The following is a 63,383-nucleotide window of genomic DNA, read 5'->3' on the forward strand; positions in this document are numbered from 1 at the left end:
ACCATCTTGTTCAGGTTCCTTTGATAGACAGGGAGGCAGACTGCTCCTAGCCCCACTTCCCACCTCAAGACCTTCTTACTTTTTCCTGGCTGGCCCAGCACTCTCTATGAGCTCTCTGTAGACCCCCTGTCTTCTTCCTGAGTTTCAGTCTCTACCCTCGGTCAGAAAAAGCTCTTAACAGGGAAATGTAATCAGGCCTCATGTCCACTGAGTACTCTCTGACTCTTCCCTACCTCGAGTCAGCTCAGCCATGCAAATGTCTCCGTCCTGCCTATCTCTCCTCTCCATCATTGACTTCATCTCTCACCACCTTCCTTTTACCCACCCTGTTCCAGCTGCACAGGCTACTTGCTCTTTGTTTTATTTCGTTTAAATTGTTTTTTATTTGGTGCTGAAAATTGAACACAGGGCCTCGTGCACTCTAGGTGGGTTATGAACCCCTGAGCCACTCCACAGACTTCCTGGTTCTTTATAAGCTTATTTCCTCCCTTTTGGGGGCTTTTGTTCCTGCTCTTCTCCCAAGTTACAAGCCTTTGCCTTTTCTCTAAGATGTGGCCCATTCAGGGGGGTTTCCCTGTCCTCAGCCATAACCTGTCTGGTGCTGAGATTAATAGGAGCCAGGCCTGGCTCGTGGGGCATTTTGTTACTCACTATACTCAAGACACTGGCCCCTTCTGCCTTATTTTTTCTTTCATTGCTTCTGTTACTACCTGACTATGATACACATGCAATTATTTCTGGTACAGAGTGGAAGGCCTGCATGCCTGGGTTACACCTCATTGAGTCCTCAAGACCTAGGGGAGCCAGCAGGCTCAGTTCCAGAAGGAAAGGGTAGGGGCCTGCAATTATAGTGACCGCCAGGTCCTCAGATTAACAATATCAAGGTGTCTTCCTCCTTTCAATGTCTTGTTCTTCTCTTTGGGTTCTGAGAGTCACTCAAATAAATGTAAATGTCATTATTCATTCATTGAATTCTCAGTATGTCCTCAGGTTTAAAAACTGAACGGTACAAAGAGGGCACATTGGAAAAGTTTTCTCCTGTCCTGTCCTACAACCACCAGCTCCCTCCCAGAGGCAACCAAGGGTACAAGAGTGTTTCATTTGTTTTGTTATTGACAGGGTCTCATGTAGCCCAGGCTAGTATTAGACTCACTCTGTAGCCTAAGATGACCTTGAATTTCTGATCCTCCCGCTTCCACCTCCTAACTTTGGGGGGTTGAACCCAGGGTTTCATTCATGTTAGGCATGTACTCTGTCAACAGAACTCCAGCCATCACACCTTCCCCCTTTTGAGACAGGGTCTCACTATGCAACCATGGCTGGCCTGGAACTTGCTGTGTAGATCAGACTAGCCTTGAACTCACAGAGATCTACCTGCCTCTGTCTCCTAAGGGTAGGGATTAAAGTTTTGTGATTCGTCTCTTCAAGAGCTCATCTACCTTCCCCCAAACCTACCCACACCATTTAAAACCAGACACTGAACTGTACCCAGTCCCATGTCTGGCCTTTCCCATACATGGCAGCATTTTCAGAATCTTCTCTGTTCCAGTGCATAGAGAGTGCATCATTATTTTGTTGGTGGTTTATTATTATTATTATTATTATTATTATTATTATTATTATTATTTTATTATTATTCATTTGGCTCTTTGCTCTTTGGCCAACCAGTTCCCAAATAAATACACACGGAGACTTACTATTACTTATAAATGCCTGACCTTAACTTGACTTGTTTCTAGCCAGATTTCCTTAACTTAAATTATCCCATCTGCCTTTTGTCTCTGGACTTTTGTATCTTTCTCTATTCTATATTTCTTTCTTTACTTCTTACTCTGTGGTTGGATGTGTAGCTGGGTGGCTGGCCCTGGCATCCTACTTTGCTTGTTTCTTGATCTTTCTTTCCAGATTTCTCCTCCTATTCATTCTCTCTGCCTGCTAGCCCTGCCTATACTTTCTCCTACCTTGCTATTGGCCATTCAGTTCTTTATTAGACCAATCAGGTATTTTAGTCAGGCAAAGTAACTCAGCTTCACAGAGTTAGACAAATGCAACATAGAAGAATGCAGCACACCTTTGCATCATTAAACAAATGTTCCACAGTGTAAACAAATGCAACACATTTTTTTTTTTTGGTTTTTCAAGACAGAGTTTCTCTGTATAGCTTTGGAGCCTATCCTGGCACTCGCTCTGGAGACCAGGCTGGCCTCCAACTCACAGAGATCTGCCTCTGCCTCTCGAGTGTGGGATTAAAGGCTTGTGCCACCAACGCCCGGTGCAACACATAAACAAATATTCTACAACATTCTCTGTCATGGTATCAAGCACTCCACTGCATGGATGTCCTGCAACCTATTTCACCCATCCCTTAGATGCTGGGCAACTGAGTGACCTCCAGCCTTTGACAATATGCCAGAAACTTGGTGGGCACACCATTTTAGATCTCTATTAGAGTAAGTTTCTAGTTATAGGCCTGTTGATTGAATGGTATGAATGCTTACGACTTTGATGGATGCTGTCCTTGGGGACTGCTCCAATCTGTCCTCTAGACAACAGTATTAAAGAGCTCGCTTCTCAAAGGCCTTCTAAAGGGGACTACAGTGAGTCTCCCTGTAACACTGCTGTAGAGAGCCTAAAAGAATGGACCCTACAGGATAGAAAGATCTCCAGGAGGCCCCATGCCAAGAAGGAATGGGCTGAAACCTGGTGTCAGAGCAGAAGAGTCCATATAGTTGACTCCCAGCTAACCCTCCATGTGGATTTCCTGACTTTTGTTTGCTCAGTTTTGCTTTGTCTGAAACACAGTCTCACTTTGTAGCCCAAGCTGGCCTCCAATTCTTGAGTAACCCTCCTGCCTCAGCCTCTCAAATGCTGGGATTATAGGTTTGAGCCACCCTGCTGCCCTTGTTTCAGCTTTTTAAAATTATCATCATTTTGTTTTACCTTGTTATTTTACTGTACATGTGTAGGTGTATTCCTTGCATGCGTGTCAGTGTACCATGCCTGATGCCTGAGGAGGCCAGAAGAGGGCATCAGATACTCCAGATTTGGAGTTCTAGTTGAGAGCCACCATGTAGTTACTGGGAATCAAGCCCAGGTCCTCAGAAAGAGCAGCCAGTGCCCCTTGTTTATATTTCAGTGAAGTTGTAACACATTACCACAGGAAAGGGGATAGAACTAGTTTTTCCCTCTGTGACTCTTGCCAAAATAAAAAAAAATGGATAAATAAAACTAAATAAATTCTTCCTTCATCAGTTTTGTTTTATTTGTTTTCTTGAAACAAGATCTCACTATGTAGCCCTAGCTGGCTTGGAACTCACTATGTAGACCAGACTAGCATCAAACTCATGCAGAGTCTCCCACCTCTGCCTCCCAAGCAGTAGGCACAGTGCATGTGCCGCTCCCCCCACCGTCCACCCCCAACCGTCCACCCCCCACCCCCGTTTCCTTCCCCAGTTTTTGTTTCCCCGTTTTCCTTTGATATGGTGGCCCGGAATGGGACCGTGGACCTCGGGTCTTGAGTAACATTTCAGAATCCGTGCAGGTCCATGGTGCTAGGTCTCAGCTCCGGCTTCAATTGCAGGGGTACCCTACTTCGTGTGGCTGTGAGGATCTAAGGACACACTGATGCAAAGTGCTCAGCAGGGTTCCCAAGACGCAGCAGGGGCTCTCTGACTCCTCCATCTGCTTTGGATACACACCATACTCCCATCAGGGACATGTCTGACTTGGCTGGTGATAGAGCATAGGCCCTGGTTAACATTAAGTGTTCAATAATAATGATCAGTGGGTGTGTCCACTTGCTAATTCTTCTCTGTCCACTAGGCCCTTCATCATGGCCTAGTCTGTTACCCCATTGTCTCCAGCCACACTAGCCTCACCCAGGTTCCCTCCTGCCATAGTGACTTGCTCTTTACTGTTCTCTCTTGCTGAAGCACTTCTATTACCCCATCCCTACCCACTGTTATGAGTGTGTTATTTCAGAAATACATAGATGGACATGTGTGTGAGTTTACATAATATCAGAATTTATTGACTAACAATAAATTAACCAGCTTTGTTGATATCTTTGTCATTTACCATGTCATCCCAATTTTCCTTGCTATTTGGCAATCATAAATAATCATATATATGTGTGTGTGTGTGTGTGTGTGTGTGTTTTCAAGGCAGGGTTTCTCTGTGTTGCCCTGACTGTTCTAGAACTCACTCTGTAGAACAGGCTGGCCTCGAACTTACAGAGATTCACCTGTCTCTGCCTCCCAAGTGCTGGGATTAAAGGCATGTACCACTACCACCTGACACTTAAATTCTTTTGTTCTATTCTTAACTGCTAATATTAATTCTCAGATCATGTGTTACACTTCATACAGGTGTTACAGAATAACTATAAAGGGGTTAAAGGGATGCAAAATTCAAAGAGATATCTCTGGAGGCAAAAGCAGAGAGCAGATATTATAGGAGGTGACTAGACAAGACAGCAGGGCATCTGGGTGGACACTGATGGAGGCATGCAGGGCTCTAGCAGATTGAGAAAAAGCACAGGACCAGTCCAGATAGTTGGAATTTCAGATATTAGGCAGTTGTACAGATGTACAGGTCAATTCCAGTGGAATCAAGCAACAAGGATCACTGTATTGAGCTGAAACCCAGGGACAGCTGGGAGTCTCTGCCTGTTGGTCCCTACACATTTGTGCACGCGTGCGCGCACACTCAGACACACCCCCCCACACACACCATATATCAGGTGGTCAGATGACAGGTAGGTGGAATAGTGAGCAGTCACACTCCCAGGGTTAGGAATCCTTTTCTTTATGGGGTTCAGGGAGGATGCTACATCCTTCATTCTTTGGTATATTCACTAAGTCCTCAGACTTGGTTTTTCTGATATGGTTTTGATACACCCACATACCCATATGTTCTCAGTCTACTTTGTAAGTTTATAGGTGGCACCTTTTTCTTTGGAGGAGTACTTTGTCACTCTCTGCCTCACAGCTGGTTCTTCATGGCTGTGGGGTACATGCCTTATGGCTGGTGCTACACAGCGGTGGTGTCTATGTAAATAACCAAGATGCAGAGTCATCCTTCCTTTGATACTTGCAAGTGCAGTCAAATGCTACTTGTAAAATGGAGTCTCCCAGGGCAAGGCACAGCCTGAACCCATTCACACAGCCTAGAGCACCACACAGCCCATCTCCACATTTTTCCTTTGCATGGTTTATTTCTAGTTATCCTTAGATCTCAGCTTAAATGTCACTTTCTCAAGAAGCCTTCCTACACCCCTCGATTTAATTTAGGACCCTCCACACAATCTCACAGGACTGTGAGATTTTTGTCTGGGCATTATCACAATTAGGAAAGGGTACATGAATAAATGTCAGCCACATGATGCTTATGGCTGAAAGTCCGTACAGCCAAGGACTGGGCCTGTCCCTGTGTAGCACCGAGTCCCTGGGGCCCAGTATGGTGTCAATGCTCACAGTCATTGTCCCAAATGCCAACACCCATCTCACAGAGGATTGATCCACACATTCCTACCCAAGAGTGGGGACATTTTGACCCTTTCATTCCCACTCCTTAATTTACCTGTAAGAGTAAAAAGGTGGAGGAGAAAAAGAAGGAGAAGATGGAGAGAAAAGTAACAGAATCCTGGGGCTGAGGATGTAGCTCAGCCCAGTTTCAGAACACTTCTTTAGCATGCAAAAACCTTGGACTCAATCCCAGCACTCTGTAAAACCAGGCATGCCTGCAATCCCAGAACTCTAGAGATGAAGGCAAGATCGGAAATTCAAGGCTATCCTTGTCTATATATCAAGTCTGAGGCCAGCTTGGGGTACAGGAGACCCTATCCCAAAACAAAACAACAAGCTGGGACCTTAACTCCCTCCAAGATTCTTAGGTTGTGGTCATGCTCATTCAACAGATCTTTCTAGAGTCCACTCTGAGGCCCTTCACTCCTGAGAGGAAGTCCCTGGAATCCATGTCTTATATGGTTTCCATCCTGGTGAGAATACCAAATACATGAGGGCAAAATTTTAGGCCAAGTCCAACACAGGGAAAATGGGTAAGGACAGAAATGAGACCCAAACCCACTGAGAGTTGATCTGGGGGTCAGGATCTTATGTTCTCAAGGGGACAGCAAACACCATTGGATAAGGAAATTAAAAGACATGCAAGACTGGGCACAGCCTGAGCAAGGGCGCCTTTGAGGACCTGAACCCAAGAAGAGTAGAGGAAGATGTAGAAAGACAAGGACTAGGGGGGCCATATCGAGGGCTGTCTTAGTTACTATTCTATGCTTCAAAGAAGCACCATGACCAAGGCAACTCTTAAAAAAGAAAGCTATGGTTTCAGAAGTTTAATCTATTATCATCATGGCAGGGGGATATGGTGGTGTGCAGGCTGGCACGGTGCTGGAGAAGGAGCTGAGAGTTCTACATCCTGATTCACGAGCAGCAGAAAGAAAAAGACAGACTTGGCCTAGCATGAGCTTTTGAAACCGCAAAGGCTACTCCCAATGACACACTTCCTCCAACAAGGCCACACCTCCTAATCCTTCTAATTCTTTCAAAGACTTCCACTCCCTGGTGACTAAACATTCAAATATATAAGCCTATGGGGGCCATTCTTATTCAAGGGACCATTGTACCAGCACTTCCTATGACCCACAACAGAAAGCAGCTTTAGATGCCATTGCCAATGGCAAGCTCAGAAGATAAACATATGTGGACTGGTAAGGTGGCTCGGAGGGTGAAGGTGTTTGCTGCACAAGCCTGAAGAAGACCTGGGTTCCATCCCTAGAACACATGTAAAGGTGGATCTGAGCTGGGCTTCCTGAGATCTCAACTTAGCAATGTTACCTAAGAAGCTAAGAGAGGAGGATCCTAAGAGCAAGACCTGTTCATGTTGTCGAGTGAGTTCAAGGCTTGCCTGAGCTACTTAGTTTGACGTAATTTCAAAATAAAAAGTAAAAAGCTAGCCAGGCGGTGGTGGTGCACACCTTTAATCCCAGCACTCAGGAATCAGAGGCAGTCGGATCTCTGTGAGTTCAAGGCCAGCCTGGTCTACAAAGCTACACAGAGAAACCCTGTCTTGAAAACCATAAAAAAAAAAAAAAAAAAAAAAGAGGAAAAAGTTATAGTTCGGTGGCAGAGTGCTTGCTCAGCATGTAACTTTCAGTCCTGGGGGGAAAGCAGGTCAGCTCTAATCATAGAATTTCACATGAATAAATTTAGGATTGAGTTAGTAAAGATTTGCTCCCAGAGGCCTGGAATATTCTGGACTTGTACTCTTTGGGAGTCATTTAAGATGTTTCAAGTCAGGCCACAGAGCCATCTGTTGCCTGGTGAAAACTAGGCATGGGGAATTGGAGACATGCCCCCACCTGGTGTCCCCATCTGGCTGCATGACCTTGGGAGGATCCTGTCCCCTTTCCTGACCTTAATGTCCTCATCTGCCCAAAGGGAATCATATTTTTGCATCATCCAGAGACGTGGGAGGGTGAAGCAAAGGCGCAGGAGAATCCTATGAATGGAGGGATCATGCTTTGGGTCATGGGAGGAGAGGGATGGAGGCCTCCCTTCCACTTTCCAAGGCCACAAAGGAAGTAGAGGGTGGAGCTAGGGACCACCCAGGCCATTGCACAGCCTATATTCAAGACAAGAGCAAGGGTGTGGGCACCCGGACTAGTCATGGACCAGAGCTGGTGAGGCAGCCACCCAAGCTGTCTGGAGCACTGGGACACTGATAAGTGCTTTTCTGTACTCTCCACCCCCGGTACAGCTGCAGCTGCAGCTGGTCACCTCTTCAAGCACTAGGCATCAACCTCCCACCCGTAACAATACAGCCACCACGGCAAGATGAGTGCAGCACACTGGCCCCTCATCATCCCACCAGAGTCAGAGGGTCTCTTCCAGGCAGACCCCATCACACCCATGCTTGCTCAAAACCTTCCACAGTTTCTTGTCAATCATTCCCTTCATCAGTGGAGCCTGGTGGGCTGTGCCTCTTCCTGTCCCCACCCCAGCATCTCAGCACAGGGTTAGGAGCCCAGCCTCGTGAAGAAGCTGCCTTGGTTACAATTGATTCATCTCATTCGTTCATCAGAAACATTGCTGAGCACCTACTCAGGGCCATACACTGTTGTGAGTCATATACGTGTGCAGATGAAATAGATTCATGGCCTCACAGTCTCCTTTATGGCTCAGAGATATTGACAGGTGACATTCTAAGTTAAGTACACAGCATACAGGACAAATGAGTAGAGGAAGTTCTCCAGGAGTTCTGGGAAGAGTGGTTTCCCTGACTTCTCTGTAGCCCAGACTGCCCTTGGACTCATGATCCTCCTGCCTCAGCCTCCTGAGTGTCGAGATTACACGCACCATTTTTTTTTTTCGAGACAGGGTTTCTCTGTGTAGCTTTGGAGCCTATCCTGGCACTCACTCTGGAGACCAGGCTGGCCTTGAACTCACAGAGATCCGCCTGCCTCTGCCTCCCGAGTGCTGGGATTAAAGGCATGTGCCACCAACGCCCGGCTACATGCACCATCTTAAGAAAACAAAAACAAAAACCTCTTAACTTCACTGTTGCAGTGGTGGTAGATGGGTTCTCTAGGGTAGGCTAGGGACTGAAGTGAGAGTCATGGAGGGTTTAAAAGCATTAAGGAGCTAGGGAGCAGACACAGAAGTCAGTATGACTATGATCTCAGCCAGATGCACAGATGGTGGCTTCATCTGCCTGATGCTTAGGGACTCCATCTGTAAGTTAGACGTGGAAGCATCAGCCCCCACCTGTCACCTCATCAAAAAAGACAGGCCTCCAAGTCCCAAATTGATGGCTAAAGCTAGGAAGGAAGGTTTCCTTGTCCGAGGGCCATGCTTCCCAAGGAGAGTTGTGGGCGCTATCACCGAGCACACAGAAATGGCAGGCAAGGACTCCAGGGGATGGGCAGAGAATGACTGCTATTGGCTGAACTCTCCAAACACCAAGACCCAAGAGCTACACTCCTAAATTGATGTCATTAGAGTTGTAGACAGATCCAAGTGTGACCAGGTAGAATGTTTTAGGTTAAGAAGGAACTAAAGGGCTGGATGGTGGTGGCACATGCCTTTAATCCTAGCACTCTGGAGGCAGAGGCAGATGGATCTCTGTGAGTTCAAACCCAGCCTGGTCTACAGAGCTAGTTTCAGGATAGCCAGACAAAGAAATACTGTCTCAGAAAACAAAAACAAACAAAAAAGGGACTAAAGAAGGCTGGTGATATGGTGGTGGCTCACACCTTTAATCCCAGTATTCAGGAGGCAGAGGCAGGCAGATCTGAGTTTGAGGCCAGCCTGCTGTAATGAAAAAGTTCCAGAACAGCCAGGGCTACACAAAGAAACCTGTCTCAAAAAACATAAAGAAAAAAAAAGGGAGAGAGAAGGAGAAACAAAAGGTCACCCTTCTAGAGCTTAAATTGTCTCAGCAGTATACCAGCCATGTAGCCACCCAGCCTGGTGGCCTCATGGGCTGGCTCTGCCACAATCGCTAACTGAGCATGGCTGTGCTATGCATATTCTTGTCCCAGAGATACAGCCATGAATTGGACAGCTAAGGTCCTGCTGAGGCAAACCTAGCTGTCATCTCAAAGGGAATAATACAGTTTATTCTGGCCACCAATATGAGAGCCCATGGTCCTAAATGCAGACTCAGATTACCTCAGGTGACTGCTCCACCATGAACAAAAGTTACCTGAGTTATTTTGTTGTTGATTGTTTCTGAGACAAGGTCTCACTATGTTGGCCTGGATGGCCTGGAAAACTCTATGTAAACCAGCATGGTCTTGAGCTCACAGAGATGCCTCTGCCTCCCAAGGGCTGAAATTAAAAGCATGAACTACCAAGCCCAGCCCAGGTTACATGAGCTTCTCTTAGTCATAGACCAAGACAAAGACAAAATTCAACCCATTTATTAAATATATTGGTGGGGACTACAGTTAGATGAAGTACAGCAAAATGGGGAAACCAGTTGAGTTTTAGACGCTATCTGCTGACGTCTTTAGTGTTTGGGTGGTACGGGATCTAGTGGTCTACTTAAAGTGTATTCCAAAGGTTTTTGCCTGATACCAAAAAAGACGTTAGGTCACAGAGTTTGGCAATGAACGGCTAGTAAGGAGAATAAAGACAGCGTGAGGTAATTCAGCTCTGAATTACCTCTGAATTACCTCATTCCAACTCTCCACAAACACGAAGTTTCAATCAGTCAATCAGCCTTGTAGAGTCTTCCAGATCTGTGTGACTTCTCTCTGGAAAAAAATGATGTGGTAAGTGCAGAGGCGGAGACACACAGCGAGCAAAGGGGCACTTGAGAAGTTGAGACATGCCATGGCTGTGCAGGAGCAAGGGGTAGGAGGAAATTAAACCAGGCTGGTGGTAAGTGTGTGCAAATTGTCCTGAGAATCCCTCCATTGGCCATGACTCCCCTACTGCCCTTTGGTCCAATGACCCTTCACTCTCTGGAATGGACACTGGGGCTGTCCATCACTCACTCATCCCTCCCTCCTCTTACCAGGGCCCCATTCCTGCAGGCCTCACCTGGAACTTGCCACTCACCTTACATCAGTGAGCAGAGACAAGTCACAGGTCTGAGCAGCAGGGAGGGCAGATGATGCCCAGTGAGAGCCTTAGAGATAGGGGTATGGCACTGATACCTCTTTTCTCTGGCCATATATATTCAGAGCCTCCTCCATCCCTCTGCCCTCATCTCCCACCTTTCTCCCTCACCCATTCTCGTCCTCCTGCATTAATGCCTCACCAGTCCTCAGCTTGCCCAATGCTCACTTCAGGGTCTTTGCGCTTGCTGTGTCCTCTGCTTGCCACGTTGTCTCGTCTCACCAGACAGCCACATGGCTCACTCCCTCACCTCCCCTACACTTCTGTTCCAATGCCACCTCCTCAGAGAAGCTCTCCATGACTGCTTTATCCCAAACAGCTCCTGCACCACTCCCTCTCCCCTTTGCATTGGTGGGGCGCCTGACGAGCCTTAACCTGCACTTGATACAAGATACATTTGCTTGTTTTACCTGCTGATTGTCCACTTCCTCCCCCAGCCTGAAGGCAGGCACCACACCTGGCTTTGCGCATAGTAGACTCATGAACCCCTGAGCCTGGGAAATTGCTTTATTTTTATGAAATGAATAGTTGAGGAGTATCAGTGATGTCCCAGAGTCCACAATCTGTTCATCTCAACTCTTGGATATGATTGTGCTCTCTTTTCCCGTGTCCGGTGACCAGATGTAGCCTCTGGGGGAAGGTCAGAGCCAAGAAACTGTTAGCATGGGGTCTACCCTAATCCTTGTATACAGGCCCACCTGGCAGGGGTCAGAGGTGTCAGCCTGTCCGGCCATCTTTGGCCTTAAGGTGGAGAGACCCAGGGTTAGGTCCGGGCCCCAGGGATTCCTGGAAAGGCTCATTTCTCCTTTGGCAAATATCCCTGCTTCCTTCCCAGGGCTTGTGCCTGCATTTCTGAACCAGAAGGTGTTTACACAAAACATCCTGGGTTTGGCGACAAATTCACCCTCCATGAGGAATCCTTAATGAAGCTTCCTCCTTCCCCACACCAGGCAGCTGCAGAGTAAACTGGCTCAGTCTCTGGGAACTGAAGGCAGCCCAAAGCCAGACAAAGAGGAGGCGCTTCTGGGCTTCAGTGAGCCCCAGTTTGAGAATGTCCAAAGGCAGCTGTGCGGTGGAGCCCAGGGCCCCCACCCCCAGATCTGTGTCTGACCTATCCTGCTCCCAGCCTAAGCCTGCAGCTATAAAACTTAACAGTAATGACCCTATTTATACAAAAGAGGCCATGAAAATCAAGTGAGCCAGTGTATTAAGGACCTAAGTCGCCAGAAGTCAATAAAGGAGACTAAAAAGTGAACATCCGATCTGGGCCTTAGGGCTCAGTGAGTATGTGTTCACTCTGAAAGAATGAGGCCCTGGGTTCGAATCCCAAGCACCCACATAAATAAAAATCCAGACACGGTTGTGTGGGACTGTTACCTCAGCATTGGGTACATACACAGAGCTCACTGGCTAGCCAGCCTAGCCCAAAAGCGAACTTCTGGTTCAGTGAGAGGTTCTATTTCAAGGCAGGAAGGTGGAGAAAGACAGGAAAGCAGCTGACACCCTACTCTGGCCTCTGCATGTGTCTGCATGGACACAGGTGCCCCCACACTTACATGCATGCACCACACACACACACCCCCACACACACACAGCACATACACCCACACAAATGGCATACAGCTCAGTGGCAGAGCTGAGCGTGTGAGAGGCACTGGGTTAATTCCAGTTATATACACAGATAAGCAAAATGGCATCGGCGAGGCAAAAACTCCCAGGCCTCGCCTCTGAGCCCCCAGCTTTGCAACTGTACTCTTACTGACACTTCACTGCTCACCCTGGACAATTTCCAGCTCCTTCTGTGTGGGTCTCAGCTTGCTACTGAGGACACTGGATTCAACAAACGCAGCAGCCAGACGAGATTTAAAATGATTACTGTTTCCTTTTCATCTTCAGGAGAGAGAGAGAGTGTGTGTGTGTGTGTGGGGGGGTAATTTTTATCACCCATTATTTACAAACCAGAAGCTGAAAGTATCACCGGTTAAATATAAGTCTCCCTGCCACACTCGGTTTCTCGGCGTCGTTAAACAGGACTTAGGATTTCTGTGTCTCCAAAGCTCTTAACTCTACCACCCATAATATGTAACTATTTTCCCATCAGTGTTCGTTGTTTCCTACTGGGACGACATTTCTAAAGTCGGGATGTTTTACTCCTTGCTCCATCCAACGTGGTACACGGTGGATGCTCAACAACCCTTTGAAGGGAGAGCAAAGAAGGCAGCGCACTGGGCTGCTCCCTCAGAGACTGAAGGGGGCGCTCCTGTCCCGCTCCCAAAGCTAGACCCGCCCCTCCGGCGCCCCGCTGATGCGCATGCGCCACCCCTCTAAGGGCCCTTTTTTTTTCACTGCGCAGGCGCGCCGGAAGTCCTCAGCGCGGCGCGTGCGTGGATAGAGCAGAAGGGGCGTTGAAGCGGTGCCGAAGGTGTCTTGAGAGCTGTGTGTCGCCATGCTGTCCCCTGAAGCGGAGCGGGTGATGCGGTACCTGGTCGAAGTGGAGGAGCTGGCCGAGGCGGTGCTGTCGGACAAGCGGCAGGTGAGAGACGCGGCGGCGGCTAGCTTCGTAAGCAGGCAAGCGCGCGGGGTTCCGGAGCGAGCGCCTCCTCTGCGCTGGGCAGTAGCCTCCCTTTGACCCTGTCCCTGCGGGCCCCCCGGAACCTTACCCTCTGCATGCGGCTTCCCCGACCCCCATCGTGAGTCAGGTTGCTGAGACCCGAGCGGCATTTGGCTGGACGGTAGGGTGACGTGGAGTGGGGCGGGGGAGGCTGGAGGGCCTCGTAGACCCGAAAGGGGAGCTTGGCTCTGGATCTATGATTAAGTGGTGAGTCTCCAAAGGGAGTTCTGAGTGCTGAGAATGTTATCTTTGGATTTTGATTGATTGATAGGTTGGTTTAGACTCTAAACTTTAGAGGGACTCATGTGTCTTGGGGCTGGCCTCGAACTCACTGTGTAATCTCGGATAGCCTTGAACAGTCCGTGTTTGTCCGCCCTCCTGAGTTCTGGGATTATAGGCGTGCATGCACGGGACTTAGGTTTTAAAAGTCTTCTCTAGCTGCTAACTAGTGTGCAAAGAACCATTGAGATCAGTGGTTCTCAACCTTCTAATGCTGCAACCCTTTAATACAGTTCATGTTATGGGTACCCCCCCCAATAAAGTAATTTTCGTTGCTACTTCATAGTTGTAATTTTTTTTGGGGGGGGGAGACAGGGTTTCTCTTTGTAGCTTTGTAAACCAGGTTGGCCTCAAACTCACCAGAGATCCGCCTGCCTCTGCCTCCTGAGTGCTGGGATTAAAGGCATGTGCCACCACCTCCCGGAACCATAGTTGTAATTTTGCTGCTGTTATGAATTGCAATGTTTTGCAGTGATCTTGGGTGACTCCTGTGAAAGGGTTGTTCGACTCCAAGGGTCAAGACCCACAGGCTGAGAACCACGAATTTAGTTATCCAGATCTGGATTTGGACCAGATGTTAGTGATGGGGTGAGAAATATACTTTGGAAATGGTCTCCAAAAGCTGCCATAGTTACTCCTGTGGTCTATAGTGAGAAGGCCTCTGTGGTTCACAAGCAGCAGGATTCCTGTGGACTCCAGCCCCAGAGTCATTGCCTGAGTAGCTGTCATGGTGGTGTACGTCCATGTCTGGGGAGACTGTTAGATTTTCCTACAATAGCCTGTCAACAATAACTGCCCAGGGGAGACACTAAACTCTCTGATGACCCTGGTACATGCTCAGGTTTGAATTGGGCTGTGCAAATGATTCCTAATTGGTAAACTTTTTCCTAGCACCTGCTCTGGAGGAAGGAGGCTCCTGTACAGGCCGAGGGGCTGGCAACTGAGTGGGTAAAGAAACACGCTCATGCTTCAGTCCATGTTAACCAAGACATTGGCCTCCAGCCAGGAAGGATTCCTTGTCTCTTCAGGTTGGGGCGGGAGGCAGCTGAGTTCCTATCTGCTTCTGTTTTCAGATTGTAGACCTGGATACCAAGAGGAATCAGAACCGAGAGGGCCTGAGGGCCCTACAGAAGGACCTGAGCGTCTCTGGTAAGTTGTAACATCCTCACTGAAGCCCTGGAAACTGATGCAGTTCTCCTGTGAAGGCCTTTGTTGTCCCTGCTAGAGAGCAGGCAGGAGGCTGGGACTGTGTGACTCAGCCTCACAGGAAACGAAAACAGCTTGTGGGGAAGAGCGGGCAAACGTTGCAGGTCAGACATATGCTGTGATTCAGGATCTGAGCTGCTCACTTCAGTGACAGGCCATTAGCTTATCACTCATCAATGGCACACAGCACTTAGAAGCAATAATAGATCTGCCCTTATGTTCCACATGAGGAAAAGCAGTGTAAACATACAACTGAAAATTGTGGAAAGCTAAAGATGGAGTTGGCCATGAGTGGATGTTGAGACTGTCTAGGAGGGAGGAGATGGGGCTCTTTAGATGAGCCAGGTGGCTGTGACTTTGGCAGTGTGAGCAAGTGGGGGACAACCTGAAGCAGTTCTGGAAGGATGGGCAGCATTCAGGGCATAATGAAGGGCACTGACGTCCATTCCACTGGCTGCTTATCTCACCGGAGTAAAACCCAGAGTTGTCCTGCAGGATTGATTCCACATGACCCCGCCCCACACACTCCACCATGTTAGCCCCCACTTTCTCACCCACTCATTGACCCACTGGTCTCTTGGTTGTTCTGACACCAAAACACTGCCAGTTCTGGCTGTTGCCATCCCTCTGCCTGGGCTCTGCCCAGGTGTCTAGGGAAGATACCCCCCCCTTTCCTCAGTTCTCTGCCTGGATGTCACATCTGCAAAGAGCCCTTGTACCTCTCCTGATGCTTCCCATCACTTAGCACTATGTGGAAAAACAACTTGTTTATTTACTGTCTTTTGCTTTGTTATGAATTCCACAAGGGCAAGAACTTGTCTTGTTGGGCTATGTTCTTAGCATCCAAACAGTGCTTGGCAGATAGTCAGTGCTTCAAAAAGAAGAAATAAAACGTGTTGAAGTAATGTCTGTTTGCTATTTCAGAAGATGTGATGGTTTGCTTTGGGAACATGTTCATCAAAATGCCTCACCCTAAGACAAAGGAAATGATCCAGAAAGGTAAGGTCTCCTGGAATGTTCAAGGACATGGTCACTTCCCTACCAGTCATTATCCAGAATTGAGAGGCAGCTGTACTGTAGAGTCGATGTGGTTTTGGTTCCTGCTCTGCCACAGTGGGCCTTCCTCATGTGTGAGTGGGGCATCTACACAGCACAGTTGTGAAGCTGAGATAAACAGTATGGTTAGCATGATTCTTATTTACTAGGGAAAAGTCAGTTGGGTTACAAAAATTTACAAATTGAGCTTAAAATACTGTTTTCCTCATTAAAAGTTGTCCAAAGGAAGGAAAGAATACCAACAATGATTGTTTTCCTAGAGTGCTGTTGAGATGGCTCAGCAGGTAAATGTGCCTGATGATGACCTGAGTTCAAACCTCAGGACCCACATGATAAAAGGAGGAACCAACTCAGCTTGACCTCTGAGCTCCAGCCACACACATACATTCCACACAAAATAAATAAAGTCAACAACAACAAAAGCAGTTTCCCAGACACTCAGCAGTGGCCCCATAGCCTAGTCCTTTGGTCTGTATAGCAGGCTGGAGAAAGGCAATGGGCTTTTTTCATATGAGGTCTTTGTTTTCTGTTTGAAAATAAGGTCATTTGCTAAAACCTTATTGGTCAAGGCCATCCATAACTGTAAAGGGGCCTGGATAAGTGAGCTTTTGCATGAGCCTGTGGGGTGTGTGTGTGTGTGTGTGTGTGTGTGTGTGTGTGTGTGTGTGTGTGTGTGTGTGTGTGTTGCACTGGGTATGTGCATGCGGAGGTCAAAACAGGATGTCTTCCTTTATCGTTTTCTACCTTACTGCCTTGAAGTAGGGTCTACCAACTTCTTTGGCTAGGCTGGTTGGCCAGCACACTCTTTGAATCTCCCTGTCTCCATCCTCTAGTGCTGGGTTACAGGCACATTCAGCCATGTCAGCCAACCTGGCCAAAGAGCTTGGTAGACCCTACTTAAGGCAGTCAGGTGGAAAACGATACTGTGCATAGGTAATGGGCCAGATACTTTGCAGCTGAAATCTCAGGGGTCCTGCTGACCCACAAATGTTGTCTAATCTCTATATGAGGGGTTCTAGGAAGTTATCAGGCTTCCCCCAACTCAAAATAGGCTGAACAAGTTCATGGGACCCTTCCTTATTTTCAGTGAGAAATGAAATCATTACCAAGGCCATGAAGCTTGGCTAGTCAGGGTTTTCCTCAGTGGGAAATGAGACTAGGCAGTGAACTTACTGAGTAGTGTCCCTCCCACCAGTTGATTGATCAAGCTTCGATAGGTTCCTGTGTTGTTTTACTGCCATTTCTCGGGTACAAACTATGGGGATGGTAGACTGGTCCTTCCGGCTCGCCATGGCTGACCATATCCAGGTTATGCTGGAGCAGTAGGCTCTTCCTTTGGCTACTTAGGTCACATTTTCACAGGGCCTTGATGGTACTTGGGTTTGTAAAGTTTCTTGGCCACCCACCAGCCAGCCACCTAGCATACTTTGCTTACTCTGGTGTTAATCCTTTCTCAGCCCTTCTCTGAGGTCACCTTTTCCTCCCTGTGTGCTACAAGCCTTGGCTCTTGTGGGTGTTAGGTGGAGAGCTGGGGTCCCTCTCTGCAATATAACCTTGTCCTCTCTGCCTGCTGCACCTTTTCAGATCAGGAGCACCTGGATAAAGAAATAGAAAGACTCCGGAATCAACTTAAAGTGAAAGTTAACCGCCTTTTCGAAGCCCAAGGTACTGGCCTGGCAGGCTGAAAGCTGGGCGGGAGGAAGCTATTGAAAGATTGTTAGAGAATGTTTGGAAAGGGGTGGGCAGTGGGACATAACCAGTGGTTGTCTATAGCTGCTCAGAGGTAGGACAGGGAGGCTTGTGAGGCTCATTCTTGTCATGGGTCCTTTTCCAGGCACCAGGAGCTTCCTAGGGTGATCTTTCTTGCATGGTGTGGGTACCAAGGTAGCTAGGACAGGAGAAACCCAGAAGACTTTAGTCACAGGTCAGAGCTTAAATTGGGGTAAACTTAAACACATCAGATCACAGGTCTGATGAGAATCTGCAGATCTGTGTGTAGCAGTTATGACTTTGCTAGTTCTTCACCAGGAGTAGTGTTGACACGTATCAGCCTGTGCACTGCAGAATCCCAGGCCCAGCCCTGCACCTCTCAGGCCAAATTGGCAATGTTAATGCAGTGTTAGCTACTTTCCTGGGCCTGGCTCCCAAGTCAGCAGTAGGTTGGGCAGCAGGGGGCCCAGTTTAATCATGACTATCTTCTTCTTGCAGGAAAACCGGAGCTGAAGGGTTTTAACCTGAACCCCCTCAACCAGGATGAGCTTAAAGCCCTCAAGGTCATCCTGAAAGGATGAGACTCAAACAGCAGGATGGGGGACCTTTGACTTCGGCCACTCCCTCCCCAACCTTGAGACCTGCAAGGACAGGATTGTCTTTTTAAGGGGATAGGCCCAGGAATGTGGCTTTTGTACCAAGTCTTTTTCTGTAGTGCTTGACTGCTTTGTGACAAGAGAGAACCCTTTGCCTGTTTTGTGTGCTTGGCCTGGCTACCAGAGCTTGGTGGACACAAGACCTATTGACAGACCCTGGCAGCCATCTGTAGGTGTGTGGGGGTGTGAGAATGGCTGCCACTGACACTTCTCAACAGTAGCCTGCTGTTTAGATGGGCCTGGCCAGGGATGGAGAGAGAGGGCGGACTGGAAGCTTCATTCCAGCTTTCTGCAGGGCGAGGCATTTCTAGGAAGTGTGTGTGACAGTTGGGATAAAACAAGAGACTGACAGTTTGCTTCTGTGTGAAGAAGACAGACCCTTAGTGCCCCACACCAGCTGCAGGGTGGACACATTTCCCCAAAGCCCCCAGTCCTGTCCGTTTTCCTGCTGGCTTTCCATAGTAGGTGCTGTCAGTCACCCTCTGTGGTTGCTCTTGAGATGGGAGGCCTTACAGAGGACTGGCCCAGGGCAGGCAAACCGCATCCTTCCTAATGTGAGTCCACACGAGCACCCTCCATGACCTCTGACAGCAAGGCTATGCTGGCTGACCTGACTTCAGAGTGTGAGTGTACTGTGAGAGCAAAACTGGCCTCTATTCCCTGAGGCTCAATAAACATTAACTGTGCAAACCACAGCTCTGAGTTGTCACCTTACTCAGTTCTTCACCAAGGGCCCAGCCCTTTTTGTTAGAGTGCTACTTAAGAAAGGAGGGGGCCCTTGCCTTAAAATGCATGGCATCAAGAGTAGACAGGTAGAGGCCACTGTCTGTTCCTCTCACTGCACTTTGATCCATAGTTACATCAGAAACAAGCTGGTATAACCAGATCCCAAGTTTCTTCCAAGATGAAAGAAGGGGCTGGAGAGGTAGCTCTGGGGTTAAGAGCACTTGTGTTTCTTTCCGAAGACCAGGTTCAGTTTCCAGTTCCACATGGTGGCTTATAATCATCCATAACTCCAGTTCTAGGGCATTTGATACTTGTAACTTCCACAGGTACACAAAGTACATGTACACACATATGTACATACAAGCAAAACACTGAAATACCAATCTTTAAAAATTAACTAGTCAGGTGTACACGCCTTTAATTCCAGCACGCAGGAGGCAGAGGTAGATAGCCAAAGCTTTGCAGAGAGACCTTGTCTCAAAAAAACAAAAAAAGGGAACTAAAAATTAGAATTAAGCCAAACACTTTAAATATTGCTGATGTTTTCTGGGAATATTTAAAAACCTGTATTGATCAAGAAAAACACCTAATGTAAGGCATATTAAGCCCATGTTTATAGTTTTTTGTATTGTTTTTATAGACACTCTGGTGATAGACCCAGACCAAGCGGCAAGTCTGTGCAATGGGGTCTAGTTAGAAGACCACAGCTTCAGAGGAAGGCACTGGCTTAGCCCAGACGGAGGGAGGTTCTTGAACCATGAAGTAGGTTGAGCAAGGCAAGGGCTGAGCAGTGTGTGGTCTTCTGACTATAGATGCTGTGTGGTCCCTCAGGACAAACTGCAGGACTGAAGGGAGGATATTAGTGTACACCCTCTGATTGATGAATAAAATACAAACTAAGCAGAATTCACTTTGATGTCAGCTACCTAGGAGGTCTACCTGGCACACAATTTCTCCCCTGGGAATATTGCTTCTGCCTGCCAGAGTGGATGTTAGGCCAAAGAGCCCATCAGTTCTGTATTCTGGAAGTGAGAACCTAGAATCCATGCCTGGGGATTGTGGGCTTGGGAAACCTGTGGGCTCTGGAAGCAGAAAGTCCAGGGTGCCTCAGCTCTTAGCCCCCAAGGCCAGTTGATTCACTTTGTGCTTTGCTGGTTTTTCTTTCCCAGACTTCCCTCTGGGCTTACTTAGGCATTCAGGTTTGCATTTGTAGGGAAAAAACGCTGCCCAGAAGGTAGGTAGAGCTGCCTGGCCTCCTGGAGGCCCCTTCTCTATGGAGCACGGCACCTCCCAGCTCAGGCTTACTTCCACCTCCTAGATCAAGAGACCTCTGAGCAGAATGCAGTAATTGCATAACTCCCCATGTGATCTTGCCTGTCAACTGTAGCCTTACTTTCTGATTTTAAAATTCAGCCCCAAATGAGAGGTAGTTTTCCCAGAGCCCCTGGCTACGAAGTGTTGCCTTCCCAGGTCCCATTTTCATCTGAGGCACAGGAGGCTCCAGTTCTGTGGTTTTCACATGGCCCGGTCCGTGGGTCCATGTGAATCAGGGCATTGCAGACCATGGTATGTTTAGGGCTTGGCACACTCTCAGGCTTCCATTAGACAATCTAAAATCATTTACTTTGCAAGCATAGCTTACAGACAAGTTTCCTAGCCCGGGGGGACCCTTCACCATCACCAAAGAGACATCCAAATGGCAGTGGCATCCTTAACTAGGCCCAGTGCTGAGTGCCTCAAACCTGTGCTTTATTGACGTGTTCTCAGAGTGGAAGAACTTGCTGCTTGGCCTCTTTGGATCCAGTCACCAATCTTTCAAGGATGAGCCCACCCAGTCCCGAGGATTGGCTGTCCTTGGTTCAGAGATGGGAGTAGGGTGGGGCTGGAATGGGGAGTCTAGGGTGTCTGGTCTAAGTAGCAAGCAGAGGCTGCCTATCCAGTAAAATAGCTGCCAGGCTGGAGGGAGGTGAAGATTGGTGCGCTGTGCTGGAACCCTGCTGCAAGAGGCCGGGGTAGCACCTGCCAGGGCCTCATTCTGGCTGAGATCAGCCAGGAGCTTTCTTCTGCACTTGAAGGGATCGGAACAACTGCCTCAGCTGCTCCTTCCGATCATTGACGCAACCTAGAAAGAACACGAGGTGTTGGTTGGGATGGCCTGCACACCCACTTGCTGGTACAGGGAAGGGGCAGCAGGAATTGCATGGCCACGGGTGCCCCACTCCTGTATTGGACCAGCCCTCAGCTCACCTCGGGGCATCAGCTTTCTCGGAATGGCACCACCAGCCATCAATGGTCAACAAAGGCTTAAGCTGACTGGGGGTTTACCTGCCGCTTCAGACACTGGCCCCGGGTGGCTTGGTAAGCCCTCACAGGGATGGTGTGTATTCAGGAAACTCAGAGAGGTGGTCATTTTCCCCAAGCTGTGTGAGTAGCAGAACTGAGAGCTGATCCCAGGCTATGCAGTGCCAGAGTCACATTCCAGCTGCTTCTGCAGACTGCAGCGCCCTCATCTTTGCTCGGTGAAAACACACAAGCCAGCAGCACCTGATGCTAACTTTACCCCCTTACTCAGCACACACTGGGTGTGTGTCCCAGGCAGTCCATGCCAAAAGGCTGCCTCTCCCCACACATTCACCAGGCAGCCTGTTCCCTGCTTGGTCTCAGCCGGTTCTGAAGGCAATACCAGTCTTTAATCTTAGCCAGGCACATTTGTAATACTCACAAATATGCTTGAATGGCCTGACCCACCATGGCCACAAGAATTAATCGGGCAAGGCCTGCTTCCTACATAGTAACTCCAATCCCAGCCTCACCTCCAAGGCTGTCAAGGCTTCAGCACCCACCCTGTGCATCCTTGACATTTTCCAAACTGATGCCAGGGAACCTGCTTCAATGTTTTTGGCTCACTCATCATGCCAAATCTTGAGGTTCAGTACAAAGCCTTTCTTGGAGTTGTAGGCTCACCCCTGGATTTTAATTGCTAACCTTTTCACCTAACGACCCTGAACACATTTCTGACTTGTCCTCAACCGTCAGCATTCTTCCTCTGCCTCTGCTCCCCAAACAGCTCCTGTTTACCACCACTCAACTAAAAATCTGAAAGTAATTCTAGAGACTTCTACAGATACTGTTCCCCTGTTTGAGTGCCTGCAAATCAACCATCTCTTCATTTCCATTAAGCATCTGCATTTTTCAAGTCCAGTGTCTGCTGTTGGAGCAACCATTTGCAATCAGAAGACAACCTGAGCGTTCAGCCAACCTGCTGAGTGTGGCAACGAGGGGAGGAAAGTGTCACCCAGGCATCTCAAAACCATTGTGTCAGTCCCCTATGCCATACCTAACACTGGTGGCCTGAGACACCTCTCCCATCCCCTCACCCCTCCCCACCCTCAGGGTCTCCTAAATATTAGGCAAGAACTCTACCATTTTTCTATAGCCCCTCTTTGGCACAGTTTTTCACTAATTAGACTGGCCTTGAACCCATTCTGTAGTGCAGGCAGGCCATGAACTTGTGATCCTTTTTTTTTTTTTTTTTTTTTTTTTTTTGTTGTTGTTTTGTTTTTCAAAACAGGGTTTCTCTGTGTAGCTTTGGAGCCTATCCTGGCACTCGCTCTGGAGACCAGGTTGGCCTCGAACTCACAGAGATCCGGCTGCCTCTACCTCCCTAGTGCTGGGATCAAAGGCGTGGGCCACCAACGCCCGGCCACATGTGATAGTCTTACCTCACCCTCCCTAGGGGCTGGGTTTACAAGTGTGTGGCACTAGGCCTCACTAGGTCAGCCCCTTCCTACTTAACTATTAGTTGGATTTTGTTGTGTGCAGCCAAACCCAGTCCTAAACCATACTAAACTCTTTAAAAGATACACAATTTCTCATCATAAAAGAAATAGGAACTTAGCACCTAGGAGCCAAAGGCAGGTGGATCTCTGAGTTCAAAGCCAACCAGGTCTACATAGTAAGTTCCAGGCCATCTAGAGCCACATAGTGAGACCCTGTCACAAAAAACTAAAAATTTAAAAAGGAGCCATTGGCGCACGCCTTTAATCCCAGCACTCAGGAGGCAGAGGCAGGCGGATCTCTGTGAGTTCGAGACCAACCTGGTCTACAAGAGCTAGCTCCAGGACAGCCTCCAAAGCCACAGAGAAACCCTGTCTGGAAAAAATAAATAAATAAATAAATAAATAAATAAATAAATAAATAGGAGCCATAAAACAAAATTTAAAACAACAAATGAGAAACTCCAGGAAATATTTACTATACATTTGATTGAGCAGGGTGGGATGGGCGGTATCTTCAGCCATTAATGTCATGTCTTTACAAATGTAGAAAATTACAGGCAACCCAGAGAAAAACAGGTACTGGCTGGGCATAGCAGTACACCCATGTAATCCCAGCACTTTGGAGTCAGAGACAGGGATTTCTGTTTGAGGCCAGCCTGATCTACATATTGAATTCCAGGCCAGCCAAAGCTACATAGTGAGACTTTGTCTCAAAAAAAAAAAATTAAAAACATGTCTACAACCCCAGCACTTTGTAGCCTAAGGCAGGAGGATTAGAAAGAACTTCAAGCTCAACCTTAGCCCCTTTGTGAATTCAAGGCCAGCTTGGCCTATGTATGGCTCAGTTGATATATATGAGGTCCTTGGTTCAAATCCTGGTAGCATGAAAGCCTGGCATATTAGCACATACCTATGGTACTGGCACTCAGGAGTAGAGACCAGTGGACCATAAATTCAAGATCTTGGCTACCTGGTGAGTTGAATGACAGCCTGGGCTACATGAGAACCTGTCTTAGCCACACCCCCAAAACCACACACACAAAAAATTAATTTCCTGTAAGAACTTGGTTCATGTTATTTTTCCATAAAAGTAGTCTATTTATTATTAAAAATAAAAAGCTTACAAAAGAAGAAAGACAAAAACTGAAGGCGCCTCAGAAAGCAATGGAATCCCCATAAAATAATAATGAATTCACTAAGGGGTGAAGGCTTGGATTCCTTTCTAGTTATCTAGTTAGTCTGCCCCTTTGGCCCAGTGACTCTACTTCCCTGGATCTAGAAGGAAATAGTTTCAGTGGGTTTCACAGGAGAGGATGTTCACAATGATGTTGTCTGGAAAAGTAAAAAGATGAAATTGTGCCAAATGCCCATTGATAAGAAATAAGCTTGGTAAATGCTGGCACACAAGAAATGCTCTGCAGCTATGCGGTAACCACTTTGTAACTTTTCTGGGACTAGGAGAGTCTAGAGGTCAGGATTCAGGGGTTAGGGCTCAAGCTGACCCATCACCATGACAACAGCCTTCTGCAGTCTGTGCAACCTTTGGAGACCATTTCCTCCCCCATGGCGGGATCACAGAAGCTACCATATGAAATGTGGTAATGCAGGTACACACTTAGCCCAGCCCTGGCTAACACATGCTTCCCATGGGAGGGCCTTTGTATTCCTGAATGGAGGGATGCCACGTGGAAAGCGGGACTCCAAATGCCAGTCTGGTGCCAGATTTATAAAAATATGAATATATGCATTTTTTAAAACTGGAAGGAAACACCAGATTGTTAATGATGGTTATGTCTGGATGTGTTTTAAAATTTCCTTCTTTAGTTTTCAAATATTCTACAATGAGTGTGAATTGCTATAATTGGAAATTTTTTCACATTTTATATACTAACTTTATCGCAGACTCCTGCAGTCTTTAACTTTTCTAATGATAATTTGTTCTCTGCCTGAGTCTTGAAATCCCCCTTCTGATGACTCAGTAATCTCTCACCAGGAGTGTCCAACTTCTTAACATTGTGACTAGACATTGTCATCTACAAAGTTCACACTTGATAATTGTGAAAAAACTCTCTCTCTCTCTCTCTCTCTCTCCCTCTCACAGAAAAATCTCATAAATATTTTTGAGTATACAATTTTGTGTTGGGCATTCGGTTCATGGGGTCCCCAGGTTGCAGTTGGGCACACCGCCTGTAAGACACTACTCATCTGTATGTTATGGATGAAGAACAGAGAGGGCAAGCTGCTTGCCTGAGTCACACAGCTGGTATGCTGCAGATTGGATTTACATGATCTCACTGCTATGCCAAGCTGCCCCAGTCCACCCACACCTCCCATGGTGCCTCTGTCCCACTCACTTTCTGTCTGACTCATACCTAAGCGTGTGTTGGTCACAAAGTTTCCCAACCCTGTGAGGTCAGAAGGCCCCTCCTCTCTGCTGACAGGGCCATCATTCCACATGAGGTCGAAGCCCCCGACTCTCTTTTCCCTTCCTGTGAGTCTGGGGGTGCAGAGGATGGAAGAACACGTAGTCAGTGAGGCTTTAAGAAAAGACTCACCCATCCCACCTGAGCCAGGGGCCAAGCAGCTCTCCAACAGGGCCACCCTCACTTCCTCCGAGGCCCTATTCACCAATGATCATGTGCTCCTAATTTGTAGTTTCTGGTTTCAAAACTGCTCCCTTCCTCAACCCAGGGATTTAGCCATCCTTCACACTGGTCTTGTATTCTTTTCACTGGAGACACGGTGTTGAGAGTGGTAAGTAGCCTCTTGGTGGACACTGTGAGCCAGATACTTAACAGTGAATTGCCTCAGTGAGTTAACCTAACAACCCCAAGGAGAGTTAGTGCTCCCTGCTTTACACCTAAGGAAACTGTGGCTCAACGAGGCCAAGTGACCAGCCCAGGGTCCCACAGTCAGGAAGCTTTGAGTAAATCCAGCTACACTGAGTTCTTGGACCTATGGGCATCCCAGTTTCTCAATCTATGAAGGAAGTGTTTCAAGGTTTTGAGTCCCCTCTCCCTCGACAGGACCCTACCTGCCCTCCATGTCCACCACGTGCAGGGTGTCTTCCAGCAGGCAGGTCTTCAGTTCGTAGTCCTCCTGGCTGCTGGCTGTCAGCGAAGGAGATGCATTGACTTCTAGGAGCCACCTGGGGAGGGAAGAGGATACCGTGTGTGGCCTGTTCTGCAAGAGGGAGCCCATGTGTGCCACTGTCAGTCAGGACAAAACCCCGTAGCTAGGAGGGCACAGGTTCTAGTGGGGAAGCTACTGCTTTTGTTGTGCTAAATGGACATTATACCTATGAAATGCTTTCTAAATCTAGACGTGTATACACCCTGATCGTTACTGCTTCGGCCCTGGCCTGGGAAGTCTCTTTCTGCAGATGACCGCAGTTACTGCAGAAACTTGTGGGTATAAAGAAATAGCAATGATTACAATGGCATTGCAGCCCAGCACTCAGACCTTTCACGCCCTCCGAGGATCAGGTAGAAGAGTAGGCAGAAAGAATATAAGGGCCAGAGCAATGGGAGCAGTGCCGCAAAATACTGTCCCCTAGCAGGGTCAGTCTCCAAGTCAGAGAGGCTATGATTCACAGCTGCGATGATAGATAGATAGATAGATAGACAGATAGATAGATAGATAGATGATTGATACATGGATAGATAGATGATTGATAGATTGATTGATTGATAGGCAGAGTATCTGTATGATATACCAATTGATGGGTTGGTTGATCAATAAGAGATATGAGTGAGATAGAATACATTTAGTTTAGGGGTATGTTAGTTTGACATTCAGATATTGAGGTCCATGTAGTAAATCACACCCTCACAAGACTAGGCCCACTCACAGTCCTTGTTCAAGGTGACAAGGACTCACATGACCTCCCCTGAGATGGGGGCTCTCTCTTCTTCAGTGAAGTTGCTGCCTGTGAGTTCCCATTCTCTAGAAACTGCTTAGCCGTGCTCCCGAGAATAAAGTAACCCCACTTAAACCCATTGGTGTCCCCAACTAGACTTAGGTAGAATTGTTTTTTGTTTTTTTTTTTTTTCTTTTTCTTGGTTCATCGTGGCCTCTTTATCTGTGAATAGAAATAGACTCCTCAGGAAAGGTCAAGCAACATCAATTCAGCAAATAATTGGTAGAGGTCCCTTTAGAACCAGCACTGATTAGATTTCATTTATCCCTTTAACAATCCCACAAGGACAAATACTCTGATCATCCCCAATTTACAGACTGGCAAACTGAGGCACAGTAAAAGTAAGCATGTCCAAGTTTGTACTGCTAGGAAGCAGCAGAACTGGGATTCAAACCATGGTGTCTGCACTGGAATGAGTAGCCTGTCGTGACCCTCCTTCCCCTGTTCTCTGGGCCACTGCCCACTTACGGCTTGAGGTCCTGGTCAATGAGGATGTCATAGCCATACAGCTCAAAGCAGTGCTTATCACTGATGATCACTTTCTGCACGCTCTGCAGGCTCTTGATGAAGATGTTGTCCATGTCACTGAAGAGTGTCACTACGGCCTCTGGACCGTGCTTGGATGCCAGGTACTGTCGGAAGCGCTGGAGCATCCATTTGCAACCCTGAGGCCCAGACAGTCGGGATAGGAGAGGAGCCCGTTCATTGATAATCCTTGAATGCGCCCATGTGCAGGACCCTCAAGCCGGGTGGGAGGGCTCATCTGAGTGCCCCTCACTATGGAATAAAGGCCTACATAGCTAAAAGGACTGGATGTGTCTCTGGCCCCTCCCTACACAGGTGGCTTTTCTTGGTGACTGCACTGGTAGCCTCTTGGGGCTGAAAGGCAACCAAAAAGCTTCTGCTCCTAGGATTATATGGTGTGAGATGAAATCAGGGGAGGGGAAAACAAGAGTAATGTGGGCAGGGAGCTCACTCATCCATGCCTCCTGATTTGGCCCTTAATTCTGAGAAGTCTGAATTCTATAGTTGTACCAACTTTCAGGCTATCATATGGATTGGCAGCAAACGGGTAGGTGGATATGACGGCAGATCCATCCTACTGGATGACAAATAGATGATAGATAGATAGATAGATAGATAGATAGATAGATAGATAGATGAGGAGAGAGATAGGGAGATATATAGGTAGATTGATAATTGACGGGCGGAATATGTGTATACCAGTTGATGGGTTGGTTAATCAGTAAGAGATACCTAATATACGAGGATAAAATACATTTTGTTTAGGTATATGTTAGTTTGACATTCAGATATTGAGGTTCATGCCAGATGAGCTCATCTCTGCAGATGGTAAGGGTGACCCTGCCCTCTCTGGTAAACTGTGGCCCATCTTAGGCTCCATGTCACTCTGCTTGTCCCACCCACTTGGCCCAGAAGGAGGGCAAATGCCTGGCTTCCTCACCTTTTTGGGGTGGTAGTCAGGAGATGTCTTCTGCACAGCAACATTGGTGAGGTGAACGTCTGGCAGAAGTTGATAGTCAAGGGCTAACATGGACAGAGAGGGCAGCCATATTCCCTGCTGCCCCAGAGACTGAACTGATGAGACCCTGGCCTTGGCTGGGAAGTTGACAGGAAAAAAACAAAAACAAAAAACAACAACAACAACAACAAAAACAGCCCAAAGTTATATGCATGAGCTTTGGAGTCAGATGGGCCTGGGTACAAGTCCTGAGTACATCTCAGGAGATGTGAATTCCTGGACACTCCAGGTGACCTCTCCAGCCTGTTTACCACCCGTGCTGACTCATTTTATGTCAACTTGAAACAAGCTAGAGTTATCTGAAAGGAGGGAGCCTCAATTGAGAAAACGTCTCTATAAGATTAGCTGTAGGGCATCTTCTTAATTAGTGATTGTGGGTGGTATCATCTGGTATCATCCTTGATCTGGTGGTCCTGGGTTTTTTTGTTTGTTTGTTTGTTTTGTTTTGTTTTTGAGACAGGGTTTCTCTGTGTAGCTTTGGAGCCTATCCTGGCACTCACTCTGGAGACCAGGTTGGCCTTGAACTCACAGAGATCCATCTGCCTCTGCCTCCCGAGTGCTGGGATTAAAGGCATGTGCCACAGACGCCCGGCAACCCTGGGTTCTATTTTTATAAAAGCAGGTTGAGCAAGCCTTGGAGAGCAAGCCAATAAGCAGGACCCCTCCATGGCTTCTGCCTCAGTTCCTGCCTCCAGGTTCCACCCTGACTTCTTTCAGTGACGAACTAGGTGTGGAAATGTAAACCCAATAAACCCTTTCCTCTCCAGCTTTCTTTTGGCCGTGGTGATTCATCATAGAAACCTAAGACCCCAGCCTGTGGACTGGGAGTACACAAAGCACACTGGCTTCACAGGGTTACTTGAGGATTGGATGAAGTGCTTCTTGGGAGCCTGGCAGCATCAAGAGGACGATATTACAACTTCCAACCCACACAGCAATGCCTGACAAGAACAGAGACCACATAAAGAGAGGGCTGTGCTGGTGGCCCCTTTGTAGGGACATCAGAGGAGGGGTCTAGTGTTGGGGAGGAGGCATGGTGCTGAGGGGCCCAGGCCTAAGAGTCTGCCATTTGTATCACCACCATCGTCACCTCCAGGGTGACACCATGACCTATAAAACACTCCTCAAGGGCCATCTCGTTTGCTCCTAAACAATCTCCATCTCATGGGTGACACTTTAGAGGCTCAGAGAAGGACAGTGCCCACCATTCAAAACCCCTCCTCAGCATCACTCCCCCAGGCCTATGAAAAAGGAAGCTTTGAGTTCCAAAAAGAGGCAGGAGGGAGGAAGGGAGGGGGAATGCCATAATCTGTAATATAATTATGACACTTCCCCCTCCCCTTTCCTCCCCCAAACCCTCCCACAATAAATCCAAGGGGGACAGTATATTTTAATATATCCAACAATACCTGTAGATTTTATTACCTCTCTTGGGGAAAAAGTAGAAATGGATTGTTAAGAAACCAATCACCCACATTCACACATGTCCCTGTCAGGGCATTCTGACACCTCAGTATTTTGATGTGCTTGGCAGATATTGAGTACCATGTAGATCAATGCCCTGTAACCCACTCACAGCACTCAGGCTGAATTATGTTGTATTTGTGTGTGTGTGTGTGTGTGTGTGTGTGTGTGTGTGTGTGTGTGTATATATATATATATATATATATATATATATATATTATATATATGGATGAGAGAGAGAATTATTGCATGTACACTATATATTACATATACCAAAGTTAAAATTGGCATTTCTTGTTTTGTGATTAAAAAATTATTATTTTAAAGGTTGATATGTTTAGAGTTGGGCAACAGCTCCATCATAAAGCGCTTGCCTCCCAAGCATGAGGCGTTTGATCTCCAGATGCCACAGGAAAAAACCTCTGAGAATGGCCAAGCATGGTGGCACACATGTTTAGTACCAGCACTCAGGAGGCACAGGCAAATGAATCTCTATGAGTTCAGGGTCAGTCTGGTCTACAAATTGAGTATCAGGCCAGCCAGGGATACATGATGAAACCCTGTCTCAAAACCAACCAACCAGCTCTGAACATGGTGGCATGTGCTTGTAGTCCCAGCACTGAGGGGAGAGACAGGATCACTAGAGCCAGCAGGCCAGCCCAGCAGATCATGTGAGCTCCAGGCCAGTGGGGGACCCAGAGGACAGGTGAGTTCTAGGTCAGTGGGGGACCCTGAGGACAGGTGAGCTCCTGGCCAGTGGGGGACCCTGATGCTCCTTCATAGTCTTTTCTGCAGTTTCCTGTAGAAACATTTAAAAGAAGAGTAGAAAGTGCTGTGTGGTCTTTCATGTGAATATTTAGTGACTAAAGCCTCATTTCATGGAAACGGCCCCTAGGAAGGGCCTGGCTTCTTCAGTATGTCCTCAGGGTGCACAGGGCTGCACCAGCACTCTGACACAGCATTGACTGAAGTGTCACTGGGGCCGACGGCGCTCCATGTGTTTTGTATGTGTTACTTAATTTTAATGAAATTAATGTAGTAGAAATGGAGTCAGCAAAACAAGGAAAGTAAGTCATAAAGCATGCACAAGCATGCACAGGAGGGCCCAAGCAATGGGCAGGCAATGCAAATGTGTTACTTAAGGTGCACACTTAGACTGAAAGATTCACTCAGGGCAGAGAGAGGAGGCTGGCTTCAAAGCCCAGGCTGGAATCTTCCCATCAGCGTGCGGACCCTGTGTGCAGTCAGGCCCGCCAGCCCTCTCACCCCCGGTAGCCTGGGCTGTCCTTCAATTCTCTTTTGAAGCTCAGTTCTAAAAATTTCAAAACAAAACAAAACAAAAACTGCCTATTTGTTTTGTTACTGATGCGTGTTCTTATGTAGCCTAGGATGGCCCCAACTCACTCTATAGCTGAAAATGACTTTGAACTTCTGAGCCCCCTGCCTCCAACTTCCAAGACCTGGGATTATAGGCTTGTGTCATTACAGCCTGTTTATTGGGCGTGGGGATGGAACCCAGTTGCTTTGTGCATGCCAGAAAAAATACCCTGCTAGCTGAGCTACAGCCCAGTCCTGATTTTGTTTTTTAACACAGGGTCTCACTTTATGGCTTAAAGTGACCTCAAACTCAAAATCTTCCTGTCTCAAACCTCCCACATGCTGAGATTAACAGGTATGTGCCTTACATGTATCATATCCAGCAGTCTTTTTATTTAAAAAAATGTGTATGATTTGTAGGCAATACATTCACCTGGCTCAAAAGTAAAAAAAAATGTTTTATATATGTGATAGATAATACGTTATATATGCACGCACATGTATGTAGATAATCTGATTTCCACTCATTTTTCCTCCCCAAGACAGTTTCTGTGTCTAGTTTTTCTTTCTTGCCTCCATTCCTTTTTCCTTCCTTCCTTTCTTCCTTTCTCCTTCCTTCCCTTCCTTCCTTCCTTCCTTCCTTCCTTCCTTCCTTCCTTCCTTCCTTCTTTTCTTGGCAGTGCTGGGATTAAACCTAGGCCCTTGCATATAAGGCAAGGGCTCTCCCACTGAGCCATACCCCCAGCTCTGTTTTGTTTCTTATCTATCATTCAGAAACGTCTATACACAAAACAACAAACCAACCACAGACTTGGTTTGACCTGAATGGGAGTAAACTTTTTGCTCTTCTACTTTCCCCCGTAGCATTCCACTTAACAGTTGTGTAGTATTCCATTGCAGAAATGCCGCCTTTCTTGTCGCCTGGGTTCTGCTTTCCATCAAGGCTATGCCATGTGCAGCCTTTAAGCCCATCTGTTCCCATGTTGTGTGTGTATCTGTGATATACACACTGAAGAGGCTTGCTGGTCACGGCGTATGTGCATCTGTCTTGGCAGCTCATTCTGAGGGTCACAGTACTTTATACACCCGCCGAGCACACACACACATCCTCCTCCTCCCCCAGCTTTGCAGGACAGTGTGGCGTCTACCAATAGGTTGGTGACTGAGTGACTGAGAGGAGCACTGTGACGATGCATGAAGAAGGATGAAGAGGTTCTGGGAGGCTCAACCTGTCCTCTCCTGTGAATACGTGTAAACCTGAGTGCTGGACACCCGTGAAGACCACCATCCAACAGAGACATTTGAGGGGCACTGCTCTGAGCAGATCCTTCCCCTGAGAGCCTGGGAACCCCTGGAGAGAAAGAACTGAGCTGATCTTGAGTAGGGACTCTTGTGCTCAGATCCCAGGGACCCTGGCAAGTGTCCTTGGGGTGGAAACGTTCCCAGGGTAGGGGGAGGAGGAGGGAGGCTGACTGGAGGAGGGGACTGGAAGGAATATCCTTGGAAGGATACAATGGTCATCGATGCTGTTCAGTGTGAAGCGGGTGTTGGAGAACCTGGCAAAGCCATCTCGGTACAGCCAAGCCCGCAGAGGGATGTACTGGTGGGGTGAGGGAGACAGGAAAGGAGAAATGATGTCCAGCGTGTCCCCCGCCACCCAGTTCCTCACCTGTCTTCCTTCTACCCAGAAGGCCCTGCCCCTCTCCACAGCAGCCTTCAATCATTCCCTCCACTGCCACCCCGTGACTCCATCCCTTCCTGCCCCTAGGGGTGCAAAAGAAAAAATGATGTGTCTACCCCAATGCATGACGACCCCAATCCACCAGGACCTCAAGGTCCTGAAGGATGGGCTAAGCCTGACACACTGTGAATTCTTGTTCCCAGTGGAGTGTACATCATGAAGATTTAAATAGGTGCTGAATTAATAAATGGAGGAATTTTAAGTGGGCAAAGGGAATACAGCACACTCTGCAGCTCCGCTGTCTGGATTTGAATCTTAGTTTGGCAATCTACCTGCTGTGTGACCTTGGGCAAGTCATTCACCTCTCTGTGTTTACCTACTCTGTGACCTTGAGTGAGTCATTCAACTTTGCTGTGCCTGTTTTTGTTTTTACTTTTTTGAGACAGGATCTTGCTGTACAACTGACTCGTCTGGACCTCACTATGGAGACCAAGCTGGCCTTGAGCTTGAGCTCCTCCTACTTCTGCCTCCCAAGCACTCTTAATCAAACTTTATGCATCCATTCTCATCTGTAAACTGAGGCGAATAACCGAGGCCTCGGAGTTGTTACAATGCAGTGAGAGCCTGCTGAGTGCTGGGGCCTGGCGCTCAGTAGGTGCTCAGTGCCTGTTTGCTATGGTTACCTGCAGATCTGAGTGAGAGATGGGAGGACTACAGCTGTAGACACGGACAGCTACGATGTGACACTAGGGACATCCACCTCAGTGGCCTCCCTCCATGTCCCTGGGCTCACGGGAAGCCCGGCTGCAGTGACTCACCGACATAACCAAGACATAGACTCGCAGGTCAAACTTTCGGCCTGTGGGAAAGAACTGGTTGGTGTAACAGATACTGCCTGGCTGTCAGATTGTGGGTAGGCTTCAGATCACATTAGGAGATGGACAAACAGCAGGGATCTGCCTATCTGAGGCTCCAAGCACACCTACACAGGGCACAGGGAGAGGTTGGGTGGGGCAGTGTTGGGACAAGGTGAGAAGTTTAGTGGTCAAGGAAGGCCCTATGAGAGGTGGAGACTGACTGACAGACACACAGACATGTGTAGGCCCAGCCCAAGCTGGGTAAGACCTTCTGGTTAGACCTACATACAGATGGGCAAAGTGCCTGGGCCCAGGGGAAGGGAAAGAAAGGAGACAGGTGGCAGGGGCCAGGACATGTGTGGTTGAGGACAGTAATGCAGACTGGGCCAAATCTCCATGCAGTCTTTGAGGTTTGTTCTATAAACCACAAGGAGCCACTGGCTAGAGTGTTCCCCTGCCACCTCATTCCTCGCCTGTCTTCCTTTACCCAGAAGGCCCTGCCTTCTCTCCATAGTAGCCCTCACTCCCTTCATCCCTACCTGTGACTCCACCCCTTCCTTCCCTAGGGGTGCAAAAGAGACAAAATGATGCGTCTACCATCACGCATGACCCTCTGCCAGGTCCTGAGGCATGGCTACTGACTACTGTGTTGGCGTGGAGTCTAAGGGACCAGGGCAATGGGGCACCAGTGGGCAGGAACAGCCATCCGGGAGGGAGACAACAGCAGCTAAGACTGGGACAGTGAAAAGAGAGACAAGCAGCTTTAGAACTGAGGAGCTTGGTGAAGAACAGGAGAAAGGGGGCTGGGGAGATGACTCGGTGGTTAAGAGTGTGTGCTGCTCCCCCACAGGACCTGATTCAGCACTCAGCACACACATTGGAGTGGGGGGAGGGGTGCTCACGCCTCCTTATCTCCAGCTCCAAGAGAACCCATACCTCTTGCCTCTGCAGGCACCTGCACTGGCCTGCACATACCCACACACAGACACAAGCACCTACACATAATTAAAATAAGAAGCACAAATTAAAAAGAGAGAGAGCAGTGGCAAGGAAGGACCAAGGACACCACAGACTTCCCAGACTCTGGCTTAGCAACTTGGGGGAACAGAAGCCATGGCCCAGGTAGAAAAGCTGGAGAGTGAGCCAGACTTGGGGGCAGTTCTGAGTCTGAGGCACATTGGTATGAAGTCACTGGGAGAGTCCAAGTGATTTGGGTTCTTGGCTGGGGACAGAGACCTGAAGTCACTGGGGCAGGGAAAAAGTGAAGAGACCCAGAGGCTGCCCCCCCATCAATGGTCATTGTCAGAGGACAGGGAAGAGGGTGGGGGAGGTCATGGCTATAGTGAGACTCCTTAGGTAATTCATAAACACATGGGAAAGCCCAGGACAGCTGCCTGGGCTTCAGGGAAGCCACTGTTCCCAGCAGCCTCTGCCCTGGGAATGGCCTCTCCCAGCAGCACTCTTCCTCCATGTCTACTCACAGGCCATCCCAGAGGTGACCTGTCCTGATCCCCATGTCATCCTCTGTCCCCTTGCCCCGTTCTCCACAGCACTGTGTGGCTGGACTCCTTCAGGCTTGCTGCTGCCTGCTCCAAGTACATATGGAGTACATATGGAGCTCATATGGAGCTCATATGGAGCTCTTAGGGCAGAGTCCAGGACAGTGGCTGGCACCAAGGAGGCTTTGTAAATGTTTCACTGTTGAAAGCATGAATGGATGAACTGGCTTCCGAGGAGAATCCCCCTGACCCCCGTGGGAGTAGGAAGAGCATGCCAGGCTGGGGGAGTCCTACAGGCCACAGCTAGGAGGTAGGAGAGTACAGGACAGGTCTCTGTCTATGTCCCCTTTCAGGCCTGATGACAGGCCAGGTCTTTTCTGACTTATGTGTTGACTGAATGGTCAGAGGGCAGGGGTCAGACACAACCCAACCATCTTACCTCCTATCAAGTAGGGGTTTTCCACATAACGCTGAGCCACATAGTTCTCCACTGGTATCTCATCTTTCTGGTCATCAGAACTCCTTGGGTCCTGGTTGTGACAATATTGATCAGGAACACACATTGAGAGTGTCATGTGTGCTGGGTGTCACGCCAGGCACTATACCTGGGGTATCTGATTGGATTCTTATATGGATCCTCTCAGGTAAGAATAATGCAACCCCCATTTCAGATGCACACCTGAAGCACAGAGAGGTAGAGTGACTTGTCTGAAGTCACACAACTGGCCAGGATCCAGCAGGGATATGGAGCCGTATGCAGTTTGAGCCCAGAGCCTGAATTACTCTTAGACCTGTGCTGCCCCAGAAGGCAGCCGCTGGCCACATGTGGGAATTAACATTTACATTCATATTGATAAAAAGGCATGGGCATGGACAAATCCCAAAGTCAGTGTCTGCCTGAAATAAACCAGCAACAAAGGATCCACTTCTCCAAGTCACTGGAGTAGTCACATCCTCAGAAAGCAGGAGAGCGGTGGAGGTCAGTATGGAACACACAGAGTTTTGACTTGAGGGGGTGCAAATGCTCTGGCCATGGGGTTTCATGACAAGTGCACCAAGGGAATCCTCCCTGTACTTCAGAACTGAACATCAAAAATGGTCAAAGAGGACTCAGTCAGCAAACTGCTGGAGACACAGTGTGAGGACCTGAGTTCAGATCCCCAACACCCACTAAAAACAGGCAGGTAATCCCTGCACTTGTGGGGGGGAGGGCTGCTGAGACAGGAGGATCCCTAGAGCTCACTGGCTACCCAGTCCAGCTGAATAGGTGAGCTTCCAGATTCAGTGAGAGGCCCTGTCTCTAAGGAAGGGGAGTAATTGATGAAGACTCTCAATCTCTGCCTCCCTGAATGCATGCAAATAGTCAAAATGCTAAATCGTGTGTTCTAGACAGTTTACTCCATTGAGGGAGGGGCACTGCTGGAGAAAAAGGGGGCAGGGCTATGTGCCTGATAGCCAAGCAGCTGCCACTCAACCATCCCTCTTGCAGCTTCAATTCTCAGAGGAAATGAAATTTCAAAATTTTAGCCCTTTGATGAGTTTAGTGGCAGATCACATGCCCAGTGTGCAAAGGCTCTGGCTTCTGTCAGAAAGGGGTGTGTGGGGAGAAGGAAAGAAGGAAGGGAAGGGGAAGCCCTGGAGGGAGGGAGGAGGGGTGGAAGGGGAGGAAGAGAGGGCCAATCCCCCTTTGGGAGCCCAGTGCTTAGCCTGGAAAGAGAAGTCACCCATGCCATGGCTGTAGAAGTTCTAGCACAGCGATGCCTAGAGGACATCAGAGTGGGGCCGTCCCTTTCTCCTCTTACCCACCAGCTCAAGGGACAGCGACACTCACAGGCACAACCCTCCCTGTGACCCCCCCCCATCTCAATGGCCTCATGAAGAGTTAAGATCAAACCCCAGAGTCACACACTCTCTAGGCTCACAAGCCACCAGAGGTAAGCACTTGGACTAGGGACTTCTGGCTATGGGGAAATGCCCCCTTCCACCGAGCCATGGCGGGCCCCCCCCCCGGGCAGCCAGGCCTCTCCCTCCCGGCCCTCCTCACACTTCTACTCACATGGCTGCCTGAGGGGTTCGTGTTGGCACGGGCAGGCTGCGCCTCCACAATGGTGAGCTTCTTTCCCACAGTGCCCTGGCAGGAGCACCGGATACATAGGCACATGTGTAATGGGAAAGATATTTATTTATTGAGCACTTGCTTGTAGCCACTGGGAGTCAAGTCCTCCTGCTCCCTACCCCTAGCACCGCTGTCTCCCCCAGGCTTCAGAAGTCTTTGAGAGCACAGCTGCTAACTGGGATCCTGCTCATCCTCACATTGAACCCTCAGCAGGCACGAGAAAGGGCGGGGCAAGGTCAGGATTTGAACCCAGAACTGACACCCTTGTGTGCAACCTTGGTGGGCACCCCTGTGCGTTCTGGGAGAAGGAAGGTGTGGCCTTCTCCTGGAGGCTGAGACTTTGGGGGAGAAGAAGAAGGGGGCTCACCTTCCTCCAGTCCATGATGTCCTTCAGTTTCCGGAAGAGAAAGATGCCCTTCCCCTGAGATCGGGCGACCTGAGGGTGGGGGTGGGGGAGATGAGTTGGGGATGAAAAAAGGAAGAGCCTGGCTCAGAGTCCTTCCCTGGCCCCTATTCCCAGGGCCTTCACCAGCTCATCTCTGTGTCCATCTCCCTGTGGGCTCTTGTCGCTGCCCAGAGGAAGGGCTTTTCAAACCCGTGGGGCTGGAGGAGGAAAAGGAACTGGGCTTTGCTGCAAAGACATACATTTGCATGAATAATGCAGAAGGACAGACAATTAAAAAACCATCTCGGCCAGTCCTGGAACATATCATCCAATGCTTTTTTTGGAAATCAATTTGCCTTCCTAATTAGGTTTTGCTTCAGCTAATACTGGAATCATTCTGCCTTTACTGCACCACACCACAGGTAATTCATGGCCTCCCAGAGGCGAGGGGGCTGGGGGAGAGTCCTTGGTATCCGGTCGTGTTCCTGCATTCTGAGAAGTTCAACCTGCCTGGGCTTGCATAGGAACATGGCCAGTGTGCCCACTACCCTCTCCACACCCCACAGTTCATTGGTACTGCAGGGTAGTTTTGTTAAGCAATCATTAAACGGTATGTTGGCATGTGTGCCTGTGAGTGCACACATGCGTGCAAAGTGAGTGTGTGTGTGTGTGTGTGTGTGTGTGTGTGTGTGTGTGTGTGTGTGTTGCTGAGGATCAAACCCAGGATCTGGCTTTTGCTAAGCAAGCACTGTACCGCTGAGCTACAGGCCATCCCCAGGGATTAAGCTGTATCTATCACTTAGATGCCTGATGGTTCCCAGCAGAACCTGTACAGAGCTTTGACCTGCTATCTGGCCTGGCTTCTACGGCCTGTGAGACCAACTCTGGCTTCTGATGCCAGCTCAGTCCTTTAGCTATCTGAGCTCCTGAGTAGGAACCCCCTGAGGCATCTTTCTCTGGCATGAATGCACCCAGTGGGTGCAAAGCCTCCTTCCCTCTGTTTTCAGAGCAGTGGCCCGCCAGGCCCGCCAGGCCCGCCAGGCCCGCCATGCCCACCCAGGCTTCAGAAGGCCTGACAGCAGGTGGTTTGCTCACATCTGGACAGAGCTGGAAGCAGAGAAAGGAAAATGCCTCTTCCTTCCTCCCCTTTCATTCAGTCAATTAAACCTCTGTGGAAACACCCCCCAGACACCCCTAAGGATATGCCTCATTAATTTTGTAGGTGTTTATTAATCCAATCAAGCTGACAATGTGCTATCATCACAAGTCTCAGCTTTGCCAACTTGACACACAAACACATCACTTTAAACCACAGTATTCTGCCCTGGCCCCATAGGGCCGTGGCCATCCCAGTGTGAAATGCATTCATTCTGACTTCAAAAGCCTCCCCACTGTCCTAACAGTTTCAATACTGTTCAAAACTCCTAAATCTAGTCCAGGCATGGTGGCTCACATTTTTAACCCCAACACACAGGAGGAAGAGGCAGGTGGATCTCTGTGAGTTCAAGGCCAGCCTAATATACATAGTGCGCTCCAGGACAGCCAGAGATAGTGAGACCCTCCCTGCTCTTTACAAACCATGTAGGACAGCTCTCAGGAGGTTCAATGACAGCCTCAGCACCTCCATTCAGACTCAGCAGATCAAAACAATGCCTTAGAGTGGGGGACATCTGGGGTTATCCACAGTATCACAACCTGGGCTTAGAGCAGCTTCACGGACACACAGACTGATGGACAGGCACAGTCCTGACCCACACACGTGCTGCCTTGTACCCTGAGCATGACTAGAAGAGCTGCAGTGGTCCTGGGGTCTGGACCTGGCCCAGGACCTCTGTCCCAGCAGAGCAGTTTGGATGCAAGGACAGGAAGGGGAAAAGTTGGAAGTGTGTGATTTCTTTTATACTACACAGAACTTAAATTCTGTTTTTGTTTTACCTTTTTCAGGGTCTCAGGAAGGCTAGGTAAACACTTTACCCCTGAGCATTGTCCTCAGCCCTTAGACTGGACTTTTCATGGCCAAACCCAAAGACCTATTTATTTGTTTGCTTGATCTTTTTTTTAGTTTTTATTTGTGTGTGCACATTTATATGTGTTGGGGCACACACAGGTGTGTGGTTAATGTACCGGTTATGTGCACATGTGTGTAGAAGCCAGAGGTCAACCTCAGTTGTCATTCTTCAGAAACTGTTCACCTTAGCTCTTCATTTTGAGATAGGGTCTCTCTGTATAGCTCTGATTGTCCTAGAACTATGAAGACTATGCTAGCTTCGAAGTCACAGCAATCCAGCTAGCTCTGCCTCCTAACTGCTGGGATTAAAGGCACGGTACCCTGTAGTAGGAGATCCAACTATGCACCTGTAGCGCTAACCATGCCATTTGGTCGTGGTCACAGGTGCATATGTGAGGTGTGGGATTTGGTCTGGGGTCCAGGACAGGCTTGCTCTCTCTTGGTTCCAGTCGGGTCATAGAGAGCAGCTGGGCATTAATCCTCAGAACTGGAACTTGGGGGTTATCGGTTTCTCATGTAAGTGACTTCTCCCCAAATAAAATTAACCTTTATTATCCTAGTGCCGTGTATCTTAATCTGTACATCCACAGTGCCCAGCATATTCACTTTGACAGGAGTTTTCATTGGGATTTGGGGCTCAGCAATTCAGCCAGACTGGCTGGCCAGTGAGCCCCAGGGATCCTTCATCTCTAACAACTCAGTATTGTTGGCACAGGCCTCCACATCTGGTGTTCTCACAAGTGCCAAGGCTAAACCACAGCCCTTGCTCTGTAGCCAAGGATGACCCTGAATTTCTGATCCTCTTGCCTCTACCTCCCAAGTGCTGAGATTACAAGCATGCACTATTGTGCCCAGGGGCTGAAGGCCTATTCTTATTATCCCTAAGAGAGTAAAGCTGAGAGATGGATGGTCCTAGGGCCCCAAGAGTCTGCAGAGTGGTACTGTGGTGGGGTGGGGCATTGCCAAAGCCCCTTATATTTTCTGTGCCTAAGAGGCTGCCCAAGAAGAGGGTGAGGGAACAGCAGCAGGGCATAGCCTTCTGTAGGGATTGGCTGATGAAGGTGTAGCCGCTTCACACAGGGGCCTAGAGGGGGATGGACTTGGGGAAGTAGTGCAAAGGAAAGCACGCTGGTCCACAATGTCCCCCAGGAAGGTGGCTCCCAGAGTCCTGAACAGGCTGCTGCGGCAATCTGGTGGAGGCAGAGGATGAGCAGAGAGCTACAGGCAGCCCCAGCTGCATCAGGCGGGATTTTCTGCTAATTGGGAACCAGCAATTGCTTATTAAGTCGCTTCCTTTCCCAGCCCACTGCCTTTGTTAGTGGCAATACCATGACAGCAGTGGGTAGTGCTGGGCGTGTGTCCCCTAGCTGAGGCACACTGGCTGGGGAATGAGAACAGGTGCTGCTTCCACTCAGCTGAGCCTGGGGTTTGTTTTCTTTCTGTTTTCTGAGCTAGGGTCTTACTGGATTGCCCAAGCTGTCCCGGAACTCACAGTGCAGCTTGGGGTGGCCTTAAACTCATAACATTCCTCCTGCCTTGCCTCGTACCTTCCTGGATTTTAATTCTATCTCTGCCACCTGAGAGCTGTGTGACCCTGAGCTAAGGCCCACTGGGCCACCTACTGCTTCACATATAAACTGTGCTGACCCAAGACTGTCACAGGCTTGGTTTCCCTGAAGCTGCACGTTAGACACATAGCACATGGGTTAGATGAAAGGCTGGGAATCAGAGGCACAACCATGGACAGTTGCTCTCATCATTTCCAAGAGTCCAGGAAGTTTCTTCCCTCTCCCCCCACCCCCCGCCTGCCCCAGGAAGGTCTGGTCAGTTTCACAAACCTGTGTGGCTGGGAGCAGTGCTGCCCACCTTCAATCCCAGCCCTCGGGAGGTATCGGCAAAGGATCTCTATGAGTTTGAGGGAGCCTGGTCTACATAGCAAGTTCTAGGACAACCAGGACAAAATAAACAAATTTGTGCACACACCTTACCCAGGAGCAGGTTCAAAGGTAGTCGCTGGGCAGATGGGGTGAGCCTGAGCGCTCTAGTCTAATTCATGTGGGGGAGCATCCTTGCTCTTGCTGATGGTCTTAGGTGGCTTTGAGTGGCAAAATTGGAAGGCAGAGCCTGGGGAGATGGTTCAACAATTAAGAACACTCACTGCTCTTCCAGATGACCCAGGTTCAATTCCCAGCACCCACATGGCAGCTCACATCTGTCTGTAACTCCAGGATCCTATGCCCTCTTCTGGCTCTTTGGGCATTGCACACAAGTGGTGCATAGACACACATGCAAGCAAAACACACATGTAGGAGACAGTAAGCCACGCCTGTTAGAAGCTGGCTATAGGTGTGCCTGACCACGCCTGTCAGGGCATGGTCAAGGTGAGGTCAGAATGACGCATAATAGGTTTTTAAGGGGCTGCAAGGCACATGGGAGAGCCTTCTCTCTGGCTTGCCTGCCTTGCTGTCCCTGGCATGCTCTGGCTTGCATTTGGCTGATGTTTATCTGAATAAAGATATCTTAACCTTACAGACTATGGATCGGCTCTCGGCTCTCATTATACACACATAAGATAAAAAATAAATCTACATTTTTTTTAAAATAAAAGAGTCTAAGGCAGTGGTTGCCAAACACACTGCAGCTGGCAACTCTGCAGGAAAGCCAGGTACAGGACTCCCCAAGTGTCTGGTTCAGAAGGCCTGAGGGGCCTGCAAAGGCGCTTTTCTGCCAGGGTTCTCTACTGGAGCAGAAGCCTTGGGTGTGGGTGTGGAGGGAATGCTCCATGCCAGGCTCCCCTGCCTGTGAGCTCAGGCAAGACACCTACAGCATAGCTCTGGGACAGAGTTGCTTATTTTTCATGGAACTTCGCAGGGACAGAAAGGATTCATTCCTGGGACCCCAAATGCCACCCCCTCACCCCGACTCTCTGTGCAGAGGCACTCACGGGCTTCATGATCCAGGTGATTCCGGGGTTCTTTCGGAACTCCTCCACAAACAGATGGTACTCACAGGGCATCTCAAAGGTTTTGGGGAAGAAGTCACACTTGGCTGCCTCTACCTTCCCGGCTTCGCGCTCCAGCATCTTCCGGAAACGCTTGAGATTCTTTACCATGTAGTTCTTTCTGGTAAGCTGGGCAGCAGGGGACAAGGGCAGACGGTGAGCCTCCTGATCCCTGCCTTGTCCACCTCTTTTTAGAAACAATAGTTCATTACATTTATTTATGGGGGGTGCTAAAATGAGAGAAAGAGGACATGATAACCCCCTTTCTGAGCCTTAGTTCTCCACATTAAGTTTTCATTTCCCTCAAATTAGGACATTTTCCTTCACCTGCAGTGAGTTTCTTTCCCCCATATACCACAGAGGGACGAGAGTGTTGGGGGACCACCCTGATCCCAGTAAACCAACAGTTGTCTCTGTAACCGTGTACCAAGGCAAGGTCCCTATAAATGGTTGCTTCCCTACTCATGCACCAAGGCTGGTTGGTGGTCCAATTACAGATTCCGTGTTTGTAGACAGAAAAAAACAACCCAACCCTTACTACAGAAGGGACACACAGACACTTTACGACCAACAGAAGGCCTGGCATAGTGGCCCACACCTTTAATCTCAGAGGCAGGTGGATCTCTGTGAGTTCCAGGCCAGCCTGCTCTACATGGTGAGATCCAGGACAGCCAGGTCTACATAGAGAGACCCCATCTCAAAAACAAAAGACAAATGGAAGAGTAGGGAGAGTTATGGAGATGGGGACAACTGAACCCTAGAGAGACCCCCAGGCTTCCTTAGAGTCAGCGGTACCCAGCTCTGGGCCCCTCTCTGTCTAGAGAAGATTTTTTTGTTTTTGTTTTTTGTTTTTGTCTAGAGAGTTATAACACTTGCCAATAAGCTTTCCTTTTGTTTTGAGCCCTTTTCCAGTATTGTCAGTATTTAACTGATAGAACCCACTAGTATCAGAGGTCAAAGAGCAACTTCTGGGTATCAGTCGCTCCTACTACTCTTAGGGACTGAACTCACGTCCTCAGACTTGGCCATAAAAGCCTTTATCTGCTGTGTCATCTTGCTGGCCCCTTGTCCACCTCTTGATCCCAGCCTCTGCTTTCACCCTCAGAGTAGCAGGAATAGTCAAAAGGACTCCAATAGCCAGCCTGCTGGTCTAGAACCATTCTCACTTGTCAGGCCTGAAAGCTGACACTCACCTCGTAGTGGTTCCGGAAGTGGCTGATCCGCACGTGCTCATCCATGTAGGTGTGGTCAAAGTTCTCACGAAGCCAGCTGACGTCACACCAGTAGAAATCCCACTCACCTTCACTGCAGTGGGGAAGACAAGGATTAGACCTGGGGACTGAGGCATTGCCAGGTTCTCCCAGCACACAACATGAGCAGGTGGAACAGGGGTGTGTGTGTGTGTGTGTGTGTGTGTGTGTGTGTGTGTGTGTGTGTGTGTATGTGTGTGTGTGTTGGCCATAGCACCTGGCTTCTCTGAGGCACCAGTAGATATAGCCACCCCGAGCCCAGAGTGCCTTCTAGTACTTCTCAACAGACTGGTCACACCTGCTCCATTTCTGAGGTGTAGGATGCTCCCTGCTTGAACATCCTACAGCCCGTCCATTGGGCAGTCACTGCTGCTTCTGCAGGCTGCATTGTTGGGTGGTAGAACAATAAATCTACCCTCTCTGCCCCTGCCCTGCTGCTTTACTTTGGATTTTATCGTCCCCCAAAGATTGGGGTGTTGGAAGCTTAACCATCAGCCTGTAGCAATACTGGGAGGTAGGGGAGCCCTTAAGGAATGTGGCCCAGAAGGATGCTGAGGAGCATACCCTTGAAGGGGATACTGGGCCAGTTCTAGCGCCTCTCTGGCTTCTGGCTTTGCCTCCTGGCTACCATGCGGTCCCACCACGTTGTTGGGCCTTGCTATAGGCCTAAGAGGAAAAGGACAACTGATCATGAGCCAAGACCTCCAGAGCCAAATAAACTTTTACTTTAAAAAAAAGTGGAATGGTCTCTCTATGTAACCTTGGCTGGCCTTGAACTCACAAAGATCCACTTGTCTCCACCTTCCTAGTGCTGGGATTAAAGGTGTGTGCCACTGCTCCTAGCATCCTTTCCCATTTTTAAGTTGATTGTCTTAGAAGATATTTTGCCAAAACAATGGAAACCTGACCAATGCTCTCCACCCCTGCTGTTTTTTCCCCCTATTGTGGCGAAGTAGGCTCAGTTTTGGAAAACACCTTCAGGGATCTGAACTCAAAACAGACAGCAGTGAGGAGGTGTGAAAAGGAACACAACTGTAAATCCCACTCCTGACACCAGCTGAAAAGGAACACACCGTACACAAGATATGGTTATCGATGGTATATTATAAATGAAAACAATGAGAACAACTCCAACGTGTAGCTGATAACCAAGAAGCCCAGTCCCACATGCCTCCAAGACCTGGCCTGAACCAGAGAGAGAGAGAGAGAGAAAGAGAGAGAGAGAGAGAGAGAGAGAGAGAGAGAGAGAGAGAGAGAGAGAACATCTCCTCCTCGCTCTTTATCCTTCCCCTCTATGTACCAGAGACCATGTCCAAACAGGTGTGGTCAGCGATACAGATAGCCAGGGTCTCTCCCTACAGAGGTGGCTACCTGAAGTGATGAACTCAACCAGTCCTGACCCTGACCAAACCATGAAGAATGTCAGGGTCTTTTGTACTTCCCAAAGGCCTATACTGTCTCTTTCATCCCAGTGGCTGCAGGCTACAAGGACAGGGAGAAGCCATGAGAACCTTTTTTGGAAGATGGCACAATAAGTTCTCAATGTGTTCTCAAAATGACCAAAGCTGACTTCCACTCTGCTGTGGCCACTGCAAACCCTTACCTGCATGCAGGAGCTGCTGGCCAAATGTCCCAGAGGCTGAGGGCTGAAATTTCTATAGAGCAAGGGGAACAGTGGCTAACAAGTTCTTCTGGGTGTTACAGTTTCCAGCAGCTAAAGACTTAGATTATGTCTTAGTTCCTCTCAGCTGGGGGATGGGCATTTCTCCTGGATGCCAATCACAAATAGGAACTTGGCCTTCAGGGGTATGGGGTGGCATGGAATTCATCTGTCCTTTGCAAGAACACTGTATGGGAATGTCTCTGAGTGTGTGGGCCCCTTATTTCCAATGAGCTCCAAATGACTTTTAAAAAGTTTAATAGCCACATCCTGGCTTTTAATTGAATGTTAAGTGGGAAAATAATACGTACTGAGACAAACTGGTAATCACTGCCACGTGATACGAAAGGCTGGTGTTTAAGTAGGAACAAGTGAGCCTCTGGGGAAATCCCAAGCACATCACATGGGCTAGGATATAAATGGCCTGTGGGATGGAGCAGCACTGCCAGAAACTACCCATCTCCACAGGTCAAGAAAGCAGAAAGGGTCTACTTAGGGAGGAGGGCCAGCAGGATGAAGGAACAGGAGAAGCAATGTGGAGATGAGCAAGTACAATGACATACACGTGTGACAACACCATCATGAAACTTACTATTTGGGATACTAATTTAAAAAAAAATTTTTTCCGAGACAGGGTTCCTCTATGTAATAGCCCTGGCTGTCCTGAAACTCATTTTATAGACCGGGCTGGCCTTGAACTCACAGAGATCTGCCTGCCTCTGCCTTCCAAGTGCTGAAATTAAAGGCGTGCCCCGCCATACCCAGCTGGAATTCTCTGCATTTACCTGGTAACATGTGGTGTACATTCTCCAGACTAAATGGCTGAATTCTGCCGGGGCCTCGGTGAGGGGTGATCTCACTTATCTGGCCTCGTCCCGCCACTGCTATTGGAAGGCAAGTTCTGCCTCAGTCATGAAGATGAGGCTTCACTCAGAGGAGAGCAGAATAGGAAGACAGAAGGAGATGTGTTCCATATTGCGGTAGCGTGGGGAGGTGGGGGGTGGAGGGGTGGAGGGGTGGAGGGGGCGGACTCTGCCGTCTATGAACTTTCACGTCAGGAACTCCCACCTGCCACAGCCTCTTGTGGGTTTCTGTGATGCACGCTCCAGCCTCAGCCCTTGGTAATTGCACCTACTGCCACGTGCTACGTATTGCCTGTGTCACTGTCCCCAGAGTCTAACACAAAGGAATAAATGCAGGCCTGCCAGTCAGGTCACTCACTCTAGGCCACAGATTAGTAAGAGGCAGGGGAAGAGCAGTCCTTGGCCAGGCCGATCCCTGGTGAGCAGACCAGCAGGTCTATGTGATCACATTCCATGTTTCTGCTGAGAGTGATGAAACACTGACTGGGCAGAAATCACCCGGAACTGGGCTGGAATCCTACAGGGACATTTGCATGCTGTGTTAGTTTTCTTATTGCTACGCCCAAAATACAGAACAAGAAGCAATATAAGGGAGGAAGGAGTTGGAGGGGATACAGTCCATCAGAGCGGCAGGAGCATGCTGGTCAATTCCCCCACAGCCAGGAAGCAGAAAGGGGTGAATGCTGGTGCCCAACTGTCTTTCTCCTCTTTAATTTCAACCTGGGACACTGCCCCCTCCCCCGCAGCCCATGCAATGGTTCTGCCTACTGTTAAAAACCCACCTTGATTAACCTAATCTACAAATGCCCTCACAAACATGCCTAGTGGCTTGTCCCAACAGATGATTCTCAGTCTTGTCAAGCTGGCAAGTTGCTTTAGGCAAGTTCCAGGAGCTACCAAGGAGCTACTGAAAGGAAGACAAAATGAGCCCAGGACCTGGGAGACCAGGAAAGAACAGCTGAGAGGAGGGAGGAGAGGGCCTTACTCTTTCACTTCCACCCATCCGGGCCTGTGGCGAAGGACATCCATGAGAGTGTTCATGAGTGTGGTCTTGAAACGGATTAACGTTCTCTGCTCTCTGCAACATAAGACAGCAAAAGACATGCTCAGGACCTTGACTTTCCTAGGATGTCCCCAAGGATCGGGACAAAGGGGAGGAAGAAAAGCTAGGTTTTACCGGCAGATGCCACAGCCAGAAGTGCTGCATCTCAGTGCTCAATACCATAGCCTGCCAACATTTAGACTAGCCAAAATAAGACTCTTAGCATCTTTGAGCTATTGAAAAATAGCAAACTCCATAGTGCCTGCCTGTGATGCAGAAGACCGAGGCAGGAGGAATGCCACAAGTTCAAGGACGCCTGGATTTCAGAGTGAGTTCCAGGATAGCCTGAACCACAAAGTGAGACTTTATCTCAAAATGACAGTAACAATAATAATGATGGCTGGAAAGATATGGCTGAGTGATTAAGATCACTGACTGCTTTTCCAGAGGACCCAGGTTCAACTCCCAGCACCCACACAGCAGCTCATAACCATCTATAACTCCATTCCCAGGGGGGATCCCAGTGCCCTCTCTGGCCTCTGTGGGTGCCAGGCATGCATAGGGTACACAAACATGCATGCAGACATAATACCCATGCACACAAAGTAAATAATAGAGATAGTAAGCCAGGCATGGTGGTTCCTGATTGTGATCCTAGAATTTGGGAGGTGGAGGCAGGAGGATTAGTTGAAGGTCATCTTTGGCTAAATAGGTTAAGGCCAGGCTAGGCTACAGGAGACCTTATCAAAAGACAAAAATAAAACGATAAAACAAAAAGCAAACATTCCTCCCGTCCCTACTATGTGCTAGAACAGGTCTGGCTGTCTCACATATGCTGACTGATTCTTATATCACATGGTGAGTGTTTGCAGATCCCCTTCCCTGGCGTTCAGCTGGGAAGAGGGAACAGATGTTCTTTTCCCTAGTCCTCCTACGAATGCAACTAAAAACCCAAGACATCATGTAGAAAACAAACCTAAGAAGACCAAATGGTAAACAGGCGGCTACCTAGAGACCTTGGACCAAAGGGATGGCACTAGTGACTTTCCCAGTTTTCTTTCTGCTTCTCTACATCTCTGATGTGGAAATGAAAAAGCCAGTCAAGGGGCATCCAGAAATGCTGATGGCCAGCGACCCTAAACAACCTTTAAAAGCAGCCTGCTTTCTCCAGCCTAGGGAAGCCCAAGACAGAACAGCCTTCCACAGCGGAATATCTAACAACGGCTCTATTGTGGTGAGCCATCAAGAGAACACCTGTTGTCCACCTCCACGGGGGCCAGCAAAGGTCAAGGGGGGAGTCCTCACTTCTCACCAATGCATCATTGCATCAATGTACCCCAACACTGGCTTTCTACTGGATGGTGCAGAGAAGGAGGAATGCAAGGCAGAGGCTTTCATCTGCCTCAGGCAGTAAGGAGTTCCCATGTCTCATGTCATAGGAGGCCAAGGGTTGGGGAGCCTGAACTTCCCGAGATGGAGGCCTGAGGTTGTCCCTCCAACTCTGGGTTGATGTTCAATGACACAATTACCAATCAACACCACTGAAAACAATCGACTGAATCAATAAAATGAAAGTTCTTGAAACTTAATATTCTCACTAATCTGATGCAAGTGTTCACATGAAGGTAGGAAGGAATGATAGTTACCATATGGTGTTGATAGGAGGGTAAATGGGCAGGAATGCAGCTATTAAAACCACCAGCAAGCCTGGAAGTGGGTGGTGGTGGCAATAGTGGTGGTGGCTCATGCCCTTTCATCCCAGTGCTAGGGAAGCAGAGGCAGGTGGATGTCTGTGAGTTCAAGGCCAGACTGGTCTACAGAGTGAGTTCCAGGACAGCAGGGTTACACACAGAAACCCTGTCTCAAAAAGGCAACCAAACAACTAAACAAAAACAAAACAAAACACCCACTATTGTGTTGTACACATGAAACTGGCAAGTCCTTAAACACTGGGAGGAAGCAGCCATTGTGCTGGCAGAGGCAGCACCGGAACATGCAAAACCTCTGAATTCAGTGCTTCGGCCAAGTGTGCTCCCGGTGTGTTCTCAGAAACGTGCAAGGACCTCTGTCAGGGACTGGCTGCTGACATTTGCTGTGGCACTGGCTGCCTCCCCATATCCCCTAGGCATTCTCTACTCTGTGCATGGCAATGAGAGGGCCTTCCCCTCAGCCCCTGAACTTTTCTCCAGGGGTCACTAGGACCCAGAGCAAATCTGAAGTTTGAGGAAAAAGTCTTCTTCCCCTACCAGAGCAGACTTGGAGCCACTCTCCAGCTCTGCTTCCAGCGTCTGGACAGATGGAGCCCACTAGCCTCAGCAACACCAGTTCCCTCCCCCTGGTTACCTGCTCTCCCCGCTTCCTGGTGCTTCCTGGAACCACCTTCCAAATATCCTGCTCTGGGTCATTATCTGGGGTGTGCGTGCTTCTAGGGGACACACCCAAGGCTTTCACTGGGAACCAGATGGGCCACACGTCTAGGCTCTGCCATGGAACAGCCTGGGACAAAGTTCCACATGCTCAGAGCTCCACTAATCAATACTAAAACCACAATTTTTGTTTTTGCTTTTTTTTTACTTTTGGTTTTCCAAGACAGGGCTTTTTCATATTGCTTTGGAGGCTATCCTGGAACTCGCTCTATATACCAGGCTGGCCTTGAACTCACAGGGATATGCCTGCCTCTGCCTCCCGAGTGCTGGGATTAAAGGTGTGAGCCACCAATGCCCAGCCAATTTTTGTATTTTTATTATGTTTTATGAAAATGTAATTTTATATGACAAAATCAGGATGCAGGGGAGAAATGAAACCAATAGGTTACTTATATCCCCAGCTCCTGAGCAGTCAGGGATGGCCCTGTGACATGGTTATGATCAATAAGATAAAAACACAAAGAAGGCTGAGCTTCTAGGAAAGTTTTGGAGGGATGTGCCTGGAACCCCACCCCCTACCTCTTCCTGTCTTGGTTGTTATTGTTTTGTGTTTTTTTGTGAGATAGGCCCTCAGGTAGCCCAGGAAGATGTTAACTCTCAATCCTCCTGCCTAGGCTTCAGTAGGCATGAGATAACAGATGTGAACCACCACGCCCAACTCAATTGTGACCCCAAGGCTGGAGCTGCTGCAGCTACTGAGTGCCCATGAGGGATCAACACAATCATAGAGGGTTGGCCTCAAACCTCTGCAGCCACACTGTGGCCACTTCAGCCTACTAGGGAAATAAATGTAACTTGCTGTTGTGTTGCTTGTAGCCAAACAAAACAGGTTTCTAATTGGCAGGTGCCCTGGTACAAACAGCCAGGTGGGTCCTGTTGACTGAAGTTCTCTTGGCTTCACTAGGGTAGGGATACAAGTTCAGGGTCAAGACCTGGGGCCATGTTAAGGAGCTCTGCATGTAAGGGAGAGAGAGACTTGGCATTGATGAGTTGGTACCAACCATATGGAAAGAGAGGCTGGAAGAGCCCCGAGAGAGCTGCCTGAAGTCACCACACGAGCCACAGAAACATCAGTGAACAGTAAAAATCAAATGCTGGCTACAATGTGTGCAGTACAAACCCCTCCACACCCCAAAAGTCTCCAGTAAAGAGTATTGCTCTCCAGCTTGGTCCAGGTGGGTTGTGCTTAGGGCAGACTAGTAGGTGCTGAACTCAGAGCCCAGGCTGTTATGGATGCAGAGTGCCAGAGAGGAGGGATCAGTGTACACTACAAGCATAGGGTTAACAAGACTAGTTCCCACGTCCAACCAGCCCTGCCTCATGAGTGCAGGATTTCCAGCAAGACAGGCACTTGGTTCTTCTGAGTGTTTGGTTTCTCCATATGTACAGTGAACATGTTAGCAGGATCTACATCAAGGGTGGTGATAAGGATTTCATGACAGCACAGGGAGTAGTGGGGTGACCCAGGGCCTGACTTTGCATAATAAACAACTGTTTACTAGGATTACTAGGGTTACAATAATAATTATAAGCTAAATAATGGAGAGACGGCCAGTTGTCATGGAGCTCACCTGTGATCCCATTGTGAGTTCAAGATCAGCCTGGTCTACAAATGGAGAACCCTAACTCAAAAGGACAAATGTGGGGAGGGTAAAGTCAGAAAGAGTAGGGGAAGGGCAGAGAGAAGTGGGGGAGGGAAAGAGGGCAGGAAGGAGGGCCAATCATGTGGGTATGTATTGAATGAGACCACTCACCGCTCTTTTCCTTTGGACAATCCATGGGCCTTGTAACTTTGATTCTGTAGAGAGAAAAGAAAAATGATGTAATTGGTTTTACACACCCACCTACCTTCTCTGCTCAGCCTAGTTCAGTGAGTGAGCTGCTCAAATCACTACACTCAGTGGGGTGTAGGTCCTCAGGCATGAACGTCCAGCTTGGCTGTGTTCTCCCTCGTCATCTCTGCCCAGAAATCAGGGCAGAACTAACCTGCTTACCAAGAAATGAATTCTTCATCACTGGGAATTGTGCCACAGGCAAGATTGCTATATAAAGGTCTGCTCATCAGTGCTTCAAATGCCAACCCAAAGCCCAGCTTGAGAGCTCCTCTGGCTCCATGAGACGAGTCTGGACCTTCCATTCTAACTTTGGATGTTAATTGTACACAAGATCTAGGAAGGGACTATTGGAGTTGTTTTTGTTTTGTTTTGTTTTGTTTTTGTTTTTTTCATCTTTGCTCTTTGGGGCCTGCCACCCAGCTCCCAAATAAATACACAGAGACTTGTTCTAACTTTTGAATGCCTGACCTTAGCTTGGCTTGATTCTATACAACTTTTCTTAATTTAAATTATCCCATTTACCTTTTGCCTTTGAGCTTTTACTATTCTCTAATCCATATGTCTTTCTTATTTCTTACTCCATTGCTGGCTGTGTGGCTGGGTGGCTGGCTTCTGGTGTCTTCCTCTCCTTCTCCTTTTCTCTCTCCCCCTTCTTTCTTCTACTATTTATTCTCTCTTCCTGGAAACCTTGCCTATCCCTCTCCTTCCTAGCTATTGGATGGTCAGCTCTTTATTAAACCAATCAGGAGTTTTAGGCAGGCAAAGTAGCACAGCATCATAGAGTTAAACAAATGGTTGCATTTGTTTAAAAGAATGCAATACATCTTTGCATCATCAAACAAATATTCCACAGCGTAAATGAAATGTAACACACCTTCAACTAATATTCCACAACAGACTATGCCTATTTCTCAGAGTGATTTCCTTATACCCCAAAAGATCTATTCAATCCTCTATGGGTAAGGGTGTTGTTTGGCTCCAATCAAGTTCCAAAAGACTGTTGGCCCCAGTCCTGGTTGGATTGCTCTCTGAGGCATGCATGAATAGGGAAAAAACTGGCCCTGTTCAGGATGACAACCTCAGGATGGATGGACTTTTCTATTGCCCTTTAACACAGTAACACAGATGTAGTGTCTATGCACCCATTATCACATTGTTTCCATGGGTGGATAGTCTGTTCACACAGCTTAACTGAACTGTCTGCACATGTCTTACATGGCCACATCATGTGGCCACATCAAGTGCCTCACAAGAGATAGTTCTCTTTTGTAGTAGGGGGTTTCTTCCACTCTCAATTACATTGTGGGGATAAGTCAGTTCCTTGGGGTAATAGGACAGAGGTCCCTGGTGACTCATCAGCTGGGGCTTGCTCCCCAAACTCTAGAGACATGGATGTCTGTTGTAGAATACAGAGTTTGGAGTTTGTCCAACTGGCTTTCAGTCTTGCTTTGGTCCAGTATTTTCTGACTATGATCCCTGTCCAACATTTTGGAATGGTAAGGTATATTCTGTGTCATTATTTGTTGGAAGTATGTGATCTGTTTTTTGATTCTGATATTATAGAGAATTACAGTTAGAGATTGAATGAATCTCAGAAAAGAGCTTGAACTCTGGACTTTAAAACATTGTTAAAGGTGGGTTTCTTCACCTTCTTCTATACACATCCTTAGCCATCAGGAAAATGCAAATCAAAACAACTCTGAGATATCATCTTACTCCTGTCAGAATGGCTAAAATCAAAAACACCAATGCTAGCTTATGCTGGAGAGGATGTGGAGAAAGAGGAACACTCCTCCACTGCTGGTAGGAGTGCCAACTCATGCAGCCACTTTGTAAATCAGTATGCTGGTTCCTCAGGAAAATGGGAATGAGTCTACCACAAGATCCAGCAATTCCACTCTTAGGCGTATACCCAAAAGAAGCACATTCATACAACAAGGACATCTGCTCAACCATGTTCATAGCAGCATTATTTGTAATATCCAGAACCTGGAAGCAACCTAGATGCCCCTCAACTGAAGAATGGATGGAGAATTGTGGTACATTTACACAATGGAGTACTACTCAGTGGGGGGGGGAAACAATGGAATCTTGAAATTCGCAGGCAAATGGATGGAACTAGAAGAAACCATCCTGAGTGAGGTAACCCACTCACAAAAAGACAAACATGTTATGTACTCACTCATATATGGATTTTAGACATGGAGCAAAGGATTACCAGCCTACAATCCACACTGCCAGAGAAGCTAGGAAACAAGGAGGACTCTAAGAGAGAGACATACATGGTTCCCTGGAGAAGGAGAAAGGGACAAGATCTCCTGAGCTAATTGGGAGTGTGGGGGGAGGGGAGAGAGAGCTAGAAGAAAGAGGGGGGAGAAGAGGAGGGAAGAGGAGGACTGGAGGGAACAGGAATCAAGTCAGGGGAAGAATTGAGGAGAGCAAGAAAAGAGATACCACAATAGAGGGAGCCATTATAGGTTTAAAGAGAATTTGGGCACTAGGGAAATGTCCACAGATCTATGAGCTTGACCCCAACTAACAATCTAAGCAGTGGTTGAGAGGCTACCTTAAATGCCCTTCTCCAAGAATGAGATTGATGACTATCTTATATGCCATCCTAGAGCCTTCATCCAGTAGCTGATGGAAACAGAGGAAGACACCCACAGCTAAACACTAAGCTGAACTCTGGAATCCAGTTGCAGAGAGGAAAGAGTGGTGAGCAAAGGGGTCAGGACCAGACTGGAGAAACCCACAGAAACAGCTGACCTGAACAAAGAGGGGGGATTATGGACCCCAGACTGATAGCTGGGAAACCAGCATAGGACTGTTCCAGACCCCCTGAGCAAGGATGTCAGTTTGGAGGTCTGGGCAATCTATGGGGCCTCTGGTAGTGGGTCAGTATTTATCCCTAGTATACAAATGGACTTTGGGAGCCCTCTCCACATAGAGAGATTCTCTCTCAGCCTAGACACATGGGAGAGGGTCTAGGTCCTGCACCAAATGATATGACAGACTTTCAAGATCCCCATGGAAGGCCTCACCCTCCCTGGGGAGCAGAAAGGGGTTGGGATGGGGGGTGGAGGGCAGGGAAGGAGGAGAGGGAGAGGGAACTGGGATTGACATGTAAAAGAATCTTGTTTCTAATAAAAAATAAAAATAAAATAAACATTGTTAACACTGTGATAGTCTTTGGGGACTTTTGAAATTAAACTAAATCTATTTTGCATTATGGTATTGTTACAAGCTTATGGTGGTCAGGGAATAGAATGTGGTAGTTTGAATGTAATTGCCCCCCATAAACTCATAGGGAGTGGTACTTTTGGGAGGTGTGGCTTTGTTGGAGTAGGAATGGCCTTGTGGAGGAAGTATGTCACTGTGGAGGTGGGCTTTGAGATCTCATATATGCTCAAGCCATGCCCAGTATCTCAGTCCACTTCCCGTTGCCTTCTGATCAAGATGTAGCCAACACCATGTCTTCCTGCACACCTCCATGTCCTGCCATAATGATTATGGACTAAACCTCAGAAAATGTAAGCCACCCACTCCAATTAATTGCTTTTCCTTTATAAGAGTTGCTTCCATGGCCATGGTGTCTCTTCACAGCAATAGAAACCCTAACTAAGACAGAGGTTGTGATGATATATTGTTTATGATTTATTAAAGCTACTGGAGATCAAAATACCAAAGCAACCATGCTAGTTAGCCATAGAAGCCAGGCACACACCTTTAATCCCAGGACTCAGAATTAAGAGGTAGACGAATCTCTGTTAGTTCAAGGCCATATTGAGCTACACAAAATTGATCCAATCCTAAAAAGAAACAGCTCACACAAAGATGATTTTAGTACTTGGGTTCACATGCCTTTAATTCCAGGACTCATGAGAGGTATTTAAGACAGGAAGAGGGTCTCAGAGCTGGCATTCATTGGGGCTGGCCACATTGAGGATAGGAAGGCATTGACTGGAGTCTTTAACCATATTAAGGAGAACATAGCAGTCTGGGATTTCAGTCTGAGGTTTGGTGGAGCCCGGATTGCCTTTCAGTCTAAGGTAGAGTTAAGGGCTAGTGGCTGGCTGCTTTGCTTTTCTGATCTTCAACTTGAAGCTTGAACTCCAATATCTGTCTCTGGGTCTTTTATTTTTCGTGCTACAAGAGGTCAGTCAAGGTTGGGTGTCTTTCTCAATCAGTCTCCATCTTATTTTTGAGGCAGCATCTTTCACAGAACCTAGAACTCACTGAGTCAGCTAGACTGAGTAGCCAGTAAGCCCCGGGGATCCTCCTGACTTCACCTCTCTAGTGCTGGGATTACAAGTGCAGGATACCACACCTACTCTCTCTCTCTCTCTCTCTCTCTCTCTCTCTCTCTCTCTCTCTCTCTCTGTGTGTGTGTGTGTGTGTGTGTGTGTACTGGGAATCAAATCCAGGTCCTGATGATTCTAACTTGTGATAGGCAGAAAAATACCATCCCAAAGGTATCCATATCCAAATCCCTAGAGCCTATAAATATGTTACATTACAAGCTAAAGGAAATTAAGGATCCGCTGGAATTAAGTGGCTACTCCAGCGACCTTACAATAGAGAGATCATTCTAGCTATCTGAATAGATCTGACGTAATCGCAATGATCTGAACTGTAGATGAAGGAGGCAGGAGTGTCAGAACGATGAATGTGAGGAAGATGGGCTTTGACAGCAAAGGGAGACCAGAAGCCAATGAGCGAGGGCAGCCATTAGATACCAGAACAGGCAAGAATAGGCGGGCCTAGGAATACAGCTTTCCATTGTGTCTTCACCTAACACCTCACTTCACACTTCTGACCACGGCCTGTTATATAACAAGCTTTCTAAGCCAATATATTTGTGGTAGCTTGTTACAGTAATGACTGGAAACAGACACAAACAGAAGCAAAACTAATGTATAGTACCTATAGTCTGCACCCTTGCTGACTAGAAATGGAAGTTGCTTATAGATTCCCTCATATTTTCTATATCTATATATACATGTTACCCATGAATAAAGCAAATTTACTCCCTCCTTTTCCATATGTGTCTTTTATTTTTGTTGCAGTGAGTAAACCCTACCATAATGCCTGTAAGTTTTTGGTGCAAGCATCCTTAACTTACCTATGGCCCTAAGGGACATTTCCTGTTTCAACTTTTAAAGATGGTATTGCTGAGGCCAGCAAGATGGCTCAGTGGGTAAAGGTGCTTACAACCAAGCCTCACTATCTGAGTTCAATATGGAGACTCACATGGTAGAAAGAAAGAATGGACTCCAGCAACTTGTCCTCTGACCACCACACATGGGCTATGGAGCACATATGAACACTCACTTAAATTTAAAAAATGTAATAAAAATTTGTTTTTAAAGAACGATGTTACTATAGGTTCTTACAATTGTCCTGTACCAAAAAGGGGTAAATTTCCTGCTATTTCCTAGTTTTTCAAGGACAAGTATTTCATTTAATCTTTTTGACTTAAGGCATCTTTTTTATGTCACTATGGAAATGCTATGAAATTCACTGAGAACATCTTTCGCTGATAATTATTTTGTTACCCATCACGGCCATCAAGTTCTAGTTCTTCCGAGATGTTTGGCATTTACTTCTGCCTGACACCACAAGAACTGTGTGTGTCAAATACACACACAGTGAGTGTGTGAGATGCATGCATGCATTATTCCATGTAAGAGTGCGTGGCCTTGCTGCATATGTAGAGGTCAGAAAGCAACCCTGAGTATCAGTCTTTGCCTTCCATCTTGTTGTTGTTTGTAGCCCTGTATGCTGGGCAAGCTGGCCTTCAGGCTCCCGGAGATTCTCCTGCCCCCGCTTCCCATCTTCCCATAGAAGCACTGCCATGCCTAGCTTCATCCTTGTTCCAGGCACTCTAATTCAGGTCCTCACCATTTCACAGAAAGCTGTCTACTGGGCATGAACTGTAAATGCAATGCCAGTGTCCTTGCTTAGCCTTTCCCAGAGGTCATGGGGACCCATCCAAGGTCACAGGTTCTCAGAAGAGATTGCTTTCCTGTTCTTTTTGAAATAGCAGATAGTTTATCAGAACTACTACATCATTTGTATATGACAACGTACACAAGTGACAAACAAGCAGAAGGAGAAACATGCAAGGCTTGTGGAGCTACATGAAGTCCCCAGGTACACCACTCTCCCAGTCCCTCTCTGTGTCCAGCAACCCAGAAGCTTGGAGACTATTTCCAATGCCACAAAGGCACACCTAGGGTCTCTGCTGAGGGTGATAGCTAGGTGGTCCTCACTGATCAAAGGTACATCTATTCTAATGAATACCTTTGCCAGGGGTAGGACCCTCTGAAGGGTCAGAGATTCAGGAAGAACCATCAGTTCCAATTATTGACCCCAGTCTATTTGCAGTGCAATCTACCTCTACCCCAAGAGACAAGAAGAAACAATGGTACAGGGAGATTTCTTTCTCTCCCCTTTAAAAGAACTTTATGAATTTCTAATCTACCACCAACTTCCCCCAGTGTGTGTGTGTGTGTGTGTGTGTGTGTGACAGTAATGACAGTAATCACACACACACACACACACACACACACACACACACACACACACACACATTTCTGAAAATATTTCTTCTTACATGCAGTGGATCTCTCTGCCCTCATTACACCTCAAAGGGCAGAGGCGGTTGGGGAGCCAACTCTTATCCCAGCCAACCAACAAGCATTTCTGTCCTGGTCCGCTGGGGCAAGGAATCCTATTACAGTTGCTTCTGTGCTCACTGGCCAAGACAGGGTCTTACTATAGTTATTTTTGTGATCATGAACAAAGAGACCTAGTCCTGATGTAGAAAGGCCACATAGACGCCTTTACACTGATACAGAGGGAGTGTAGGGGAAATCACCAGGTGGAATATATTAAGCTCAAATAAAAACCCGAGCCCCCTTAGGAGTTGACCGTCTTCCCAGCTCTGGAACCTCCTCCTCCATCATAGATAATGTTTGCCAATAAACTTTTCTTTTGCTTTGCTTGAGACCACTTTCTGCTAGCTAGTATTAAAATGATCCATGCAGGATAGTTATTGACATCTACTCTGATTAAGCCAGTTAAAAGTTTTAAGTCCTTTTTTTTTTATTAGTAGCAAGACCAAGAAAGAGCTTGGGACTCTTTCTGCACAAGATCCATGGTACAGAGATTTTAAAGGCAAAAACTACAAAGATATAATTCACATCAAAGTTAGATGAGGGTCAAAGTAACCTTGAAACATTCATTCCTGGAAGAGCATAGTCGTTATTTTAGACATAACATGCCAATTATTTTTGACTTATATAGCTTCTAGTTATTTTAGTTTACTTTAATTATGTTGATTAATACCACTAAACCATGGTCAAGGACATGGAAATCTCAAATGTGCTGCCAAAGCAGACATGACGGGGGTTAGAGGGCCTGAGAACTGTCTAGGCAAACACAAAATGAAGTCAGAACAAGATGGTGCTGCCTTCATAATTTCAGCATCAAAGGAAAACAGGCTATATGGAAAGGGCTACTGCAGTAGACCTTTGTTTTGCTTTGTTAATAACATTTTAATAGTGAGATGTCTCCCAACTTGTGTGTTAAGAGTGTTACTTTAAGAAGTGAATCGTGATGGCTTAGCGTAGTGCTAGTGGGGGTGGAAGGAATAAATTCATTATAAACCCACAGAGTTCAAAGAGGAGACTTTATTGGATATAGGAAACAAAAAACAGGAGCGTTAGAGTAGCTCCTCAGTTTCTCTAACTTGACCAACAGCAGTCACCCAATGGTGATGGCTGTGCACGGCCTCTGCTTGGCGCTGGAGTACAGGGATACAGAGAACAAGTCGATCATGGAGTCTAGAAGGAAAGACGGATGCTAAACAAACGTTAGACGGGATAATGAACCCTGGTGAGAGGAGTAAATTGACGCACTCTGCTGGTAGGCAGACCCACTTTCCATTCTGAAGAAAAGAAACAGAGGTGGCATTCCAAGAAGTTGAAACAAGAGGTAAGAAGCAGGTTGGGGCCAGGTTGGATTCTAGGGCCCCTCATTTCCCTTCTTGAGATCTCATTTTTCTTGGTCTTAAAATCAGAGTTGGCCTGTCGGTTCCTAGAGCGCCAGAGCTTGTCTGATTTGAGGATCAGCAAAGGGATTGGAAAAGCCACTAACGGAGATTTTTTTTTTTGGATGGATGGATGGACGCACTGACGGACAGACAGACAAACGGAGGATGAAAGAATCTCTAAAGGTTTCTTTAAGTGAGAAAAGTATCTAGGGGCCACAGAAATCGTGGAGTTTAGATTCCAGATAAATTTCCCGCCAGCAAGCCAGTCTCGCGGAGCATGCGCCACAGTTCGTGTGGTGCACGGCATGTAGGGACTTGTAGTCCTTAGAGAGACGAGCGTATTCTTTTTTTTTCTCTAATAACTGCACCCAACGTTCCCGTTCTGAATCCCTCCGCGGTTTCCCTTCCCCTAAAGGCATCAAAAGCATAGAATTGGTGTCACTCCTACCTTCTGTCGCGACATGGCATGGGCCCAAACCAAACCGCCACCGGCGCCCGCGAGAGCGAGTGCGTCTCGTTCCCTCGGCAACGAAAGGAGTTGTCCATATTCGCCACTCTGATTGGATGATATCAGGCCACGCCTTCAAACAGTGGAGGCCCTCCTCGCACCTGGGTTCTGGAAGTGATGCCTAGCCTTTGGCTCTTTCGCCACTTCTCTGCATAGCATACACTTTGAAAGAGGCTGGCCGCCTGCCTGCCGCACTTACTGTCCAGCTGTCCAGCTACACTCCCCTCGATCTAAAAGTACTGCATTTGAAAAATGGTCACGTTTAAGAAAATGCAGTCCTTTGATCTTACTGAAAGAAGTTTCCTCACCAGGTAACCTGATTATTTTGATTATTTGGTCTCCCCAAAACGTTTTTTTTTTTTTTTATTGTTGTTGTTTGAAACAGGGTCTCACGTTACCCAGGCTAGCCTCAAACTCACTTCATAACCAAAGATGACCTTGAACTCCGAGACATCTCTACATCTGACGCTCTGTCTCTCTGTCTGTCTCTCTGTCTCCCCCACACACACCCCACCCCCGTTTTCAAGACAGAATTTCTCTGTGTAACAGCCCTAGCTGCCCTGAAACTCACTTTGTAGACCCGGTTGGCCTCGAACTCACTATCTCTAACTCTTAAGCACCCAGACACAGGGGCATTTGCTTGGGAAGCAAAGTCAGGAGGATTCAAAGGCAATCTTGGTTAGAAAGTGAGTTTAAAGTCAGCCAGGGTAACATAAAACTCAGCCTCAAAAACAAAAAATGAGCTATGTATATTATTATTATTATTATTATTATTATTATTATTATTATTTGTGTGTGTGGCACTAAGGATTGAGTCTAGGGCCTCCTGTATAAGCACTCTACAACTGAGAAATATCCCAAACAGAAAATAATTTTTTTCTTTTAAAGACAGGGTCTCAATGTGTAGTGCTGGCTGTCCTAGAATGCACTTTGTTGCCAGGCTGGCTCCAAACTCAGAGGTCTGCCTGTCTCTGCCTCCACCTCCTAAGGACTGGGATCAAAGGTGTAAGTTACTAGCCAGGCTATAATCATAGTTCTTAAGTGCCACTTGTATGCTAGAGCTAACCATCATGCCTGCTGCGGGGTCATGCTCTAATGCCCACTTCACATTACTGTCCATCTCAAGTCAGTCTCTGCCTGAGCACTTGGAACACACATTCCATCATCTCCCTACCCCTGGGTAGTCTTCCCAAGCTCATTCCACTCACTCCGTGGCCCTGTTCCTCAGATGCAGTCTCCAACCTGGTTCCAGTTGGTGTTTTGACCTTCATTTCCCATCCTCACACTCTGAAATCCACCCTTACTGAGGGCACTTTCTCCTCCTCTGTCCTAACCTTAACTTGCACTTTATCTCAAGACTTCTTTAACCATCTATTACTGGATTCTGGAAAAATTCCTCTAAATCCTCACTAACTCCTCCCATAAGCATCTAGAAAGCAAAAAGAGCATGTGTCTCCCAAGTGGTTCTAAGCAGACAATATTACACATCACAGACAGGGGATTTTCTGCAGAAGAAACTCAAACGAACAGGGGATAGGAGCACACACCTGGGATCCTAGCATTTGAGGAGTAGAGACAAGGGGATTGTTGCAAGTTTGAGAACAGCCTGGCTATGTATTGAGTTCCAGGGCATCTAGGGCTACCTGGTGAGAACTTGTCTGGAAAAAAAAAAGACAGAGAGGCGGGGACAGAGATAGAAGAGAGCAGGGAAGGGAGGGAGAAGGGATAGAAAAAGGAAGGAGAGAAAAAATCGAAACTAACAGCAAACCATCTGAGGAATGTAAATAAAGACAATTATACATTAGGATTTTAAATACATCGGATGTGCAAAATGAAAGCAGCTTCCATCCGGGCTCCCAAGATAACCAAAACCAGGAAGAAACCACTGCAGCCTCATGACTTCATGCCCTGGATCCTGTGCATACCCAAGGTCAAGGCCATTCAAGGGATTTGTCATCTGTAGATTGACCGAGGCTGCTACTGTCCGGAAGATTTCCAAAGCAAGAGTGTCTGATGCTTTTGCACTTCCAAGCTCTGTGTGAAGCTGCATTACATGGCCTGTGTTGTTCACCAGGTAATCACGAAATCTACCTTGTGAAGTCCAGGACTGACCAGCACTCCAATTTAGACCTCCACCAAAGCCCATGCTGGATTATTTTTTTAACTTGTTTATTTTTAATTATTCACGTCTGTGGTAGGGGTGTGTGCCTATGTGAATGCAGGGAACCTTCAAGTCCAGAAGAAGGCATTGGATTTCCTGAAACTAGAGTTACAAATGGCTGTGAGCTGCCATGTGGGTGCTGGGAACCAAACCTGGGTCCTCTTGAAGATTAGTGAACACTCTCAAATGCAGGGTCCCAGCCAGTGTTGCCTGTCAGCTCCAGCATTGCACCTTTGCAGGGGAAGTGAGATAGCAAGGAGGTGTGGCCTATTTATTCAGAGAAGTGTATGGAAAATACTTGCTCTAACACCTACACCTGCTGATGGCTCCGTGACAAAGGTAATAACAATATCCTGCATGCCAGGTCTCCCCTGTGTACTTTAGTCACACTACAAACCTGTAGGGTCTTTTCCTCCCTCCCTCCAGCTTATAGATGATAAGGGTGAGGATCACAGACTTTAAGCAACTTACTCAAGAGCACAGTGGCTGCCACCAGATTGTGAGATGGTTTCTCTTAAGGATAACAGAGAGTTTCTGATTGTCATTAGTAACTCCCACAAACTCTGTGACTTAAAAATATCATGCCTGTAGGGATACAAAGGACATGAGGGAGCAGAAAGGTTGAGTCAGGGGAAGAATAGAAGATAACAAGAATGGAGATACCATAATAGAGGGAGACATTTTAGGTTTACAGAGAAATCAGGCACTAGAGAAATGTCTGGAGATCTACAAAGATGACACCAGCTAACAATCTAAGCAACAGAGGAGAGGCTACCTTAAATGCCCTCCCTGATAATGAGATTGATGACTGACTTATATGCCATCCGATAGCCCTCATCCAGCAGCTGGTGGAAGTAGAAGCAGACACCCACAACTTATCACTGAACTGAACTGAAATCCAGTTACAGAGAAGGACGAGTGATGAGCAAAGGGGTCCAGACCAAGCTGGTGAAACCCACAGAAACAGCTTACCTGAACATCAGGGATCTCTTGCTCCCCAGACTGATAGCTGGGATACCAGCATGGGACTGATCCAGACCCCAGGAACATGGGTTTCATTGAGGAAACCTCAGAAATCTACAGGACCTCCTGTAGTAGTTCAGTACTTATCCCTAGCATAGGTGTG

At 47.8% G+C, this 63,383-nt stretch overlaps 2 protein-coding genes across 2 annotated transcripts; one reads left to right on the forward strand and one right to left on the reverse strand.

Annotated features, from left to right (window-relative positions):
* The first annotated feature begins 12,999 nt into the window (after positions 1–12,999).
* On the forward strand, positions 13,000–18,856 carry Pdrg1 (p53 and DNA damage regulated 1). The gene is made up of 5 exons (XM_027421481.2): positions 13,000–13,176; positions 14,607–14,682; positions 15,664–15,738; positions 17,380–17,460; positions 18,004–18,856. The coding sequence occupies exons 1-5, from the start codon at positions 13,090–13,092 to the stop codon at positions 18,084–18,086; spliced, it is 402 nt and encodes a 133-aa protein (XP_027277282.1). The 5' UTR covers positions 13,000–13,089; the 3' UTR covers positions 18,087–18,856.
* Positions 18,857–20,615: 1,759 nt separating this feature from the next.
* Ttll9 (tubulin tyrosine ligase like 9) lies at positions 20,616–60,134 on the reverse strand. The gene is made up of 15 exons (XM_035447031.1): positions 60,037–60,134; positions 51,452–51,559; positions 47,215–47,307; positions 43,650–43,761; positions 42,400–42,585; positions 37,430–37,498; positions 37,003–37,077; positions 35,386–35,476; positions 33,409–33,449; positions 32,422–32,509; positions 28,051–28,109; positions 27,054–27,250; positions 25,701–25,814; positions 25,039–25,163; positions 20,616–21,009 (listed from the first exon to the last, which is right to left on the reverse strand). The coding sequence occupies exons 1-15, from the start codon at positions 60,132–60,134 to the stop codon at positions 20,933–20,935; spliced, it is 1,533 nt and encodes a 510-aa protein (XP_035302922.1). The 3' UTR covers positions 20,616–20,932.
* Between the last annotated feature and the right edge of the window lie 3,249 nt (positions 60,135–63,383).

Source organism: Cricetulus griseus, chromosome 6, assembly GCF_003668045.3.
Source record: "Cricetulus griseus strain 17A/GY chromosome 6, alternate assembly CriGri-PICRH-1.0, whole genome shotgun sequence".
Taxonomy (NCBI): domain Eukaryota; kingdom Metazoa; phylum Chordata; class Mammalia; order Rodentia; family Cricetidae; genus Cricetulus; species Cricetulus griseus.

Excerpts from the sequence above, each read along its gene's own strand:
- Ttll9 (XM_035447031.1), bottom strand. The coding sequence starts at position 60,134 with ATGGACAACTCCTTTCGTTGCCGAGGGAACGAGACGCACTCGCTCTCG. Across the intron at positions 51,560-60,036 it reads ATGCCATGTCGCGACAGAAG|GCTGAGCAGAGAAGGTAGGT; the intron begins GTAGGAGTGACA and ends TCACTGAACTAG. Across the intron at positions 28,110-32,421 it reads GAACAGCATCGATGACCATT|ACGTTCACCTCACCAATGTT; the intron begins GTATCCTTCCAA and ends AACTTCTGCCAG.
- Pdrg1 (XM_027421481.2), top strand. The coding sequence starts at position 13,090 with ATGCTGTCCCCTGAAGCGGAGCGGGTGATGCGGTACCTGGTCGAAGTG. Across the intron at positions 14,683-15,663 it reads GAAGGACCTGAGCGTCTCTG|AAGATGTGATGGTTTGCTTT; the intron begins GTAAGTTGTAAC and ends TTGCTATTTCAG. Across the intron at positions 15,739-17,379 it reads AAAGGAAATGATCCAGAAAG|ATCAGGAGCACCTGGATAAA; the intron begins GTAAGGTCTCCT and ends GCACCTTTTCAG.